A 72,089-nucleotide genomic window follows, 5' to 3' on the forward strand; every position below is an offset into this window, starting at 1 on the left:
TTTCTGGAGTAAATGATTCTGTTGCTTTCTTGAGCTTATTTGAAAAGATTCATCCTAATGAATCCTCTCGGCTTCTCTTTCAAATCACAGTACATTGCCGTTCGCTGGCCTTCTTGACAGCCCTGATGAACTCTTCTGGATTTTATCAGTAAGACCTCCTCAGGAGCTTCCGTTGTTCTGATAGGAAATCGTCCTACAGTTTTCGGAGTGGTTAACAGTGGTTAACGCAGTCAGGGTAGCAGCATTACACACACGCACATACCTATTGTCCAAAATTTCTACAATTAGTATGTATTGATTTTATAATGTGCCACTCAATTATTTATTCAGCCAATAGGGATCGAGTGCCTACTGTGTATGTGCCCTTCAGTCTTCCAGCTGATAGACATATAGAGGAAATAATGATTGAAGTAAATCACCAGGGTGTCATGTGGGAAGATGTCAATAAGAGTCCTGCTGACTGTTAGTATTGCATTCCACACCATATCTTCCAGAACTGAGAGGGCGAGGTCTGTAGCGGGAGCCTCTGGCCTGAAACTTGGGAAGAGAAAGATAAAGCTCAGAGGAAAGAACACTCTACAGTTTTGTCAATATAAAGTCTTGAGTTTTTATTTTAGAGTCAAGTTAAAATTACCTCCTGAAGGTAAACTAATTTCCTCTTCTAGGTTTTTGAAGTTTCTTGTTGGGTGAAGCATCCAGCGACCTAATTCTCTGCAAGATTTTATAATCTGCAGGGATGGAAATTAAAAGTAGAGCTGTGTGCTCTACTTCAGGAAAGAAAAGAAAAAAAGGATGGTGAATCACCACAGACTCTTGCTTAAGGAAACAAATATATCTAAATCTGTATTATAGCTTTCTATAGATACAGACGTATTTATTTATCTCTTATCTCCTAACTATATTGATTTTGTGCCCAAATGTTTGCTGGGGAATTGCCAATATAAAAATGGTTTGATAAAACTATTTGAATTTATTATCCAAAATTTCCCAAATGTCTACTAGGGCAAGAATGATGACTTTAAAATACTTGATTCAATTCAATATATATTTGGCATCAACTGTGTGTTCATCAGTAGACAAAATGCCTCTCCTGCCTGTAGAAACTATTCAGTTGTTTTAAATTTTTTGTATTGTGACAGGTAGCTAAGACATGACGTGTAGACCAACCGCCATTCCCGAGTTTTGCCTGAGGCCTCTGTCACTGTAAGAAGCACTGAGAGGAAGCCTGGAGTCCCATCCCTGGGCTTCAGAAGGAACATATGGCTTCAGGAAGGCTTTCAGAGATGATTCTCTTAGGAACCTTACCCGTGATGGACAGCTCTGTACTTTGAGCTCCCTGACTCAATAGGAGTGTTTCATTCTCCCCTTCCTATGACTTAATTGAGTTACCTTGGGAGGACTGCCAGGAAAACCCCAAAGCACACACATTCAGTTCTGGAACTATCCTTTTGGGGAGCGGGGTACATCTTGGGATCCCTGTGTATGCTTTTTGTCAACTGTAGCTGCTCACTGTGGCTCGTATTTAGGTCCTGACCTGCCAGAGCTGGGCAACAGAGAGAAACTGATGGATATGTACAGGGATTCTTATAGCTGCGACTAGGTGTGCATCTCCACTTTTTTCTAATCCCGCCCTTTTCTTGACACCCAACATGATGGAATTCACTGTCACAGAAGTCAGGTGACCATTCAAGCATAAGTTCACTTTAAGCTCTTCTTTTACTGTTGGTCGTAATTCTAGTGGGGCAGTTTTATCAGCTACGGTCCAAACGTATATTAAACACATTCTGCTCATTGTATTAAAAAAAATAAAAACGTGTCCTGGCTGGTGTGGCACCGTGGATTGAGTGCCAGCCTGAGAACCAAAGGGTGACTGGTTTAATTCCTCGTTGGGACACATGCCTGGGTTGTGGGCCAGGTCCCCAGTAGGCGGCACGTGAGAAGCAACCACACACTGATGTTTAAAGAAATAAAAATAAAGAAAAATAAAAAGGCAAGTTATCCACTAAGTGGGCCTTCTTCTGTCTCTTCTGATCTGTTGTCTATACTCAGGGAGTGTGGTCTTTTTAAAATGCAAATGAGATTATGGCAATCAGCACTTTTCCCCTGAAAATTCTTCATTTTAAAGATTTTATTTATTTATTTATTTTAGCATTTTTTCCATTACCCATGCTGATGTCCCATTACTCTTGCAATAAAATCTTTATTAAGTCCTGGGCATACTCTACCTTCACCCTGTGGCAATGCGTCCTTGGCATTGCCCACATGAACTTTCTCACAGGACCTCTAAAACTGCCACCTAATTTATACCTTCTCTGCGCTTTTGCACATGTTATTTGTTTGTCTGGTGAGAATCCTCTCCCCACAGCCAACCTATCCCACCTTCTAACTCATATTCATGCCTCAGCTTACGTGTCATTTTCCAGTGAGAAACTCTTCCTTTCTCCGAGGCCATCCTAAGTCTTCATGGCCCACATGCCCATCTATCCCGGCCCATTGCCCACAAATCACCAATTGTACTAACCCACCTTGCCCTGTGACATTCTCTCTCACTGGTTCATAAATTCATTGAAGACAAGGACTCTACAAGTTTGACAAGAAATAATTATACATTGAATGACTCAAAGGCCTAGATTTTTTTCTTGCTCTTGTGTCTTCCTCCATTTTTTCCGAAGAGAATAAAAAACATCATTTTTGTATGTTCTGCCTAACAAGAAGAAATATTAATTGGGGACCTAAAACACATATTCACATTACAGAGGGCACTGTTAGTAGCATCTTTGTGATTTTTTTTTCCTAAATGGGTTCATGTCCAATTATAAAAAGGAAGTCAGAAGGGAAGTGTAGTTCAAAAAATGTAATTCTGTTTTATGTATTCTTCTTCAGAAAACTACAGCTCTTTCATGAATATGGCATCTTACTCTTTCTAGGGTATAGTTTTTCAGAGAAGAACAAAATAAAAATAGGTGCAAAGGAAATTAATTCATGGAGCATAGATGCTGTTAGGCTAAGGTAGTCTAACATTGCCCCTGAAAGACCAGGAGTGGAGGGAGGCCTCGGGTTGCATGGCCTCTTTTTCTTAATTTGAATTGGCCCTTACATCTTTGACAAAGACCACTAGCTGTTAATACTGCAGATTGAAACAACAACTAAAATTCACAGATGCCCGCTAGGGACCAAAGATCCTGCCCTTTTAGGACACAAAGGAAATTTTTAAAGAAAGCTTCACCATCAACATTTCACAGTTAAGTCTTACAAGTTCCCCAAACTTTCTCCATCTGAGCAGTCAAGAAGGTAATTGAACACAATGAGGTGTTGAAAGCTTTTTCAAAGTAATAAGGAACAAGATTAACTCTTCTATTATCCCTTATAAAAGTAGAATATCACTTATTTTGCTTCAAAATGTGTGTTCAAAACCTTGTGTTATAGAAGGTTCTTTGGGCTTTTTTGAGCTCGTTATTAGTTTTGTCACCCTATCCTTATTGTCTGTATTCTACCGAAGTCACGGATGGGCAGACTGAACTAGAGGGTGACTTATCCTACGCATTGTGGCACCAACCTAATGTGTCGTGATGGGAAGAAAAACACTCCAATGATCCCACATTTACATCATTTTTATCCAAAACACGGAATAATTATGACAAAATATTTTACAGCAATATCACACAGCACAGCAAGTGACACAAAATCATATAAGTCAGATACAGTAGTTTAAAAACATAGCAGGCTGGGGTTATTTATTATGGGAGAAAACATGTCCTTATGACTCACTGGCTTCTGAGTCCTTGCTGAGTGACAGTCCAGGATGGTATTGTGTATTTAGCAGAATGACCCTGAGTCATCTGATCAATTTAAGTTATATTTATATTCTCAAGTTCGGGAGTCAGAGAATTGTGTCATGCATTTTTTTTTAAATAAAGATTTCAGGCTTCACGTTGAGGTGTGCAAGTTTATTATGGATACTTTGTGCCGTCTGTAAACAACATGATTTCAGTGGTAAAATTCAGGCTGGTTTGACTCGGTAACCCCGACACGACAGCTGGGAGCCCCACAGCACCCTGCAAACACTTGTCAGATTCCGCCGTTGTCGGTTGTACATCCGTCTTCCCAATGAGGCTCTCAGCCCCAAAGAGCAACAATTTAGCTTTCTTCTGTGCAGCACATGCCGCCTGGCGCATAGTAGGCATAAACATTTCCTGGAGGAAGGATAGCCACTCGGAATAGTCTGCGTCCAGTCTGCATGGGCTGACTGGGTAGAGCCGCGCCAGGCCTGAACTCTGAGCTTCTTCCCGTCTTGTCAGGGATGAAAACACCACTCTTTTTCTATCACATGTGGGCACTTTCATAGTTAGGTCATCACAGAGGTGAAGAAATGATCACTATCTGGAAATTCAGATTGTTGAGAAAAACTTTCTTAAACATGGAAAGTCTTCCTGAAAGTTTTTCGATGTCCTCCGGCACTAAGTTATCTGCAAGGGGTCACCGGCTTCTCCTGTCTTTTATATTCCCTGTTTGACTTGCTTCTTACTATTATTTAGGATTTTTTACAGTTTTGCAAAAATAACAAGGTTGATGATTCCAATGTAATAACAATGAAAGTTTATTTTTTGTGCAAACTGCTTATACTTTTGATCAGATTATAGTTTTATTGTCTTTTATGTACTTTAGTTTTGAGCCAACAGTCTTATTCCAACTTGTTTTTAGGCCACTATAAATATCTTCCTTTCTGCAATACTTTTTAAATTAGTTTTAGTATCGCAGTGTGTTCATCATTAGTAAACTGAGCAATATTTGACAAGTACTCATTTTACACTGGCATACACTTTGTTGTTTTACTCTTTGAAAATTATAGTTTGACTTGCCCTGGCTGGTGTGGCTCAGTGGATTGAGCGCTGGCCTGAGAACCAAAGGGTTGCTGGTTCGATTACCAGTCAGGGCACATGCCTGGGTTGTGGACCAGGTTCCTATTAGGGGGCAAACAAGAGGCAACCACAGGTTGATGTTTCTCTCCCTCTCTTTCTCCCTCCCTTCCCCTCTCTAAAAATAAATAAATAAATTCTTTAAAAAAATTACAGTTTGACAAGGTAAAATTCATATATGTTTAGTCTGTATAACCATGTTTAATAAGTATTGAAAAACACAGAAATACAAATCCAAATTCCTCAAATATATTTTTGTATTATACTTGATTATTTTTATTAATTGTTGTTCAGTTATAGTTATCTTCAATTTTCCCCCATTACTCTCCCCTGCACAAGCCTCCCGCATCTCCCACATTCAAGAACTTTACACAAGAAAACAAACGTGTATGTGTAGGGTGGGGGGGAGGTTAGAGAGTATAAGTTAGATTTTGCATGCAATTATTTTTGTAGAAAAAACAAGTTGGGACAAATGATGCAAATGAGTTTGACAGTGAGGATGCCAATGGGAAAGGGACACATTTGTCACTATGAGGACACAAAACACAAATACTGGTAGGTCAGGATATATGCTGGTTTGGGAAGAGAGGGCAAACCTGTTGTGTTACATGGAAATTTCACGTTGTTGAGAAGATCTACTTCCAATATCACTGGAGAAAAAGAATAATAAAAATAGCATAATTCCATAGGCCTTTTTTGTGTGTGAAATATTTGGCTTAAGCTCCACATTAAAATACGTTATTTAGGGAGATATTCAGGGACTGTTTCAAAAATAGCAATACCAGTTAAGAGATGGCATTTTTTTTTGATTCAATGCAAAAAAAAAAATGGGGGTTTCTGCTAAACAGTATTCCCCTGTTGTCTGTGGTTTTGCTACCCACGGTTTTGGTTACCTGTGATCAACCACAGTTGAAAATATTCATTGGAAAATCTAGAAATAAACACTTCCTAGGTTTTAAATCGTGTGCCATTATGAGTAGTGTGATAAAATCTGTGCTGTCCTGCTCCGTCCCACCTAGGATCTGGACCATCCCTTTGTCTGCGGTGTCTCAGCTGTGTGGGCCACCCGCCTGCTGGCCCCTGCGTAGCTCTCGTGGTTACCCAGTCAGCTGCTGAGGATCTCAGTGCTTGTGTTCAGGGAACTTATTCTACTTAACATAGCCCCCAAACCATTCACTGGACTTTTTTTACAGTACAATGTTATCATGGTTTTATTTTAACATTGGTTATTGTTGTTAATCTCTTACTGTGCCTAATTTATAAATGAAACTTTATTATAGGAATGCAGATATGTATGTATGTATGTACATAGGTATGTATAGAAAATAGCACAGTATATATAGGGTTCAGGACTACCCATATTGTCAGGCATCCACTGGGGGTCTTAGAAAGTATCCCTCGCAGATAAGGACGACTACTGTATACCGAACTTTTACGAAGCACATAACAGATATGAGAAAGTAGGATGTGGAACTTTTACTCAGCAGTGTGAAATTTACTGGGAATTAAGGCATAGCAACATAAAGCAGAGAAAAGAAGTGAGAGGAGATACAAGTGGTGATACAGCGGCAGCAATGGTTTTGGGGAAAGCTGACTGGGGGAAACAGTGGTATCTTGAATAACAAAGATGATTATGGCCATTCCTTAAATCTTCTTCATATTTTTCTTCAATCTTCAACTTAGCAAAATTCTTTTAAGCAGAAAAAATAATTGAATGAATGAGTAGATTAATATGATTTTATTAGGAAACAGGATGCTTTCAAGTGAAGAGAGGTGTTGATCTGGATTCTGCTCCATCAGGCCCTCAGTCACGTGGGTGGATGTACCACTTAGCTCAGGTCTACCTCCTGTCTCGTTTGGCTGGTTGTCTCAGGTAGGAAGATAAGACCACTAGAAGTCGGTCTCTTGTTTTACCCTCTCATCCCTCTGGGAGAAGGAGAGGGTAGATCACACAAGACTGGCCTTCTCTTTTTTCTTCCTATCTCTGAATTTGCTATATTTTCCTTTTTTTATTGTGCAAATACCCTCAGCACAAAATTTGTTTGGGGATATGAGAAAAAGAAGTAGAATCTCCTCCAATCTCACCCTTGGAACACATAAAGTGCTCTTTAAATATTTTCCTCTGTATACCTTTCCAGTTTATCCATATAAAAGCATGCTTTCAGAGAATTTTATTTCTAGTGTTGGTATAATTGTTATTTGTATTGCTCATTTAATGTTTTCTCATAAATATTCTCATAATTATATGTTCATAACTATTTTACATTATGTCATAAAATATAGACTTGGTATATATCACTTAGATGTTTATATAGTTTTAGGCATTTATTTAAATATCAGTTGCTGTTTTAAATAATTCTTCCTTAAATATATTTGTGAATGTCACTATATTTTCATGATATAAGTGACTATAAATGCAAAATTCTAAAATAAATATTTTAACATCTTAACCACTTTAAAGTCAGGGTATATGTTAAATTGATGTGCATGTTAAATGTGGTTGTTAAATATTATTAACAAGCCATATGAAATCAACGATAAGCCCTAGGATCATTATTTGTTTGAAATCTAAACAAGTATTTTCTTAAGGAAGTCTTTTTAAATTGGTGATAATAATCATATAGAGGGATATAAATGTAATAAAATTTTAATTGTTACAATATTAACCTCTAGAAATGTAATACAAAAAAAAAAGAAAAAGCTTTTCTTTTCAAACTTTCCTTAGTGTATACACACTACACACATGTACACTTAAAAAATCAACAAATTATAAAATTTATAAATATTAAATTTATAAAAGTTGTGTTATTGCCATTTACAAAAGCAATACAAAATAGATATTAACAATCAAAACAGAAATACATAAAAGTAAAACTACCAAAAGTGAACTTTCAAAACATATTTTAAATATTTTATATTTAGCTAGACAAATGATGAACAAAAATCAGGAAATTACAAATAACATTCAGAAGCACCTCGTGAAAAGAGACGAATACTAAGACATATATAGAAAATTATATATGTACTTATGCAATCTTATACAAATCATTTTGAATATCTAGATTCAATATGATTTCTAGAAAAACATGTGTTCATAAAGCTTACGTAGAAAACAGAAAATAAAGAACACACAAACTTAATGGGTTGGTAACAATGTGAACATTTAAAAAGATTATTAAAGAGCCATTTCTACACAAAAAATTGAAGAGTTCAGACATTTTTCCAGATAGATTACATTAAATATCTCAATGGCAAATAAGTTTTATATTCTCTAAACAGGAGGAAACATATGTATATTTATATAAATAATGTAACCTGTCCGGAAAGTATCCAGCCACATACCAAGAAATAGAGACATTTACTGAAGAAGATACAAGATACAAGTAACATTGTATGTAGGACAGTGAAGCCTCAGTCCCCTTCAAAGTAGGCACCTTGGGACCTCACACAATCTCCCAGTCACCATCAGCTGCCCCATCATATTTTCCTGAATCTCATTGACGGTCTGAAATCTTTTCCCTTTCAAAGGTGATTTTAGTTTTGGGAAAAGCGAGAAGTTGCAGGGCACTGAATCTGGGCTGGGGTGGGGGTCACCTGGATGATCTGATGTTTCTCAGAAAAACTGCACGAGATGCGATGCATGAGTGGATGTGTTGTTGTGATGAAGCTGCCAATCACCAGTTGCTCATAGCTGTGGCCTTCTGAATCATCTCCAACAGTTTCCATGAAAAAAATGGTCAAGCTTAACACAAAATCTGATGATGCAGATTTGTTGCTCTACTGCTCAGTCATTTTGAATGTGAGGGCCAGTCAGTACACAGTAGTCACTCAACAGGGTCTACCACCCCAAATGACTAGTACAGTGAAGTTGTCACTGTTCACACGTGCTCGCTCCAGTCCGCTCTCCTTGGCTGCTAGGTTACACCTGCATAGATGTAGCACAAATCATTCTTGTTATATTAACAATGGCTGGACTTTTTCCAGACAGACCATCATATATACATATATATGTGTATATATGTATGTATATAATATATAAATATATGTATTTATATATATTATTTATATATAAAATAAATATATTATATATAAATACATATTATAATATATAATATATATTTTCATATATATTATAATATATATAATATATATTTTTCATATATATATATATATACATATATATATATAGTTGGTTCTACAAAGTGAAACTGGAATAACTCTAAAAGCAGATAAACATGTACTAAAGAACTAGAGGCCAATTTATTTATGAATATCAATGCAAAGCCAAATAAACATTAGCAACCAAACTTACAAATTTAAAATACATCTACTGTGTATTTCAAAAGCATCTTCTGTGTGTGTATTACTGTTCCACCTTCTAAAAGCTACTGATGTGAACTGGACAGGTAACAGACAAGGTTTCTGGAAAGCTAGGACTCACTAGGGAGAAACTGACAGTAGCCAAATAGATACGTATTTTTCAGACTATAAGATGCACTTTCCCCCCCAAATTTGGGAGGGAAAATGGGGTGCATCTTATAGTCCAAATGTAGCTTTTCCTGGCTTGCAGGGGGTGTTATTTGTGTTATTAAATATTTTACCACATTTTTTGCTTCAAAATAGTTTTTCCTATTTTCCTCCTCTAAAACTTAAGTGTGTCTTATGGTCTGAAACATATGGTAAATTTCCTAGTCATTTAGAGATTTTTGATACATGCCCTGGAGTCGCTGTGAAATATGTGATGCAGAGCATTTCAGGCTGTCGCTCCAGATAAAGTGGCTATGGACACCTGTGTCAGAAGATGAAAATACATTAGGAGAAATATGTGTATCTGTGGCATGTGTGTGTATGTATATAGAGATATAACATTATTACATATATTTAATATATTATATGTAAATACATAAATATATTTGGTATCATATATACATAGATTTTCTGCTGCATTCTTAATTACTTTTGATTAATAATTTATTAATTTAAATTGTATTTGTTTACCTAAAGCAATCTCTGTATATTATGGACTAATTAGAAAATACAGACAAGAAAGCATTAAATATTGTATCACCCTAAATGTAGCAGTCGACAGTAAATCATTAGTCACACTTTTGTGTATATCTTCGAGAATGTTTCCTACATTAATATGTATTCATACTATGTAGAATGATTATTAGCTTGTTGTTCATTGGTGTGTTCTGCTTGATAATCTACCATGACCTCATTTTCATGTTATTATTTTTCTATTACCAAACTTTTAATTGCTAAATAGATTTTCATAAAAAAAAGATTTGGCATGATTATTTAACCAGTTTCATATTTTAGGATTATTCTTGTAAATTAGTATGTGCATGCGTGCTTAATTATTTCCTTAGGATAAATTTCTAGCTGCATAATTGTTGGATCAAATGTTGTGATCACTATAATGAGTTTTGATACCTATCATGGTGTGGCCTCCTAGAAAGATTTTATCATTGTACAGTCTCACCATCACCTGTGGTTGAGGGAGACAAGATATGTTTTTCTATATACTTGCCAATATTAGATATTAAAATTCTATCCTTTAACACAGTATCTTTAATTTTTCATATGTGTGCATAGGCTTACTATTTGTGTTTTTCATTTTTAAAGTTTTGAAGTCGGTTCTGACAATTTGTCCAAGGATGTTCTTTTCTAAAAAAAATTATAATATCTCTGAAATTAGTTTAATTTTCCTTAGATGCAAGTACGTGAATCATGAGGAATAAAACAGACGTCTCCCTGGCTGGTCAAATGACAGAATTAAACACCAATTTCCTTACTGCCTGCATGTAACAGAAATGGAGCAAAATCAGGTTTATCTTTATAACTTTGTGCTGTTGAAGCTCAGTGACTTTTGTTTTTATTTCTGCTTCCATCATGTATTTTTTTTTCAGTTGTGTAATCTCTGTGTAATCTATCCTGGTATTGTTTCCTAGACAGGATACTGGCTTATTGAAAAGAAACCTTTTCAAATTGCTTTTCATTGGGGCTTTAAAAAATTCATTGATTTATTTATTGCTGACTTTGCTTATTTGTCTTCACTCCAGCTTTCCTATCTCTCAAGGAGCCAGTTAAACACCTCTTTATTAGTCTGCTTTAGTTTAGTTGTGCAATGAGAAGCAACCCCCAGGACTTAGTGGCTTCCCTTTCAGGTTTTTCCTCACCCACGCTGATAAACACTGTGGATTGGCTGCCACGCTAGTCCGTGATACCGTTAGTAAGGGCTCGAGCTCTCAGAACAACGTCTAAGACATTACCAGTCTCTTTCCAGCTAGGAAAATGTGCATGGCAGGTCCTGTGTTGTCCTGGAGGTGAAACATATTACCTGATTCACAGCTCATTGGGCAGAGAAGTTATATGTCCAGGCCTGATGTTAAAGGAGCCAGAAAATATAATTCACCTCCTGACAGATACAGCAAATATTTTGAACAAAAATGCTATTACCTTATCTTTTCAAGCTAATATTTGGCTCCAGAATCATACAGCCATGCCAGTGGTAAAGCCACTCATGAATTAATTAGCTTTAAAAAATTGGACCCCACTGCAGGCCTAAGTGATTGAAAATGAGGCTGCACAAACTTTTTTGTAAGAGCCGGATAGTAAATATATATATTTTTGAGGAGGGAGAAGGGACATACAGTCTCTGTTGAAATACTTGCAGCTTATCAAGTCTGCTGATGCAGACAGAAAACAGCCATAGTTCTTATAGAAATGAATGGGTATGTTTGTGTTCTAACAAAACTTTATTTAAAAAAATATCATGGGCTGGATTCTTCTCTCTAGTCACATTTTGCCAACCTGTGAGGGAGATTAGTTCTCATCTGGTTTGAGTAGAAATTTGGAATATCCTAATGGAGTTTATCTGTTTTTACTGAAAGAAGTTTCACTCATAGAAACTGTGAGATTTTATTTATGGTAGGTCCTGCTCTAGGATAAGGCAGGCCATTTTTCTTTCATTAGCTGTTAATTCTGTGAAAAATATTCTGAGATGCAGAGACATAATTTGAAACATTATTTTCAATATACTTGCTTTCTTAAGACAGGCTCAGAAAGAAAAGCTCTATGAAATTTGCTTGGCCATCAGAACACGCAGAGAAGAAGGCACTGTAAGGAGCAAGGATTACAAAAGGAATTAGACATTCTAATTTAATTGTTATAATAGAAATAAAGGGAGTAGTTTCTTGGAAATGGTATGCATTCCACCATCTTCCTGGAAAAGGCACATTACTATGTAGCATCTAAATAGATACAATTGTAGTCTAGCCGTATGTATTATATATATAGTCACAGAAATTATGGAAGCATAAAATCTAAACAAAAGGGGACCATGTCTATGTTTTTCAAAGCTTCCAATGAATTATTATGGGTAATTAAACAAATAGAAATGTGTAATGTAGTTGACAAATTAAGACAATATTATTCTTGCTGAAAATATTTAACAAAATTATATTACTTTTGAGATTCAAAACCTGTTTTCTTGCTAAGAATAAAATAAGTGCAATGAACTTGCCAATTTCTTTTTCCCCCAAATGCAGGCTTAAATACAAAGAAATGTTAATTGATTCATTGAACTTTTGAAGCAACTATTTAACATTTTTTAATAAATAGAAGCCTACCTCTAATCCCAGGTGGAAGCTTTACTAAAGACATACATTATAATTATGCTTCTATTTTCATGACCCCCTAGTAACTGAGACTGGGAAAGCCTGCCTTCTACATCTGAATTTCAAGCCATCATTCAGACAAAGCTTCATTAAACCCCACCAAACACGAAAGGTCACCATGGTTTCATATGTTTGTGTTGCAGCAACCAAATGTTGCAAAATCTCTATCAGCAGCCAGCAAAATTTAGAAACAGAAGAAAGTGGCAAGAGAAAAATGAGGACATAGGTCATAAGTTCATCTGTTCAACAAACAGCAACACAGATAAATAGGCTAGAGTTCTCTCCCTTGAGGAAATGATTCTGCATAGAAGAATACATTACATTGACAATTAGAATATTTTCTGTAAATACCAAGTTGATTTCCACGAAACAGCGGGGCTGAAATGACGCAGAACATCTTTTTTCATCCCAAACATAGAGAAGTACCACTTGTAGTAGAACAACTGGAAATGTAAATATATAGCTCAGTTCAAAATATAAACAAGGAGAAGCATCTCCAACTCAAGAGGGAACTCAAAGCTGGAAAATGGAAGCCCAGGGGCTCACAGGCCTTCCTGGCCGGAGCGTGGACTCTGCTACCCACTGTGAGAGGAAGGGACTCTTTGTTCTAGGGATTAGAAATGAGCTACTGCATAAAACGAGCATTCAAAAAATTGATCTGTTCATAAAATGGAAACTATACAAACTCTTAACGATCCAGAAAAATAACACCTTGCTCAGAGCACAGACAGAAAAAATGACCTGAGAAGAATAATAATCTCAGGTGTTTTTCCTTTCATGAAATCCAAATTCACACTTCACAATCCATACCTTCAACTACCCCAGGGGAAAAGGCCTATCAGAGGCAAATATTTCTAAAGAGATATTCTTACAACCCAGAAAAAATAGAACTCTCACTAAATATAGTTCTCGATGAGTATGAACTTACCTTAAACAATTATAAATCATTATTTTATTATGAAATTAATATCAGGAGAAAGTCAGTGAGTACATCAAATGAGTGAACAGAAAATAATGAACTAATTTAAAATAAGTAAATTTAAAAATGACTAGACAGAAAAAGGAAGTAATAAACACTGCAAGAACAATATGGCATGCTATGGGGAGAGGCCCTATTGAAAAGTAACCAAACACAGAGTCTAACAATGAAAACTCAAAATTATTAAAATAAAAATAACAATAAGTTCTTTTTGGATTAGTTAACAAGAAGATTGGATATAGTTGAAGAGTAAATATAATAATTGTAAGACAGAGAGTAGGAAATCATCTCAGATCAAGCAGATCGATAAGGACATAGAAAAGGTTTTAAGGGATGTAGAGAAAACAATAAAGGCTGGGTGTTTCAATGCAAAAATGAGAAAATAAGGGAGACATAATGTATTACTGAGAAATTTCCCATATTGAGGGAAGTCTGAATTTCCAGATTGGCTGAACTCTCTAAGTCTTAAACAGGGTGAATATACACATCCACACTTGGTTGAATTATAGGAAAATCGTATAACATCAAAACCAAAAATTTGTGTTTCCTGAGTTATTTTTATAGAGCAATGACAAATGGACCTACAGTAAATATGTTACCAACAATGCCCAATCAAAAACATAGAGGGATAATAACTGATCATCTAGAGTTTCAAAATAAAGTTAAACTTTATTTAAGAATAAGGTGAAATAGGGAAATTTTCTAGCAAAGATTGAAGGAATTTATTTTGGACAGATTCTCACTGTAAGAACTACTAAGGATTTGCTTCAGCAAGAAGGATTTTCGAGCCAAAAGGAAGGAGTAAAGTGAAAGAAGTAGAAAATGTTGATAAATCTAAATAAGCGTTGACTGTAAGTAATAGGATTACCTTAAAAAGTATAGAAGCTTGTAGAATTGAAATACTAAACATTAACAGAGAAGGTGAGATTTGGGGTAGATTGCTTTTAAAGAACTCCATGTTCTTACAAACAAAGAAGGCTGGAGAGATGAATTAACTTTCACTATTTTGAATCTCTATATTTAAGTGTAGTTGCTAAAATGAAAGAAATAGTATGTACATCTATCCAACAGGTAAAGTATATATATACATTTTATTTATTTATTTATTTATTTATTTATTTATTATTTTATTGTTGTTCAATTACAGTTGTCTGTATTTTTTCCGCACCCTTATCCCCCACCCCATCCAAATATATTTTTTGTATATACATATATACAGAAAAAACACTTGGCCAGTCCAATAAAGAGAAGAAAATAAGAGAAGCAGACAGTTAAAAGAAGACAAGCAAGAAAATGAGCTAAATAGTCCTAATGTACAGGTCATTGCAATAGAGTATAATTATTAAACTCATATGTTTTATTAGGATCTAAGAGACTGGAAAAATAAAATAAATCCAGCCATAAGCTATTCAAAAGGACCGTGCAAACAGTAAAAACAACTTTTAAAAAGATTATTATAAAATGATGAAAATAAAAATAACTTCAAATACGTTTATTACATTCCTCTTTGAAATTACAAAATATTGGAAAACACAGAAGTGGATTTCAATAGGGAAAACTGACAATTACTTATAGATTTTTATACTTTTATGTTTTGAATTTATATTTTACTAACCAATTAATTTTTGTACATATGACTGTAATTACATTTGAATATTTTTTGCAATTATTTACATTCTTAAACCTTGCTAATCATCTAATCTATACATATTTGCACATTAGTCTATTCTCTATAGTTGATTAATCTTTTATTATGATGGCTAGACTTCCACAGAAATAATAATTTTCTTGAAAATTTTATTTTTACTTGAAAAAATATCTATCACCTCTAAATTAAATTAAGGCCTGAACCAGGTCTGTTTTGCTTCTTGTTTTCTTGACACTTAACATTTCTGCTTAGCACAGATTTGGGCACATCACAGAAAAATCAATATTTGTTGAATAAATAAGACAATCTCATATTTACCAGGAGAATTTTGCTTAAATTAAGCTTTAAAAAAAAAAAAACTCTTTATACTCCTCAGCCTTCCCTATTCTAGTTCTTTCAATGGCAACATAATTGTCAAATATCTTTTATTCTGGTGAAAATCACACCGCTTCTTAGGATTTATTATTACAGAACTTCTCTTAAAATATTCTTCTTTTATTGATCTTTTAAAAATAATAATTAAAGAGAAGTTAATCTGTTAAATTATTTCTGGTTATGCTTGTTTGCATTTGGGAATGGAAGGAATGAAATTTCTAATCTCTTAAGGAATAAAGTTTTATTTTGAGATGTTCCCTTGATTCTAAAAGCAATTACAAATAGTAATTGTCTTAATTCTCTGCAAATGGCAATAACCTCAAAGCTAGTATTATATTGGATCATAGGGAATAAAAAGAAATAAATTGTAAATAATGCTGCTACAAACGTAGGGTCCATAGGTTCTTTTGAATTGGTGTTTCAGGGTTCTTAGGGTATAATCCCAGCAGTGGAATTGCTGGGTCAAAAGACAGTTCCATTTTTAGTTTTTTGAGGAACTTCCACGTTGTTTTTCATGATGGCTGCACCAGTCTGCATTCCCACCAACAGTGCACTAGGGTCCCCCTTTCTCTACATCCGCACCAGCACTTGTTTGTTGATTTGCTAATGATGGCCATTTCGACTGGTGTGAGGTGGTATCTCATTCTGGTTTTAATTTGCATCTCTCTGATGGCTGGTGATGTTGAGCATCCTTTCATATGTTTATGGGCTTTCTGTATACCTGCTTGGAGACATATCTGGTCAGGTCTTTGCCCATTTTTGATTTGGATTGTTTATCTTCCTAGGGTTGAGACACAAAACAGCTTAAATTCCCATCAGCAAGTGAGTGGATCAAAAAAATGTGGTACATTGTGGTGAGAGATTGCTTTGACTAACCAGAGCAAGGAGGGCTTTAACTGGCTCTCCTCTTACAATGCATTCCAGGCTCCATGGTCCTTCTTCTCTCCTGACCCCTTGCCCCAACAGAGTGCCATCTCTTTCCCTCACTCTTGCAGATGTTTTTGCCATTAAGTAAAAAAAAAAAAAATTGAACCAGAATATAGAAGTTATGGGATCTCTCTAACCCTTAACTTTTCCAGTACAAAATGGAGGTGAAAAAAACCTAACTCAGAAGGTGATGCAGGATGTTAAATCTTGTGAAGAATTCTCTATGGTTCCTAAGATACAGGAGGGTCTAAAAATACACAATTGCTAGCTTCCTTCAATATCTTATGGTTGTGTTGTGCTTTAAACATCCTTTTCCTTTCCTTCTTTAACTTTTTTGTAATAAGTCAAAAACATGTATTTCATGTTGGGAAAGGCAGTCTTGTGCATGCAGTCTCTTGGCACCCAATCAGCTGTGCCATAAGCCGAGGACCTGAAACGCTTTCTTACCAGGAGGTGGTAAGCCCTCAGAGCCAACGCTGGCCTTGTCATCTTGTGTAGGAATGTCTTTTCTTATTTCAGACTCAGTGTCCACTCCTTCCCCACTGCTATATCTGACTCTAGCAGGGCGGGGATAGGATCCTTTGTTTGAGGCACAAGTGGGTAGTGGGAAGGCTAATAGCCCTGGGTTGGCTGCTGCAAGTGACCCACTGGCCTCAGGGGACCAATGCCCACTAGTAATGCTGATCCAGCTCTGTCTCTTCTGTCTGTGAGTTAAGCATTGTTCCACCTACTGTTTGATTTTGTTGTGTTTTCCTCGGTGACTCTCCTACCAAGTGCAGTGGGCAGAAATATTCAGACTTGTACTTCTGGTGGCAAACAACAGATGCTAATTGCTCTACAATTTGTGACTATAACAATTCCAGCAAGTTTGTGCAAATATAGGTAAAGCATGGTCATGCCTTATTAATCCCTTCTCTTTACCCTTGTTCTCATACCAGTGATAGCCATTGTTAAAAACTTAGTATGTATAACACTAGTCATTTTTAGTGGTTTTTATTTTCATGTGTATATGTATTGTGTATGTATATTTATCATGTTGTCATATAGCATAGATCACAGAATTTATATTTTTGTAACTTTGTTTTCTTTTAATATAATTTCAAAGATTTTTCTTTTCTTTCTTATTATAGCTACATCAAATAGCATGATGTGGATATATTATTATCAAATTTTCTCTATCCTTTGAGGAATGTTTAAATCTGCCCTTTTAATTCTGAAAAATATAGTCAAACTTTCTTTCCAAAATAATTATGTAAATTTACCCTATAGCCAATGCTGTTGTTCACTTTATTATATTATTTTTACCAATATTTGAAATAACTGGCCATCTTAATATTTGCAATGATATTAGGCAATTTATATATTCATGTTTTTAGTGAGTTAGAAAACATTTAAAAAAGTCATTTCAATATCTTTTCTCTGAATTAGTGCCTTATTTTTACCCAGCCCCTTCCCCCATGGAATTATTTGTATTTTTCTCTCTGACCTGTGAGATGTCTTATGATGCCAGTGTTTTCAGCTCAGTCTCTACTTTGCCCATCTCCTCGCCACGTAAACTCGTTTATTTCAGCATTTGCGGTTTTCTTGTATTTGTTTGTTTGCTCAATTTTTTTCTTGGATAAAACTTGATTCTCTTTCATTTATTAATTCCAAATTTTGTATCTTGCTTCACAGGCCCTTCCCCAATATAAGACAGAACTAATAATCATCAATTTTATGCTAATATTTTATAGTTCTTTTGCACATTTATCTCTCTAAATCTATAAACTAACTTTATTAATTTACTCATTCAACAGTTATATTGTAAGGGCATACTGTGTGTCTGATCCTGTCCTAGGCCTTAAGGATACAAGTGTGAACAACACAAGGTCCCTGCTGTTATGGACCTTAAATGCTAGTAGGGGAAGACAGGCAATGAGCAAATGCATATAAGGTAAAATATGATGTGACTGAGGTAGTAAAAAGTGGACTCAAGAAGAATAAGTCAGGTGAGGGGTGGCTATTTTAGATATGGATCTTAGGGAAGTGCCCTCTGAAGAAGTGGCATTTGTGTACAAGTCAAAATGGAATGAATGAGTGAGCCAGGCAAAGGCCTGGTGGAAGATATTCCAGGCACACAGCAGGGGTGTAAAGGGACTTGAAAGAACGTGAGGAGGAGGCAGTGGTTGAGATGAAAAGTGGTCCAGAAATGTAGTCAGGATACTATCACATTTAGGAGCTCAGAGGATATAAGTATGACTTCACATTTTATGCTGCCCGTGATGAGAAGCCATTAGAGTTTTGAGCAGGAAATCTACATAGTCAGATTTGCATTTTAAAATTATATTCTACTGCAGTGTGAGGAATAGAAGATAAAGTAATAAGTATGGAAGCATGAAGTTGGGTTTCCTCAAAGAGAGCCAATTCTCTCAAAAACATGTTAAATTATCTTCCTTTTTCTCACAAAGTAAAGTACGTACGTTTTAGTAGATCTGAAATTGAATCTCGAGATACACATCTCCATGTCTTCTTGTATATAGTATTCTGATTACTATGTGTTTGAATTGGATCAAGTTTTACTTGGTTATTCTTTGCTTTAAACTTCTTTACTATTACATACTACTCTATCCACTGTAGAATCAGCACGAAATGTTATATTTTAAAAGGTACTGGTGCTTATTTATTAATGAATGTGGAAGAAATCGACATATCTGCAATTTTGAGTCTTTCTAACACGGAATCTTTATTCAGGTCTTTTCTAAGTGTCTACATCACTTTTGACAGAGGTGTAATACACTCATACCAATGTGTTTCTAGGAAATGAATGGCTTTTTATAACTTTTGTGGGTGGATTTTAAAAATCACACTTCTAATTTATCACCAGTTTGTGTAAATGCTTTATGTTAATTTTTTATTCAGACATTTGACTCAGTTGTAGTAGCTTTAATGATTCGTAGGTCCTTAAAATTTTCTATGTAAATATTTCATTTAAAAATTAAGTCACTTTTAATAAGTAACTTTTTAAAATATTCTCTTCCAACACTTGTACCTCCCATTTTTTCTTATTTGAGTGAATTTTCTAGGACTTTCATCAACAAAATGTTAAAAAGAAAATTGGCATGGAACATCTCACCTTCGTCATTAGTATAGTGGGAACTACATTTTACAATTAGATACATTTTAAGCCATAGTTTAGGGAATACTTACTAATTTTAAAATGTAATCTTTATAACAATTTAATGACACTGTATGCTTAGCATAACCACTTTTCATTTGAGGAAACTGGGGTCCAGAGTAGACAGACAACCTGTGTGAAACACCAATAGATAATAGAATCCAGAGTTAGGAATTCTAATTTCAGAGTGAATATAACTGGCAAAAAATGTTTTCAGGTGAGAAAGTTTTCTTCCTGTACTGAGGGTTTTATCAAATAAGAATATTGAGTTTTATCAGCACTCTACCAAGATAATCATATAGTTGTTCACCTTTAATCTTTTAATATATGTAATTACATTAATAGATTCCCTAATGTTAATCCACTCATGCATTGCATTTCTGGGATATACTCTAACTGGTAATGACACTGGTAAATTTGATTTGCTAATATTTTATCTGTGATATTTCATCTTGAATTATAAGTAAAATTAACATACTTCTTTCTAAAGCTTCTTTTTTAAAAGACTTTATTTATTTATTTTTAGAGAGGGGGGCAGTGAGGGAGAGAAATATCAATGTGTGGTTGTCTCTCACGTGGCCCCCACTGGGGACCTGGCCTGCAACTGAGGCATGTGCCCTGACTGGGAATCAAACTGGCAACCCTTTGCCTCTCAGCTCGCACTCAATCCACTGAGCTACACCAGCCAGGGCAACATACTTCTTATTTCATTTACTGGCCAAGATGAATAGTATGATTAGAATTTGGATAAACTTTTAAAGTGAAATAGAGCAATTTCCATGTTTTCTAGCAATGCAATAATGATATTAATGATCCAAAACATAGCTGAAATTTTGAGAATATGCTAGCGCTTTGCATGTATGACCTCACTGAACTTTTATAATAAGCCCTATGGAACAATAATATAATTACACACTTATTAAGAAATAACCACAGCTAGGATGTTAAGTGACTTGGGAAGGGTCGCGCAATTAGAAAATGGCACAATCACGATGAAAACAATTAAGTTTTGATGTCTGCAGTGTCATTATAGTCACTTCATGCTTTCAGATAGTGGTTTAGCTTATTAAAGAATTTAAACTTGGTGGTATTTTCCGTAGCACATTGAGGCCTTTATTCCTTTAGTATTAGCATCTGTTGTGCTGTTAATGGTTCAGACCAGCGCCAACCTGATTGTTGGCCTTGAAAGATCTGTCTTCCCTCTCTTGAACTTACTAAATGTCCCTGCTGATCAGTGACACTTTTTATAACTTGTACAATAAGTGCATGTGTGTGAACTGGGGTGGGTGCTTGGGTGTTTTAATTAGAGGATTTTTAATTTAAATCTCCCATTTGTAAATTTAACAAATATTCATGAGTACCTTCTGTGTTCCAGATACAGTCCTAGCTATGGGATATACATTAGTGAATGAATAAAAGTGAAAATCCTGCCCCAGTGGAGCTTGTAGTCTAGTCTGGGAGTTGGACAAAGGACCAAATAAATAAGTAAATCATATAGCATATTCCACTGTGGTAGCTCTATGAGGAACAAATAGAGCAGGATGGGTGATATGGAAATTCTGGGTTTTATGTGGACCTTTTAACAAACATGGCAAGTCTTCGCTATCAAGGTACTATTGACAGAGCAGGTAATGTGCATGTGGAAGGAAGAGAGGTCTCTGCAGAGAGAACAGCAAATGCAGAAGCTGGCTTTAGGGAAGTACCAGGCATATTTTAGTAATAGCAAGAAGGCCACCATGGTTGCAAAGAAGTGAACAAGTGGGATACAAGTGAAGATGCACTCAGAGAAATAGCTTAGGTCTAGATAGGTATAGAACTTTCTAGGCCATTTAAGGAGCTCTAAGTTTAAGTCTGCATGAGTTGGCCAAACACTGAGGCTTTTAGCAGAAGAGTTGCTTGATTGGATTTATATTCTCACAAGGTCATCTTCATTGTTCTATTGAAAAGAAATTATAAAAGGGCAAGAGCAGAAACAGGGACACCAGTTGTAAAGTGGTTGAATTATTTCAGATTAAAGATGGTAAGCACGTGGAACAGGTGGTCGAGACTGTAAGAAATACAAAAAGTCCTAAGCAAACAACTAGAACAAGAACAGAATCACAGAAACAGAGATCACACGGAGGGTTATCAGCAGGGAGGGGGAGAGGGGATAGTGGGGGAAAAGGTACAGGTAATAAGAAGCATAAATGGTTGGTACAGAATAGACAGGGGGAGTGTAAGAATAGTATAGGAAACAGAGAAGCAAAAGAACTTATATGTATGACCTGTGGACATGAACTAAGGGGGGAATGTGGGTGAAAGGGGTTGTGCAGGGCAGACAGGAATAAAGGGGGAAATGGGGCAACTGTAATAGCATAATGAATAAAATATACTAAAAAAAGAAATACATTAAGTCCTTACTTAACATTGTCAATAGGTTCTGAGACTTTAAGCAAAATGATGTATAATGAAAACAATTTTATCATAAGCTAATTTATATAAACAATAATTAAGTTCCTATGGCATCTCATCAAAATTTTAATGAAACAACACTGAACAAAATAATGCTACTTGCAAACCTGCTGTCATGAGATTCTGTACATATTTTGAAAGTAGAGCCAAGTCAATCTGCAGATGAATTAGGTGTGGATTAGAAGGGGAAGGGAGAAATCAAAACAAAGTTTGGCCACAGCCACCAGAATATTTGCCATAAAAGATCTAGGAAAGACCTTGGGAGAAGCAGGTTTGAGAGGAAATAACACAAGCTCAGTTTTGGATCTGTAAAGTTTGAGATGTTATTAGATTTCCACATAGAGTAGGCAGCGGGAAATCTGAGTCTGCAGTTCAAGAGATAAGTCTGAACTGTAGATATGGTTATGAGACTGTTCAGCTCACTCATGGACTTGATGAAATCTCCAAGAGAGAGACTTGGTATAAACAAAGAAGAGAGGGGAGGGATGCCTTTTAAAAAATATATAAATAAAACTAAAATAAACTGAATAGTGAGCCCTTTAGCCAAGGAGACTGAAAACAGTGAATTAGGAAGATAGGAAAATCAGAGGAGTGTAGTCCAGAAATTAACTGAACGCATTTCAGAAGAAGAATTCCAGTACTATTACTATGTCAAAACTCATGGTGGAGTTGTGGGGAAGAAGGTCTCGTTGGTGCTGGTGAGAGAGAATGGAAAGACAGGACTGAGAGACAAAGTCACATGGACAATAATTTCAAGGACTTTTGCTATAAAATGGAGAAGAAATATAAACTTGGAGTTGGAGGTGAAATTCAAGACAGCAGTAGGGGTGTGTGTGTGTGTGTGTGTGTGTGTGTGTTTAAGATAGTAGAAATAAAAAGAGCAAGTTTATGCATTGACTGGAGTAATCCAGGAGAGAGGGGAAGTTTGTGATACAAAGAAGGTAGAAGAGAATTTCTGGTGCGATGTCCTTGATTAATTCTCAAGGGATCCAGAGCTAGTGCACCACGGGGAGTTTATTTTTAGTAGCAAGAAAGAAGTGAGCACATATGGGTGCAGATGTTGGTAAGAGCACATGTGCAACTTGTGAAAGCTCTCTCCTAATTGATTTGGGTTTTTAATGAAGTAGGGAATAAGGGCATTGAGTAAAATTAAGGGTAATGGAGCAGGTATTGCAGGTTTGACAGAAGGGAAAATGACTAAAATAGCCATCTAGGAGACTGGGGGAGTTAATGGACTAAAGAAATGTGTTATTACTGGTAATATATAAAGATCTCTTATAGATAAATAAGAAATAGTGAACTTGACCATAAAAATATGAAAGAAACATGTATGTACAATTCACAACCACACATCTGTACATATATATGTGTCCAATAATGCCACGAAGTAATTGTTAACTTTGATCTTAATGTAACAAGTAAAATCGAACACATTTTTTGTTATCACTGGAGGGACGTTCTTTCTAGAGACCGATTTGTGAAAGATATCATTAGTTTCAACAATATGCCTATCCTTTCACTTGTCCTAAGGAACTTCTCCTCCAAGAAAATAATAGATAACGTGTGAAAAATTTTAATCATATATGGTTTACCTCTACTTTATCTAAACATTGGAAAAAATGTTGGAAAAGGGAAACTATAAATAAACTGCTGTGAAAGACAATTCAATTATATTCAACCAGTAAAATGTCACTAGTGGTACATGAATGTTTAATTTACAAATTTATGGCACACATGAGTGAATTCATGAGGCTACTTATGGTAGTGTGCTCTTTTTGAAAGTGTAATGCACATCTTTATATTGTAAAAAGGAGACTTACTGGCCTTGTGTTTGTGTCCGCTTTCTTGACTGGTTGTTCCCTTTTGTTCACTTCTGTAGGTTTGGGGCAGAGAGTGGTGATCATTTGTACATTGGCAATTCCATTGCCATCTTTCTGGGAAGCTCAACTCACTGGCTATTTCTGCTAGATCTGTGGCCTGATGTGATTTTCATTTTAGAAAGATTACTTGATTATTACAAGTGGTGTGGTATAGACAGAGGTAAACTCGGCACATGGAAACCAACCTGAGCCCTCTGCAGGAGTCCATGGGGGAGGTGCACAGTGGGAAGAGAGAGTGGGAAACCGAGTGGAGGTTCCAGAGGAGATGTGTGGGCAGAAGGCCCTGACACTTGCATTGGAAACAATACAACCAGAATCCATTCAGAGAAACCCACAGGGGCGGGCATGAGCCCGGAGCGGAACCCATTCCTTCCCCCACTGAAACGGCCAGTCCCTGCTCGTACACCAGCTTTACTACTACAATTTAACACAGAGGATTATTTCTGGCCCCCGTTACTCTGTCTGTGTTTAATTATGCACCACAGTAATGAGAGAAAAATAGCAGCTATTTCAAAGATGCTTTTCAGGTTTCCTATCCCCTCGCCTCGTGATGCTGGAGTTAAGAAGAGGAATGAGAACTAGAAGAGGCACAGGTGGTGTGTTCATGGGCTTCGGGGAGATGATTACCTCACTTGTGGTAATCTGAAGGAAGTCAGGTTACAATTAAGACTGTCAGGTAAAGCACACAATTAAAGTTCATTGAAAACGCTGTCGACACAGTGGTATTAGTAAGTAAATGCACCCGGGCAAACAGATGTACCCTGGAAAATTGAAAGGGAGTATTTCCTTCCAGAAAAAAAAAAATCTGCTTTATCAGATCTGACAACTTTCACTTGAGCTCTGGGTCTTGAGCTAGAAAGAGCTTCTTATTTAATTTAAGCGACTGACACATAACACGAAGGTTGGAAATGAGTTGACTCATTAACGTATTTTGCTTAGTAGAAGAGGTAGAGGTAAGAGAAGACATGCTTGCCTCACCGCACTTTGATCCTGGCCTCCCACATTTGTGAAAGAGCTAGATATACTGCATTCTACTCTGTTTGCTAAGGAGTGAAGTGATGATTCTCAAATCAGGATATTCTTACTGTAAAATGTAGGAAAAATCATACGTCTGTTTTTAAAATCAGCCTTCCATCAATCAGATGGCATGGCTATACCAGGCCCATATGTTATCAGTCTCTTTAAGTATCTACTTGCATTTATATGACACTAATAAGAAAGAGTTCCCATAGACAAATAGCAATTCTGCTATTTGATTTTGCTCCATAAGTAACTGTATACATCAATTCCTCTTAATAAAGTAAAGTATTCCCTCAGCTCACACATATCACAGGCATTACCACTAATGGGGGTTATGCATGAGGGTGGAGTGAAAACTCCAGCTCTGACTCCCGAGCCTCCACTCTGCGTTTTCCTGGACTAATGATATTTTTCATCTGGCCAGTAATAGAGGCAGTGGATCTGCGGAATGGCTGTCAAATAGAAAATGCCGACGTAGGGGAAAGGTTTTGCTTTTCGCTGTAATAGCAAGGACTAATAGTCTTGGCTGGACCTTTTTCTATAAGAGAAGCTGCTTGTGACCATGACCAGAATTTCAGGAAAACATTCAGATGAGAAAAATAGAAAGAAAAAAAACCCCAACACATGGCATTCCGGTTCGGCGTGAAGAAGAGTTCTTTGCCACCGTCATCCTCTTCTCTGATTCCTCAGGGCACAGCTCTCCCTTGGAGAAAGTAAGCCCTCTGAGTGCCTCCCGGTGAATTCATCTGTGAGAATTAAATGCGGCAACACATACTGGGCCCGGCACAAATAACACCACTTGCTATCACACGATCTTTTATTAAAAAATCATAAGCATGTAATTCTGTAACATGACAATTTCATACTCAAGCACACCATTTGACATTTTAGGTGAGATGTTCAAATTAAAACTATAAATTATTACACCCGTCATATTACTCTACCAACCACACTCAAGCAGACCTTACTGCTGCCAGACCCTGTAGACGGCACGTAGTAAGGCCTCGGAGAATAAGTTTTCTCTGTCCTTCCCTCAGAATTTTGGTGTCCAGAGCCCACAAGCACTGGTTTCATGCTGTGTAGGTGACACGGGCTCACTCCCTGTAGAAGTCCCCTTCACTGCCCACATTAGCTGCTTTGTTCTTGGGACAGCCAGTGTAAATCCTAAAATGTGTCCAGTCGCCCTACTGATCGTTAGTGGCAGTCACCCTGTGTCCTGTGGAACAGGCATTGCCTTTCAGGTGCGGTTCTTGTAATTTATATCTCCAAGTGTCAGTTGAATATAATAAAGTATGAAAAGTACACCAAGTTTAAGTAGAAGTAAATAGACTGATGTGTTTCTGGGTCAGTGTGCATTCCTGTAACCCCCATTGTCTCATTTTAACATGATTTCCACTTCTTTTAGTGAACTCTTCAATAGCACCTCGACGTCTTGTTCTACTTTCTTGAGTATATAAAAACATTACATTCCAACCTGCTCTTATCTGAGGTGCTGTGGAATTCTTTTCATCCTTTTTATCAACGGTGTCCCAGGCTTTGCAACTTTTGTTTCTTGAAAGGAAAACTTGATTACAGAAATACAACAAATGCTCTCTAGCCACCAAGTGCTTGTGTGGCAGTAGTGAGACATCGTGAACCACTCAGCGACAGGAAAGAGGGCGCCTGATGGTGCATTAGTCACTTTAGTAAAGGAGAGGGGGGGGAAATGAAGTGAAACTGGCATTGAATGAGTGTCTACTCTGGGCCAAGGTGTGTGCCAGGTGACAGATAGTGGGGTAGCCTTTAATCTCCCGAGTATTTATATACAAAGCAACACTTAATACTCTCTTGAGTCTCCAGCATTTCTCTTACCACTTCTACACACCTTTGCAGTGGTGGCTTCTCCAGAGCTATTTTTGTAGGTATTACTTTGTCCTAGCCCCTATCTCTCTCTCTCTCTCCCTCTCTGCCCCCCTCCATAATTCTTCCCTTTACACTCACGAACATCCTGCCTTGCTTTCTTGTCTTCTTCTCATCCTCTGTCCTCTTCACTGAACCGTGCGTCTCGGACTGATGAAAGTGCATCTGCAATCGGTTCCTGAGATTGTCTCAGGTGGTTGGCCATCTCGTCACTTTTCTCATTCAGTCATTTCCCCCCGGGCGCAGAGAGACTCAGCGTGTCCAAAAGTGACAGCTCTCGTGCGGAAGGGGGCATATGCTGCTTTACAAAGTTGGCCACCAGCATTAGCGGAGTCATTTTCCACCCCTCTAGCTGTCTGATTTCTCCACTTGATTCCAGCTTTCTCTTCATTTTTTACACAGTTGCAAGCATTCTTTATCATTCTGAACCAATATCTACATTAAACTTTTCTATTATGTTAATTACCATAATTCTTTAACATCCTGTTCAAAGCAATTTAAAACAATGAAATAACATCTTGTTTGAAGAGAATTGTTAATGTTTCTCGGGAGCTTTTCCATTTGATTTTCACACTGCACTGTGATCCATACAAAGCGGCCATTAATATTTTCATGTTTCTGGATATTGAGGAAAAAGATAGTATTTTATATTTTTTCTCTCCTCCACTGTAATATAAACTTCAGAGGAAACGAGACCACTGATGCATGGTTCACTTTTTCATTCTGGGCTTTTATCTCATACCTTATCCCATACCGAACTCCGATAAATCAATAGTGAGTCATCAATTTTAACTTGGAGCTCCAGTTCAAAACGATGTCAGGCTTGGTAGTGGCTCTGCTGATGCTGCTGATCTTTGAGGATTTCATTTCCATTCCTCTTAGTCTGAGTCTATCCCTCATGACCCATGGACCTTCTTTTAGTGTGTGTGTGTGTGTGTGTGTGTGTGTGTGTTGTTGTTGTTGTAGCTGTCTCTTCTCAGTGGCACTCCTGATTAGAGTTTCTGACATTTCACCTGTCTTGGAGCTTGGGACCCCTGGACATTCTATCTCTTAAATATCTGGATTTTCTTCAACACATCTGCACGAGGCTGGGGAAATCAGTAGTCTGTGGTCTGGATATGGTCCATGGGGCTGAGCCCTGTTTCACCTTATGCTCAGTAGTCCTGGCTCCTGGCGTCGGAGACTTCTGAGTTGGCCCTGCACCCTCACCACTCCCTAGGGTCCCGATTTATTCCTTTTCTTCCTGGTTCTCCTGCTGCATCTCTGCTCCTATTCTTTCAGACGAGGTGGGTCCTAATTCTCCAGGGTTGTCAATTCTTTCCTTATATTTAATCCATATAAAAACAGTAATGGAAACAATGGCCCCAAGAAATAATAATTCTTGTTGCATTTATTGCCTTTTCAGATTATAAGGTGACTATGCAAATAAATTGTTCTAAATCAGTTCTTTTCTAAAGAGGGCTTTCAAAAATGGATCATTTTTCTTTCTTTCTTTCTCCTCTTAGCCACTCACTTGGGATTAGTTAAGGTAATTGCCCACAAATTAAGACTGTCCATATGTTTCATTCCAGAATTTCCAATGTCTGCCTTTTTCTGACACCTAAGAAACAAACCAGCAGTTTGAAGAGCCCTCATATCATGTGCCATTCAGCTAACAGTCCTGTCAGCAAATAGGCTAACGGCCTTTGGCTTCAGGCTAAAACTTGGGCTTCCCACCCCCGCAGACTTTGCAGAGCATTCCACCCAATGCCCGTTCAACCCTGATTTCAGTGTAACGGTGGCTGGACATTCAGTGAGACCAAACTGTTTGAAAGGTGATCTTTTTGAAAGAACAAAATACCTTTGCTGACTTTTTAGAGCTGGAAGTTCTCCTGCCCCTCCTGCTACACATACACACTCTGGGCTCCTGGACGTGGTGGTCAGTTTTATTAGACTTGTGGTCTCATGGACTTGGCGACCCAATTCAGGGAAAGGCTTGCTATTGAGAAAACTAGAAACACAAGGATGTTAAGGGTGTGTGCTTTCCTAAGAAAGTATTAGGTAGAGAAGAAGAAAATTGTGAAACCCAGATTTAGTCAAATTGGAGGTCAGCTCTAGGTTTGGGGTCTTTGATTAGTCCATTCTCATGCTGATTAGCTGGCCCCTGGGTGTAACTGATCTTTGGATTTCGGTAATTTCAGTGTGAATCTTGCTTCTTTGGGCACCTGGCTGTGTAAACTTGCTTATTTTAAAAAAATTTTCCAGAATCTTTGGTTTCCTTTCCATGAAACAGAGATAGGAATATCTCCCTCATAGTCCTGGCCTGGGGATTAATTGGAACAATGTATTGGGACAATTAATTGCAACACAATGCTTGCAGAGAGTAAAACTCAGTAAAATAGTCATCTTTTTGTTCTTGTTAATACTACTCTGATTTCCCATTTATTTATCCCCTTATTTATTCAACAAATGTTGTGCCCAGGTACCTTATGAGATGCTCTGAATATAGATACAAATAATACACAGTCTGCGCCTTGGCGAGCTCATGCTTAGACAAGGACCATCGGTAACAAAATCCTACAACTCCAGTACAATAAGTCACAAGCCACCATGGAGGGGGAAGTAGAAACTGTGAGCATCATGGCCCCATCATGTGGTGCTTGCTGTGGGCTGGAAGGTTTCCCTCCCACTTAGCACCCTGCCTGGGGCAGGGGTGGTGGTATTTCCCTGAGCTGGGTCTGCCCAAGGCACAGTGGAGCCACAGCAGCGGGGGTGACAATGAGCCTCCACACAATTCCTGGTGGGCACAAGGCTAGGTCTGCATTTCAAGACCCAGATTTTCTCAGTGTCCTACTTCTTAACTGGTTATGAAGAAGCAACAGCCCCCTGTTTAACCAACACTCTGGCATCTATCTCAGGGTCAGGTAGGAACTGAAAACCGGAAGAGTCTTACAAGAATATGAGTAGAGTTTTTAAAAATTTCTACAGTCATATTTGAGCATAACCATACCCTCTTAAGAAACTGGGGCTCAGAGGGGAAAGTCATTTGCTTTAGATGAGACACTAGTTTGGGGCAGAGCTGAGACCAGGACCTGGGCCTCCTGACTTCGACACATGGCTCGTTGTGCGACAGAGCAGCATTTTAGGTAAGGGGTCAAGAAAGTCACTGTCCTAACAACTTAGCAGCACAACACCTAACTATTAGCAAGCGCCTTTTTGCATCAGGTTCTGTTCAAAGATTTTGGATATTATTTGAATCTTACAACAATACCAGACCCTAAATCCTTTTATTCCTATTTTGTAAATAGAGTAATAGAGATATGAAGTAGCTTTCCAATATCACATACAAATAACTAGCAAGGGAAGACTTTGAGCAGCCCATCTGTCTCTCTGAATGCATGTTCTGACTGTCCTCCCTTGATATAGTTATCTGAGTGACCACCCCACGCCCACACCTGTACCAGGCACCCCACGGTTGGGATCATAGGGTCCAGTCATCACCTTCAAAGTGGGACGGAGTTACCAGCAAAGTCAGAGCACATGCTGACTTTGACATCCCTCTAGACATCCATGGGACTGTAAGTAAAGAAAGCTCCACTGGGAAGTACAGGGTCCTGCCTTTCTCAAATACAGAGCATCCTGGTACCTGTACCTTGCCTCCACCTAGTTTTCTTTCTGATGCCCACCTTCCTCCTCTGGAAAACTCTGATTTATCCTTTAAGAACAAAATGAAATCTTGCCCAGTCGTTGTTGCTTTCCCTATGTTCAGTGGGAAAATTACTTACCATTGTCTCTGTGTTCTCACTGTATTCTTTTATGTATAAATCTTAAGGCATTTATTGTGTTGTATTATAATGATGCATTTTCAGTTCCTCCTTTTATCCCTAGCAGAAACTGTAGGTCATCATTATCATATCTCCAATACCCAGCCTAGAGTTTGAATGATAATAGAGAGGTAGTGAATGCTTGGATTCCGTGTATTTGTTCTACTTTCTCATTATTTGTCAGTATTCTCATCATGCCTCATTGTCTGTCTCCTGGGTCCTGACTGTAGATACCTTGATATGAGGGTCACTGTGTGTTCCTTCTTGTTCTTCCTTGCTAAAGTGCTACGAGCAATGCTGGGACCGTGGCCTACGTATGCTTTGTCCATTAAAGGTGGGTGGAATTGATGTGTATCTTTCCCAGTTTCACTTCTCCATTTTGGGGTCTTTAGAAATTGGTAGGATTAGCCTGCCCCCTCTTGGTTCACTGCTTATAACAAGGACCCCAATGGGAACCCATAATACAGAGAGGATTCTGGGTACATGCCTTGAGGCCATGAGTTTGTGCTTATTTGCATATCCTTGGGTAGTACTGTGTCCTTAGAGATGTCCTGGCACCTCCTCTGGCTGGATAGTCTCTGGGTAGCTATTCATGAGACATCCAAAGTTTGGTAGGGATACAATATTTATTCATTCCACTCCATAAAAATGGTTCATTGAGAACCTACTAAGTGCCTGGGAGTCTTCTAGATGCTTGTAACACATTAGTGAACAAAAGCACTAAGAAGTTCTCATCGACATAGGGTTTACGTTCCAGTGAGGGGACCCACAATAATTAATGCGTGGGATATATAAATATATTTTAATAGATCTTAGAAAAGTAACAGGGTGAAGAGTTCAGGAAGAGTTAGCACAGAGAGGCAAAAACAGTTTCAAGCCTGATGGTTAGGATAGGTCTCTTTGTGAAGGTAACATTTGAGCAAAGACTTAAAAGAGGTGAGGAATTTAGTCATGTAAATTTCTGGGAAAGAACATTCTAGGAGAGGAAATAGTGAATGAAAAGCCTCTAAAATACACATAGGTGTATATTTGTGTATATATACACACACATATACATATACACTAATGCACATATTGTCTTGTAATGGTACAACAAACTTCCATAATTGTGTGCCTGCTTCACCTCTCCCTCTGAGATTTCTCCAACACTTTGAAATATGAGTTAAATTAACAGATTTGAAATGGCAGAGCCTGTCAGGATTGATAATAAAACCCCACAGAATGGACAATATAGCCTGTGGCAGGAATGAAGTTTAGTCCACAAGATGGTTACAGACTTAAGCACGTCAGAACTCAGAAATTGTCACAGTTATTAACACGTTCTAGCCTCGGGGAAAAAGGTCTCCATGTGGAGAGCTGTTCAGGCCTGCTTCCCTCCGTCTGCTCTGGACAAAAGGCCTTTGGACCTTAGATGTATAAGGGACCAGCCTCTGCTGGGGGGTCCTTGAGGCTGATTTATTCTTTTCCGCATCCCATCCGAGAGACTAATCTCAGTCAAAGGAATGAGTTTCACAGTGAGAGGCAGTCCTGCCAGGGTTTCCCGAGAGCATTCAATCACCCCTTACCATACATTTTTGTATTCATGTCTACTCTGCTTGCCAAGTTCCTGAGTCCTTGCCTGGGGTGTGTGTGTGGGGAAGGTAGAGGGGAGAGGAGTGGGGATAAAGCAATGAACAGGTATAAGTCTCAGTCCACAGTAAGTTGAAAGATATTAGGGAAATAAAAAGTAGTAACATAAAAACAGTCAACAACTGAGTATCCAATGAGTATTTCTATGAGTTAATAGCATAAGAGCTTAGAAAAGAGAAAAATCCCTATGGACTTGAGATATTAAGGAAGGCTTCCTGGAGGAGGTGAGGACCTGAATATGCCATGTGAAAGGTATGAGGCTGGTGAAAGAAGGCCTTTCAGGCAATTTAACATGGCTAGCCAGGGGAGGAACCTGGGTGAGAGGGACTGAAAAGGGCAGAAGATATAAGATAATTATAGTTCTTATTCCATTCTACTTCTGCCACGCTATTGATGATTTTAATCATAACATTATCCATAAAAACAGGCATAGTCTGCTGGACAGGGCATAGGATATGTATTCAGATGACCTGGTTCCCAGCGCCATTGCATCAAGACCAGTAATGCTCAATCGTGAACTGGGATTTGGTTTCTCTGCCCTTAAAACTACCGTTACTCACGGAACTTTGAGAATCAGTTGAAGTAATTGTCATGGAGTCTTTGTAAACTATGAAATAATACTTTATTTCACGCCCCCATCTCCTCACTGGCATCATCTTGATTATGCCACATGAGTGATTGGCTTCCAGAAGCTTCTCACTTAAACTTGGGGTAGCTACTAACATGATGAAGCAAATAAACCAAAAAATAAATAAATAAATTTTAAAAATGTATGCAGAGTCATCTATCAAGCTCAAATGACAGCAGATTGAATTGATAACAGCTCATTATTTGCACAGCACGGGAGGGCTTTTTCTTATGATGTAGTTTCTAGGCAGTTTTTCTGTTCCCCACCATGAGATCTCAACCCACTCTCGTGGCTTTGCTGGGAACACTGCTCGTAGGAAAGTGGGTATCTGTGGCCACCTCTGCATGTCCTGTGAAAAGCAGGGTATTCTTAGTGTATATAATTATCTAAATGGAGACATTTTTGAGAATTATATGGAGTTCTATAATCAGGATTGGTCTGGGAAAATGGGTACTTTGTTGTGCTGAGTATAGTTCCTGGGTGCAATAATCTCAGTGGCACTGAGATGCACCCCCAAATTACAGGAGACTGTGGTTACAGAATTGTCGCCATGGGTCATACTTAACAGTGTTCTGTCTTTGACAAGCCCAGAGGCAGGGAAGACACATGATACATTCCAAAGCTAGGGCTGTAATCAAATATATCTTTACTTGTTCTTTACAACCAGGTAAAGATACAAGGATTTCTAAGATAATCCTCTGGGTGACTTACATCAACTTCTTACATTTGGATGCTGATTCCTGTATGTACTTTGTGGTGCATAAAAATTCTCTCATTCTATGGAAGCAGCCAAAATGTCCATCAGTAGATGAGTGGATAAAACAACTATGGGACATTTACACAATGGAGTACTACTCGGTCATAAAAAAGAACATTTTTCCTTTTGTGACAGTATGGATAGACCTGGAGAACATTATGCTAAATGAAATAAGCCAGTCAGAGAAGGACAAATACCATATGATTTCACTCACAAGTGGAATCTAATGAGCAAACTGAAGTAACAAGTGAAACAGAGACAGGCTCATAGAGAGCAGGATGACAGCTAAGGGGTGAGGGTTGGGTAGGGGTGGAGGGATTTAGCGAAGAAGAAAAAGGATTCACAGACACGGACAACAGTGTGGTAACTGTGGCAGTGAGAGGGTGTAAGGAGACTAAATGGTAATGGAAAACACACAATACATTTTTTTAAATAAAAATAAAGTGGGTGAGTAAGCTACAAAACTCTAAAAAAAAAATAACCCTCTGCTTCACTGTCATCCAAACTGCCTTTGAATCTGGTGAATTATCACATTCACACGTACCTGTCTGTCCTCTTCATGGAATCGTGTGCGAAGTAAGGAAAGAAGGTAGATTTGTTTCCCTTGTAAAAGTGGAGAGTCGGCTTTCAAGTTCACACAGGGGTTCAGGTTCTGTCAGCAGTCCTGACTTTCAAAAGCCACCCTCTTTCCTTGAAGACTTCTTAGTCTGGAGCAATAGCTGGATTTTTTTTCATAGACTCATTACACATTGAGTATGTTTTTCCTTTGATATCTATTTTTAAATGATGAATTCTCATAGATAATTAACTCCTAAAAGGCAAAGAACATCTGTACGTCAGCTCGTACTACCTCACTCTGCCTACTGCAGTGTCCTGTATTGTTTAATGAACGTGCCTTGATAAGCACCGTTGCTGAGCTTCTTTTAGTCCCACTGCTATGCTACTGCTCCAAGCTTTGAAGTCTCTTTGGAGAGAAGGCTCTAGTAGCTGAAAACTGTCAACACCCTTGCTCTGAGCAGATAGGGAAAGTAGCCAAACACTGACCCTATCACGGAATCCATAATTAACTAAAACTCGAAACGGTAGATGGATGTATAGATCTTTCCATTACAATGCAAAAAGAAAGGGGAGAAAATGCAGACAATTGTAACTGAAGAAAAATAAATAAATAAAAAGAAAGGTGTGAGATGGAATCTCTGTGTGGTTTTAGTTTGCATTTCTCTGATGACAGGTGACATTGAGCATCTTTTCATATGCCATTGGCCATCCGTATATCCTCTTTGGGGAAGTGTGTATTCAGATCCTTCGCCCTTTTTTAATTGGATTGTTTTTTTTTATAATATATATTCTAAATGTATTTATTGTAATTTTAATGGGATTAAGGAGAGAGAGAAGATGCACACAATGGTAAAATAAAAGTGATTAATTAGACTTTATAATCTTGACTATATTCCTCAGTGTTGACGTAAGGATTAGCAAGTTAAGGCATTTAACACGATCTTGTCACAAAATACTGTATATTATCATCATCCTTACTACTGGTCTAGATCTCCTCTTATGTATTCATTGTACCTCTGATCCGACTCTGCAGGTGGTACTTTTATTGGATTATAATGCTTAGTTCTAAATCCTGGTTTACTCTTGGAATTTGCCTTTCGGTTATCCCAGACTCCTTGAACCCACACCTGGAACCAGTACCCTAGTTCCTGCTGCCTCGGGAGGATGTACCTGTTCCAAAGAAGCCAACAATCAAATATGAGCACACACAAATGCAAATAAACAGCAATGATACCCACAGTCAAAACCCTACAAAAAGCATATATAAGTTCCAGTGAAAATTGAGGAGGTAGAAATTCACCATATGGAAAATTTATCCCATAAGAGGTAGCATCTTGAATTGCAGGAAAGTGCCTTCCCCCAAGATTATTTTTTGTCTTTCATCCAACAGGCTATTTTTTTCCTAAATCTTTTCATTTCTTTTGCTGACATACTACCTTTCACTGTCTCCTTCTCTTCATAACCACTGTCCTTATCCCAAGGCTGACCTTTGTCACAGACCCAGAGTGTGACACTATTCTCCAAGTGGGCGTGCTTGTAATTATTACTCCCCAATCTCACATACCCTACACATCACTCTCAGGTTAAACAACCTTCGGCACTGTTTTGATTATGACACCCTATGATCAGAGAGGTAGAATTTCTCCTGATACTATAGCCATGAAAGAGAATTCTGGTGTATTTCTAATACCTTCCCAACTTGAATTCTTCTATTTACTGCTAAATATCTGTTTCTGTATTTATTTACTAAGTCACTCAGTAGTCAGCAAACATATATTTAACAGTTAGCTTCTACTTATAGAACAAGCATTGTAAATGGGACCAAGGCTGCTGAGTTGTTATATAACTCCCTTCCCCTTTCCTCTCTCTCTTTTTTGTCTGTCTCTTTATCTGTGTGCTTCCTTCTCTCTCTCTCTCTCTCTCTGTTTGGTGAATGTGCTTTCTCTTCTGGCTGGCACAAAGCAGTAAGCAGGTGGGTGTGTGAAATATGATGAGCAAAAAGATTCATTCCTTTATTTTCTCTTAACTGCTCCAGCCTTTATAAAATTCAGTCCTATAGGTTATTGATTTCTGCAAAAAGAAGAAAAATGAGCGGGAGTGGAGAATTATGATGTTATGTCCTAAATGAATTTTTCACAGAAAAAGAAGAAGGAAAAACAACAAAAACAACAATTCTCTGTCTCGAGCAGTTGGTCAGAAATGAGGTCCGGGGGTGGAACAGGAAAGACAGCAGTGCATCTGTCCCCAGGGGTGAGCAAGCATTGATCTCCTGGCAATTGCCCTGACTACCTCTGAAGCTGAGAATTAGGTTCAATATGTTAGTGCTAACATTTAAGTCCTTTCAAATCCCCAGGGGCAGAATCTGCCTTCTCTTCTTCTACCTCATTTATGGTCAGGGGAAAACTGACTTAACCCTTTAGCTTCTAGCTTTGATCTTTATTTATACAAAAACCTAGACCTCTGGAATTCATGAAAGCTTTGGTGAGCTGTTTTGACTATCATTTCCCAAGTAAAGTGTCAAAAATGAATTTAAATAAAGCCAAGTCTCCACCTCTATAACACACGTGTCAAACACAAGGCCGACAGGCCGAATCTGACTCTCCATCTTGTTTTATCTGGCCCGGCACCTTGTTTCTACCTGGCGGCAGCACTGAGCTCTCACTTAACTGTTAAGGAGTAGTTACATTTATACAGTCCTAAATTACATTCGGCCCTTTGAAGGCAACCATGAGGCTGATGTGGCCCCAGGTGAAAATGAGTTGGACACCCCTGCTCTATAATAGTTTACATGCCAGCTGACATAGCAATAAGGGACCCATTCTTTTTGCTTATCCTCTATGGAGATTCCCCATCTCTGTAGGATGGTATTGCTAAGACTAGACATGAATCAGAATCACCTAGAGACCTTTTAAAAATGTGCATTTACAGATGCACCTTGAGACCTACAATCAGAATCTCCAGGGGTGGGCCCTGGGAATCTTCATTTAAACAAACAACAATAACTTTCCTTATAGTTTACACTTGCTACTAGATACAGAACTAGATATAAAAAAAGGATAAAGGAAAGGCAGTGAGGGCGGGACACCAAACTGCTACAGATCAAAAATTTAAGACTGTTTTGCCAAATTCCATAAGTATGGCCCCAAAGAAAGAGCATAATAAGAGAAAATATGCAATTGCAGACTGCTAGCAGCTTAAAGATTTTCCTCAAATGCATATCTAACAATCTATTGATCAGTGTTGTAATATCTAAGGTCAGGGAAGGGGTAAGAAGGAGATGGGAAGGAGTCCTGTGGAAACCACTCAGTCTCTTTCAGTGCTAGGAGAGGGCAGCTGAAGGAGCAAGCATACCCACCTGCTCTTTCTAGCATCTAAAATATAACCTGTTTGCTTAGAAGAAAACCTAGTGAGGCAGTGAGCTGGGCGTTGAGATTCTGTAAGCTACCGGCTTTGATTTGAACCACACCAGGCTATGACTATAGAAACCGGGGTAGCATGTGCCCATGAGGCAAAACATAAATTAATTTTGGCCTGAGGGTGTTTGAAACAACAAGGTCATGTAAAGGCTGATACTTCCCTTCAGAGTTCTGCACAGGATGCTCCAGCAATAGCCAGGGGCCTTCAAGAAAGAATAATTTCAAAAGGAATAATTGGAAATAAACCAAGAAGAAACTTATGAATAAAAACAGTAAGCCATATTTTGGCCAAGTTAGAATTCCAAGGAAAAACGGAGAACTACAAGCCATTGATACAGGAGGGTGAGACCATCAGACTATACTGAACAAAGGGGAGTAGAAGGAGAATTCATTTATTTATTCTTAAATGTATCCACATGCTATTAATTGAGTGTAAACTGTACTAGTCACTGTTCAAGGATTTGAGGATACAATGCTTCATAAGAGAGACAAAAGCACAGCTCTTAACAGAGCCTATATTCTAGTAACAAACTATGGAAATGATCCCTGAAAGTATAGTCTTCAGAGCCTATATTCTAATAGAGGAAAGAAACAACACAGAAAATAAATGAGCAAGAAAAATTTGGGGGGAGTCACAATAACCTGGTTTCAAATCTCAGCTGTGCCACTTACCATCTGGTATTGTCCTTAACCTTGTTGAGACTATTTCCTTCTGTGCAAAATTCATACAGGGACGCCAGCCTTGAAAGGTTACGATGAGGATAAGGGGAGATTTGTGTTGCTGAATAGTATCTGGAATATAATAAGCACTTCCTGTATGTGTATGGAATGAAAAATTGGCAACATCAAGAAGCCAGTTAAAAGGGAGGGAATGGAATTCAAAGCACAATGGAAAAATATACGTACTTTTAAAGAAGATCATTGACATGCACACATGTTTACATGTGCATCTCTATTTAATCTGCACATATAGTGAGCAAGGAAGACTGAGCAGAGAGAGAAGATAACATGATGGATGATACAGGTGAGTTGAGTTGGTGGGTTTTGAGTTGAGAAGATGAGGGAGTCTTATCTAGTGGTTTCCATTTCCTCTGCAACGTAAGTGAGGAAGGAAGATCTAAGGAGTGAGGCAGGCAACGTCCTTGGGAAGCATGGTGGTCGTGTACAGCAATTTTACATGGAATGGCATAGTGAGCTGAGCAAAGTGGCTCTCACTTCTGTGGTCTCAGAGTTCTGGTTTTATTGTCACATGGGAACAGTTCTATTTTGCAAAGATATTGTGATAAGAGTTGTTGGAGATGTATCTGAACAAGGAAGTTATTAATATGCACTGAGAAATAAGATGGTCACAGAGCAGAGAAGTCAGAATCCCTGTGGGTATGACTGGTTTCTTGTGGTAGGAGGGCCTACATGGGAAGCCAGATTGTAATCACGGAACCATCATGCAGTGTGTTACAAAATCCCACAACAGAGTCTCTGGCTAAAGCAGCTTGAAACCCACTTTTTGCAGTTCTGGGGAAGGTTTTCCCCGTGGGACTTGACCATTTTCTCCAGGACTCCCCTAGATTGATGGGAACGCACTGGTCCCTCTGACTATCCTTCTGCTGACCTGTCACGGGACCAGCGCTCCTTCTGGCCCACGGAGTCTTTCCTAGATACATTAGTGCATTCAATTACTCTTCTAATACGATTAGCTTAGAAACATTTTAAAGTGAATTTGTATATCTCCATTTTATTATCTACTGATTTATTATTTAACTTGTGACCAAGTACTAGAGAGTTTTACTATTTTTCCAAAGTTCTGGTGTGAGAGAGCCCCACTACTCTTGAGCCTTAGGGAGAAGACAGATTTTAAGGCACTCCTCCAGGGAGAATGTCTCAGCTGCATAATTAGTAATTAGAAAAACGAAGTGGGAATAAAATCTTCCAGCAATTCTGTGATATTCTCGTGTGTTTGGAAATGCGAAGGTTGTGAAGTAAGCTAGGCTAATGTCCATAGCGACTATTTGTTCAGAAGACTCTCTTTTGCTACTGCTTCTGTGGTTAGGATTTAGTCTGTGCTTAAAAAGAGCCTCCTCCCCTAGTACTGCACTGTGGTGTGCTTTACAACTTGCTCTCTAGTAATAATTCTAAGGTTTTCCTCATAACATGAGTAAGGACTTTTTCCATTCAGGCTGTACAGGGTTTTTTGCTGCCCAGAGGCACCAGTTTCTGAGTCAGTGGTATTTCCCTTATGTCTAAACCTTCATTCTTTCCTCAATTTTCAAGTTGCATGTAATGAATAATCCAAGTGGTTATCACCTGCGATGCACAAGAATGTGGTTGGGGATAATCAGTGCTAAGCATGTCAATGGAGAGATGAACTCACCGTATGGAAGTCTATGTGGGTTTCAGTAGTTGTTCAATCGCTTTGACCCCCTTCTCCCAAGGAGAGAACAGAATCAGAGGTGCCTCTCTCGCAGCTTCAGGAAGCCTTCTATTGATCCTGGCTATGAGAGCCATGCTTCAATTTAAGAAGAATTACCTTAAAATTAAGGGGAAAATATTTTTTATTTGAAAATGTATGTATGTCACAGAGGTTGGCTAATAATTATGTGTATAATTAAAAGAGAAGCTCTGACTCAACTGGTTTCATCCCAAACACCAGCTCTTAATAACATATGCTGTTTGCATAATGATAGCTCACATCGCGGGATTTCCATATGAAATAACACCCAGGACTCTTATTTCCTCCCTCCCTCCCTCCCTTCCTCCCTTCCTCCCTTCCTTCCTTCCTTCCTTCCTCTTTCTCTCTCTTTTACTTTTTTTTCTTCCTTCTCTCTCTCCCTCTCTCCTTCGCTCCCTCCTTCCTTTCTTCCTTTCTTCCTTTCTTTCTTTTTCTCCCAAAACTTTACACACAAGCCCTGCCTTTCACTCTCCTTTCTCTATGAGGTTCATCCCTTTGTATCCACCAGGGTTCAGTGGCTACATTGAGTGTAAAGAAGCCCTGTTCATGCTGTAAGATGTTGAACTCCTCCAAATTATTACTAGAAAGTTGTTAGTTAAGCAAAACTAAACCTCTTCCAGATATATTGCATTGAGGGGGAAAACCATTTTGGTAGAGTTTCAGCAATGCTTCAACTGGGGAAAAACTGAATTTGTATATTTATAGAATTTTAGGGTCTGAGTTCAATTGGTTAGGACAGATCTTTAAAGGTGGGGAAAATGATTGGAATTGGGTATAATTTGTCATTTAATTGGTTCACATGGCAGACACAGTAGAGTGAAGGTCTTGAAGTGAGTCTTGATAAGTAAACTGGTTAAACTTTCCTTAAGCGAGCTTTTAAAATAAGTAAGCTTTTTCCTAGGCGTCTCCTACACATTGATTTGGGAGAAGTTCCTGAACTAAGCTGTAAAGTTATTTATTAGCTTATAGTGTATTTTCTCTGGGCAAAGCTTTCTTGGAACCATCAACTGAATTGTTCTGAGATCAGGGACCTAGAGTCTTACCTAAGCCATATTGACACACCGTTTCCATTCTCGATCTGGTGAAGTAGCTGAGAAGACAAGGCTACAATCGAGGGAGATCTGAGAGTTGATTGTAACTCACCACTTCAAAAGGAAACAAGGTCTTCCACAAAGGTCGCTGATGCAGATTTAGCGAGGTCTTAGAAAATGGATAGGATGTGTCCAGTGGGGCCAGTGGAGTATTTCAGCAGAGGTTAATAATATCAGGAAAAATATGAAGGTGGAAGTCATGTTTATACATTCATATGATTTATCTGTATAAAACAGTTTAAATTTGGAGAGCTCAGTTCAATAAGGTCAAGTCATGATAAGTCACTATGAAGGGCCCAGAGTTCTAGGTGGTTGGTGTGAATTGATAAGATTAGCATGAAGGAATTGAGAGTCTGTGCCTTATAGTCCTTCTGGTCATTTGAGATCTGGATGGATACTTAAGAAGAGGAAGGCCAATCTGCTGGCCGTTAGGAGAGATTTTAGTATCCTCAGGAGACCAGTAAATCCAGTGAGTAATAGACAATATAGTACCCCACCTCTCTCAAACATGCATGTTTTTGTAATCTGACAAAATTCAGATACTATAAAAATCATCATTTTAACCATTTTAAGATGTATAATTCAGTGACATTTATTATATTTAAAATGCTGTAATACTACCACCCATATCTAGTTTCAAAATATTTCATCACCTCAAGAGAAAATTCCATTCCCTGGTCTTCCCTCCCCTCAGCTTCTGGAAACCACTACTCTGCTTTCTGTCTCTATAGAGTTGCCGACTCCAAATATCTCCTATAAATCATACTAGATAATATGAGATACTTTGTGTCTGGCCCTTTTCACTCATCCATGAAGTTTTCAAGTTTAACCCACACAGTTTTATGCGTCCGTAACTACATTCTCTTTTAGAGCTGATACAATTCCATTGTGTGGATGCACCACATTTTGTTTATCTATTTACCCGTTGATGGACTTTTGGGTTTTTTTCCATCTTTTGCTATCGTGAATAGTGATGATATGAATATTTGTGAACATGTACACTTTTCCCCTAGAAATGCACAGTTTATGAAAACTATACCCCTCAAAATTCTAGGATATTCTTAACCTAACATTATCACCATATACATCAATTAATAGGGACAAGAAAAATTAGAATACACCTTCCAATTTACCTTTGGTCCCTCTAGATCCCCTCTTGCTTTCCCTTTGACAGTTCTTAGAATCTTTTTACTATTAACATTTATTCTTAAACACCAAATGATCTAGACATAGTAAACTTGTTAGTCTCTCTTGTGCACAAGAAGATTATCAAAATTATAAAGCCCTACATGTCAACTAGGGAGACAATGATAACATTTTAGACACAAAGTATAGATTATCAAAAGGTGACTGTCTACCACTTAGCTAAGGGTGGGTTAGAGTTTATGTTTAATACAAAATGGTGCAAAGTAGAGATTGGCCTCTCCTGGGAAGTTCTGATTCTAGTGCAATGATGGTGGTATGGGGGAGTCCAGAGGAAGAAATCTGAAGCCATCCTAAGATGACTTTTGGAGTTGCCAAAAGGTTTGTTGCATGAGAGTCATATTAGAATAATATTTGGGCAGATGACTAATGTGGCAGGAGAATGAATTAAGGAGACAATACTTATGAAGTGTTTAAAAGAATACCTGGTAGTCAGCATGAGTAACAGTATAACAATAACAACAGCAACACTATTACTAGTCATAATCATTTTGGGGAGGAAGGCAGAATGGAGGCAGGGAGAACAGTTAAATTAGTAGCCAATGAAAATAATGTAGATTTAAGGCAATGATGCTTGCCCTAGGGTATAGGTGACAAGCAAAAGTCAACCAAGTGCCAAAGCGAGACAAGTTAGCAAGCCAGATATAGCGCCGTGCAATCTTTTCCTTGCTCGCCGCGGCACGCGTCACCAGCCTTAGGCCTACCTGTCCCACGTCTGACGGAGCAGCAGCAGTGGTTTCATCTGAGAACTTGTGAAAGATGCAGAATCTCAGGCTCCGCCCCAGACGCACTGAATTCCATTCTGCACTTTAATAATTTTAGGTAACTCTGTGTTTCTGATTAATGAAGGACCTATTTTCAATTTCAAATGTAGCCTGGGCGGGAGGGGGATGCATTTTCTTTAGAGGAAGTTGATTGGTTTCATTTGATTGAGATTTTAGATGCAGATGGCCCCAACCCTTGACATTTTCTAAGCATCTTCAGCAAAGAGAACCTCTTCACTCCCTCTTCCCTTCTTTTAATAAGAACATTTAAAAGATTAATTACAACTCTAATAGCTTTGAAAATCTAAACTTCCTGTACTTACATACTAATTTATTCTATTATTTTTAGTAATCCAGAATAGTTTCTCTGCAGATCAGCTATTCAGTAATGTTTTTTCCTAAAAACTTGATAAAAATCTATGAAATTCCTTAAGAGAAAAAAATGTGTATAAACACATGTAAGCATTTTTTTCCCACACAACTTATTTCTACATTAGAAATATATTTTCTTCATGTATATTGACTATAAAAATCTCCACAAATATATGCTTCTCATTTTTCATGCAAAAATAAATGCCTTTTTCCTGAAAAGGGGTGGATAAGTCCAAACTGTACAAAATAAACAGAATATAAACCATTTTATTGCTCAGAAGTAAATTTCAGTGAGATGCCAACTTTGACATCTAGCACCTCTGGCTTTTTGTTTTGATTCCAACAAATGCTGAAGGCTCTGATTTACAAAGGAAAGAATAAGCAAAGAGTGTGTAAGTCCCCATGGCTCACAATGCAGATGAAAGTAGGCTTTCTACGAGGAACAAGAGCATTCTTTATTACCCTTCAGGTGAATTTATGTCCCAGTATTTTTCTTTTTTTGTCCTTGGGTCAATTAAGCAATCTTCAGCGGAGTCTGCATCACTCATGTTATCTGAATGAGCATCAGAAAAGTTTTGAGTGTGTTACTTCTATAAATCTACCTCAATTTTGAAATTATTGAGCAGAACTAACCTCTAAAGTAATTCTATAGTTTGTTAGGTTTTTTTTGAAATTTTATTTTCAGTGTAACCGTCTTCTAACTGCTGAGAAGGAAACAAAAAAGGTGTTTCCTCTTGGCTACAGCCAATGGAAGTACTTTTTCAAATATTTTAAGTTTTACAGAGGGACAAATCCCTCCAGCATGGAAACTTAACTTATTCTTGAAAGGTCATATTTCTGTTTTTTATTTTACTTTCCCCCCACCCCCTTCACCAGAAGGAATGATTTCCAGGTTATTACTGAAAATTTTGCTTTATTGAAAAGGTCAAATACATACAAGTAAGTCAATGAATGAAGAAGATCTGCCTTAAGATATATATATATTTATATATATAAATATTTATATTTTATAAAAATATATATAGATTTTGCTCTTATACACTAAAAAAATAGAGCATGTACTTGAAGTTCATCCAAGTGTTTTCAGAATTTCCCCATAAACCAAAAATTTCTGTATATGAGCGATATTCACATTCTGCTCCAATTTCTTGAAAATTATTTTAAATAGTGATAATTGAAGGTCTGGGGACACGAAAGATAACAGTTTGCATGGTAATAAGCCAAGCCTTCTTTAAATCAAACTTTATAAGAAAGTCGTGTATTCATGGCTTTAGAAAACAAGGACTAACAGTAACTTTCCTTCATCAAAACACCAAATGGTATACATTTGACACATAAAGTGTTGCCTTTTGTGGAAATATGTGGCCCTCTGGGGCATCTTAGCTTTACTTAGAAGGGACCACTTGGTTAGGGGAACAATAATGTCACATGACATTCCACAAGCGGCTAGAGGAAGCCAGGAAGATCCCTTGTTGCTTGACTGAGAGCAAAATAGCTCCTTAAGTATTCATGAGCACCCACATCCCCGTTCACTCAATGTCCAGACTCCACCCTTATCCCATGATTGAATAGACTTTCGTGCTATTTCATTTAGGTTCCTTTATCTCATACTTTAATTTCAAAACTGGCCTATAGATTTGAAGAAATAAATTACTTGTAGTTTACATTTGGTGGGATGGGGTCTTGTCAAATTAATATAGAAAGCACCCCACTAAAGCTGACTGGTAAAGCCACAGACAGAAAAAGGAAGGTCACATGGAACCCTCCGTGACTTACCACCCTGAGAACTCTAGGGACACAAATGGGGGAGGATACAAAATATACCAACATAAGGGTACACGGTATGCAGCTATGACAACCCTGCTCTGCGGAGAGCCTGGGTGTTCTTGTAAGAGCAGCAGCTGCTGTAATCTATTCCTCATGGAGTAATAAGACTATATATTCACCTGGTTCCCCTTGTCAAAGAAACCCTTTATTCAATATCAGTCACTGGGGGTCTCTAACGTGGTTTACTAAATAAAACACCATCCATAATTTATTGTTTTAGAATTTTATTTACTTTATTGTATAATCTTTGAACAGTTATCTTATGCCAGATGCTGTGTTAAGCATGGGACAAACACTAGCTCATTTATTCCTTATACTAATTCTTAACACAGCTTCGATGATGATCATCTCCATTCTGTAAGTGAAGAAAGTGGAGTTCAGAGGTAGTGAGTGATGTACAGGCAGAACTAAGATTGTGTTCTAGGTTTCTTTTACTTCATAATCATCATTCCTAACTGTCACACATTACTGCCTCCCAAGAGAACGTCTCTATTCATCTGTCAGACAAAAATCAGGAGCTAGCTACCCGCCCGCACCAGGGCCATTCAGTGTATTTTGGGGAAGAAAAAGAAACCTCTACAGTTGCCCTAAAGCATATTCTCCTCCTAAAATATCTTGTGACTTTCAAGTATTGTTTAAAACCCAAACAAACTGGCAGACACTTATACTACAGTTGCTCATACGAAGAAGCAGCCAAGTCATCCATTCCTGCCTATGATTTAAAATACCTGTGCTTGTGGCTTCTGGTTGACGGTTGACACTGTTTGTTTGTTTGTTTCCTGTACAAAGTACTTCATTACGTATGATTCCTCTCTCATGGCTGATAGTCACAGAGCCTCCCCTTGAGCCTCACTCCCAGCCACTCTGGAGTTCGGTGACATTTTTGAGATCTTCGAGAGCACTCTCTCCGACGATGTGAATGTCACGCGTGCCACAAAGTCTATATTTGAAGCCAGCCCACCCCAAACACATGCTCCATATGTGGTGCCAACTAATCCAGCTTTTTGATATGAAACAGCATTAAACAAAAAATTAATAATTTGATGCACATCATTACCAGGCACAATCTAAATATTTAAAAGCTGCAGTTGTAAGATACAAAATACCTGTTTTTTACACTCTTCACAAAACTGTTTGGGCTCTCGGTGGGTTTCTGCAGTATCCAAATAATACCCTTTTACTGTGCAACAGGCAGGAATCAAACAGTTGGAAAGGAATGGTGGAGAACGACTCTGCTAATACAGAGAGAAATTTACCTCCCCTCCTTTAGCATAAATATTTCAGTAAGCGATCATGTCTTCTGCCAAATTGAGATAATCCAGGGAAAAAAATGTGCTCACCAGTAGCATCTTCCTTATGTATTTAGTGACAAACCTGTCCAACAAGGAGGCTCAAGTAGTACAATTTTCCTGGAGTACACATTTAACATTTTTCTTTACCTAAATCACAGAGACTTGCCTTGATAAAGGAAGAACTTCTTTTTTTGTTTTTCCAAAGGCTCTTTCCTGTCAAAATTATTTTACCACTTTATAATTTTTCATTGCTTCAATAGTTCCTTGTGCCCTGTAGGGAAAGTCCAGCCAAGCTTTTTTGTTAACATCAGAAATTTTAATTCATACGCTTCTCCTTTGTCCACGGGAGAAAAAATAAATGGACGGGAGGTGCCAGAGCTACAGCCAGGCATTAAGTCTGTTTACCATAGACGATCATTATTCTGTAATTCTCTCTGCTAATTTTGTGTGTGAACAAAGCCTCTTGGCTTGCTGATGCTAATGAGCTTAAGACCTTTCTCTTGTTTCAGGTCCAAGGCAGGGATTTCTCTTATTTTTCTTTCTCATCACCTTCAGGTGAGCTAATCAGCTCTGAGCAGCCATTGCTTTTGGAGCGGGAGCCTCCAGCTTCCCCGTTCTGCGCTTCCATCTTTCACCATTTCCTTTTCTTCCCCAGCTCATTTCTGGCTTCATGTTTGGCCTCCTGTGTGGATGCCTGATAGCTTTCCTCCTGGAAAGCACTCTGTGGGGATTTCTTTCTGTTTTCTGAACATGACTTTTAATTACACTTGGATTATTCGGCCATCAGCTGCAAAGTCAAGCCTGAGTTAGAGCCATTTGATGGCATTAGAGTAGAGCGCGGCTACAGGCCAGGAAGGTGGCCTTTGCTCCTCGCTTTCTCCGCGCAGGGCCATCTGCAGAGAAACAGGGGCTGTGGAGACAATCCGTCACAGGGCTCATCATGCTCTGCACATAGCCTGTGATTTCTGCCTGCCCAGCTGGGCAAGGGAAGACCTTAAAAGCATTTTGCTGTGTTTTCCCCCTTCACCATACCACCTCCCATTTTTAAGTGAGTCAAGGGGAAGTGTGGATATGTGAATATAAATGGTATCTTCTCTTCTGGTTACATCTTTAATTAAAGGGGAAATTGGGCTTCACTCATTAACTGTCCTTCATTGACAACTGGCTTCAAAACCAGTCTCCAGAATTGACTGTGATTTTACTGAATATGTGCGCTAAAATCTTGCCTCATTCATCCTAGGGGATTCTTTGTGAATTTTTGTCTATTCTTAGAGTTCTTACATTTAGGCACATTTCTAGGATAACAGTAGGTTTTTAGATGTTGCTAATAATTAATGAAAAAGCTACTGAGAGAAACACAAAATTAAAAATGGCTGTAGGAAGCTCATTTTTCCAATAAAGGCCAACAGACTTCTTAAGGGACTTCCTTGGCTCTTGTTTTTTAATTGTCAGTTTCAGTTGACACTCAATATTATTTTATATTAGTTTCAGATATACAGTATAGTGATTTGACAGTTATATAATTTATGAAGTGGTCCCCTGGTATTTCCAGTACCCACCTGGCACCAACATAGTTATTACAATAGTATTGACTATATTCCTTATGCTGTACTTTCCATCCCTATGACTATTTTGTAACTACCAATCTGTACTTTTCAACCCCTTCACCTTTTCTGCCCAGCCCCCCAAACTCCCTCCAATCTGGTAACTATCCATTTGTTCTCTGTGTCTGTGTGTCTCTTTCTGTTTTGTTTGTATGTTTATTTTGTTCTTCACTTTGCACATGTAAGAGAAGTCATATGGCATTTGTCTTTCTCTGTATATATGTACGACATCTTCTTTATCCACTCATCTACTGATGGGCACTTTTGTTGCTCCCATATTTTATCTATTGTAAATAATGCTGTAATGAACATGCGTGCACATTTTTTGGAATTGGGGTGTTTTGGATTTCTTAAGATAAGTACCCAGAAGTGGAATTTCTGTATCGTAAGATAGTTCTATTTCTTTTTTTATTTTTTGAGGAAACTTCATACAATTTTCCAAAGTGACTGCACCAATTTTTCATTCTACCAACACTGCATGAGGGTTTGCTTTCCTCCACATCTTCACCAACACTTGATGTTTGTTGATAGGATGATAGCCCTTCTGACAGGTGTGAGTTGATATCTCACAGTGGTTCCAATTTGCATTTCTCCAGCTATTAGTGATGTTGAGTGTTTTTTCATATGTCTTCTGGCCATCTGTATATCCTCAGTGGAGATATGTTTATTTAGGCCTTCTGCCCATTTTTTAATTGGAATTTTTTTGGTGTTAAGTTGTATGAATGCTTTTAAAAAATGAATGATTGGCATGTTCTCCCCCTTCTTCTTCTCCCCAGCTACCTGTTGCCTTTGCCTTTCTCTCACCTAAGCTCCAAGGGCCCTTCTTTTGTCTCTGTAACTTCTTTCCTAAACCTACACAGCCCAGCTTGCTCATTTTTACTACCTCTGTGACTTTCTAAATAAACTCTCTCTTATAGTTTGAAAAAATTAAAATAAATAAATAAACATTAAAATGAATGGGTATAATCTAGCAACATTTTACAACAATTATTTCACCTTATTTTTTTAATTTGGTAAAACTCGAGAGTGGTGCTCTTCCTCAGTAGAAAATTACAGAGGAAATTGTCAAGCTATCAATTGCGATTTCATGTAGCTTTTTAAATTATTACCTATATACACTTTTATTTGACAAGACTATTTTGTTTTCTTTTGAAATATCTCTTCATCACTTAGAACTGGGTCTCAGTGCATTGCGTAGTTGTTTTACAGCAGCATTATGTCCAGTTTCTATTACAGTAAGTTGTATAAGAGTTGCAATCTATGCGAATGTGGCCAGAATTTTAAAAATACTTTCATGTGGGTTTTGTAAATGTAACTTAAAAAAGTTTTATCCAATTAATTGTATAACAGGGCAATTTATTTCCCTAGTATTTAAAATAATACTTTCAGACCCCTTAGGAAATCCATACTCACCAAACAAAAGAAGTGCAATGTCATAATCCTGGAATGGATAGTACATATAAGGAGAAGTGAAGGCAAACACATTCCTTTGATTTCCCTGTGGACACTTCTGTTCATGGTATTTAAAAGGAACAACCCAATGGAAAATGTTTTTCCTGCAAAACTCAAATATCTAATACTAACATTTACCTGGACCTGAATTCACCTTTGTAAGCTGTAACTGACTGATTTTATAAACTTGAAAAGAGCCCAACAAGTTCAAGGTAACATCTGCCTGCACACTCCTTCCCTCTCTGTCTCTCTAGGTAGAATTGTTTGTTCACCTTCGCACTAATATTTTGGTGAGAACAGAAAGAAAAATGTGTTCCTAAGTATTTGGAAAAAAATAAAAAGAAAAGAATCCTTAGATTATATAAATATTAGTTTGATCACTGGCAGTAACACAATTAAAACTGGGTTAAATTCTCGCTATTAGGACTATTTTATGTGCAATAACCTAATCTGGATTTTTTTGCTAGTTCATTCCAAAAACTGGTATTGAGAGCCCACCATATTAGAATAGATTTTGTCCAAATGTGGATAAAATATGTACTTCGCTCTCAAGGCATTCACTATCGGCTGAGAGGGACAAACAAACATTTTTGAAACATTGCAAAAATGAATAGACAACTGTATGTGTAAAATATGTGGGAGTGGAGAGAATAGAGGAAATGCAGTGAAACCAACTGTCAATATCAATGGGAACTGATTTTCTCATCATTTCTAGAGAAAACCACATGTATTCTAATTTCAAAGGAAAAGAAGAGATAATGCAATTGGCTTACATGTAGTGAGGGAGGCACTGGTCGAGGAGGCAGAGAGAAAATCAGGAGACAAGACAGAAACCCTAAAAACCAGGTGCTGTATGTTGAAACAAACAGACTGGTGTTTCCGGAGCATTAAATAATAAATGCTGAGAGATGTTGCTAGAGAGATAAGATGAACAACAGAGGGAGAGCTTCGAAAACCACTACAATGTTACCCGATGGCGATTTAGAGTAAGTAACAGCCTTTAAAAAGGGGAGTGAATAATCAGATTTGTGTTCTTGAAATAATGCCTTAGTTGTTTTGTGGAGAGTGGTTTGGCTGGTGGGACAAGATCTGAGTTGGGCCTAAACTGGAGAAAAGGAAGAGAGATGAAGAACTAGTTAGAATGCAGAACCAACAACACATTGCGTTTTGATAAAAGGATAAAGGAGAAGCAGCATGAAGTTTTGAGCTCCTGTGTCTGTCCTGAGAACCTGAATAGATTTCAGTGATAACAGATACAGCACAGAGCATTCAAGTTAGGTACCTCATTTTTGTATTGGGTTGGCCAAAAAATTCGTTTGGTTTCTCTCGGAAGATGGCTCTAGTAGTGCTTAGTTGTCTTTAAGTTCATTCCAAAGAATTTTGTTAGTTTGTATTGCAGCAGCTATATGATATCGCAGGAGCATTCATTTAAAAAAAGAAACACATCAAAATTGGTGAATTTTTATGTAGCCATTTAAATATGCAATATTTTGGCATATTATGCTTTGTTATTTCAAGAAAGGTAAAAACACAACTGAAACACACAAAAAAGATTTGTGCAGTGTATGGAGGAGGTCCTGTGACTGATCGAACATGTCAAAAGTGGTTTGTGAAGTTTTGTGTTGGAGATTTCTCACTGGATGATGTTCCGTGGTCAGATAGATCAATTGAAGTTGGTAGTGATCAAATCGAGATATTAGTTGAGATCAATCAACATTATACCATGCTGGAGATAGCCAACATACTCAAAGTACCCAAAACAATAAAGTTATTGGTGAAAATGAAAAATGTGTTTTATTTTATGGAAAAAACCACATGAAAAGTTTGGCCAAACCAATATAACTGGCATGTAGTACCTGACATACTTTATCAAAAAGTGATAATGGGGCTAGGTCTTCAAGGATGGATGTTTATTGACAGAAACCAGATATTATTTAGACTAGTGTAATTAGACCCGGTAAACTGGGGATTAAAATCTGTACATAGTCACGGTGAGAGAGAACATGAGGGCTGATATTGAATAAAGACCTATTGGATTAGCCAAAAAGTCCATTTAGTTTTTTCTGTAAAATAAAAGACACATTTTTCACTTTCACCATATGTCGGCTATCTCCCACTATTGGCTTCTAGTGGGTAGAGGCCAGGGGTGTTGGTAACATTTTCCAGTGCGTAAAACAGCCCCACAGCTAAGAATGATTTGGCCAAAGTGTCAATTGTACAAGAAATTCACAGACCACTTTTGACATGTTCTATCAGTCACAGCACCTTCTCCATACACAGCACAAATCTTTTTTTGAGCGTATTTTAACCTTTCTTGAGATAATAAAGCATGATGTGCCAGAAACGTTGCTTGTTTCCTTCCATTTTCAATATTAGAATGGCAGCACAAAAATGCACCAATTTTAATGTTTTCAAAATTTTTTTGATTTAATCTTCATCGTATTTTTTCATTACCATTTTGTCTCCTTATACCCTCCACCCCCAGCAGTCACCACACTGTTGTCCATGTCCATGAGTCCTTCTTCCTTTTAGCTCCATCCCTCTGTGTCCCTTAACCTCCCCACCCCAGCTGTCATCCTTCTCTCCATCTGTGAGTCTGTCCCCATTTTCCTTGTTAGTTTTGTTTGCTCATTAGATTCCCATTAAAATGCCCATACTACCCAAAGCAATTTATAGATTCAACACAATTCCTATCAAGATTCCAATGACAAATTTCACATAACTAGAACAAATATTTTAAAAATTTATATAGAACCACGAAAGGCCCCACATAGCAACAGCAATTCTGAAAAAGAAGAATAAAGTTGAAGGAATCTACCTAATATCAAATTATGCTATAAGGCTATAGTAATCAAAACAGCATGGTACTGGCATAAAAACAGACACCTAGATCAATGGAACAGGAAAGAGACCACACACGTTTATAGTAAATTAATATTCAATAGAGGAAGCAAGCACATGTAGTGGGCTAAAGATAGTTTATTCAATAAGTGATGTTGGTGAAACTGGACAGATACATGCAGAAAAATGAAACTATACCACCTTCTTATAACACACACAGAAAAAGTGCAAAATGAATCAAAGACTTCAATGGTAGACTGGAAACCATAAAAATCATAGAACAAAACATAGGCAGCAATATCTCAGACATTGCTTGTAGTAATAATTACTGGATATATCTCCCCAGGTAAGAGAAACAAAAGAAAAAATAAATAAATGGGACTACATCAAACTAAAATGTTTTTGATAAGTTTTCTTTTTAATGCATGCTGATATGACAGTTGTCACAATACAATCTAACAAAACCGTTTCAAATTAAGTTAAAGATAACTAAGTACTACTAGAGCCATCATACAGAAAAAAACCAGTGGGACTTTTTGGCCAACCCAATGTGTAACTGAGTTTTAATCTATCGGTATGAAAATGGTTGATTATTTAGGGTTTCATTTTTTTTTCCTAATCAATAGGGCCAAGACACTGTGAAGAAAAACCACCTTGTATAATGTCTAAAAATGGAGGGGTGGGAAGAATGGAGGCAGAGAGCTTAGTTAGAAGGCGACTGTCAAATAATAAAAACATGAGACAATGGAATAATGAGAGCCTAAAGGTGGGGGTAGTAATAAAAATACAATGTTTGGGCAGGAAAAATGGCATGAGAACTTGTGTTTTTTTTTTAGTGGTTGAACAGAATTGGTTTCCTTGTGAGTATAAATGTATGTGTGTGTGATTTTATATAAAATTCAAACTATTCTGGTGTAGTTGTGCAGGTTTTAGAAATCCCATAATAAGGCTCCAGGGTAAACTATATGTTAACTATGTTCCCACACCAGAAGCACCAACTACTCCTGGGCAGCACAGGGCAGCGACGATTGGCTACCCAGGTTTGTAAGATATTTGAACACTCTTAACAAGACATCAACTAGAGGACTCAGAGGTGGCCACAACATCCTTCCATGTCAGTTTGATCTCTTTATTCTGGTTCTTTTAATTGTGAAAAAATAGTATAATACTGAGAGTGAGGTTTTGAAGAAGCAAAACTATTCTTTCAAAATCTTACTTCCTTTAACAAAATCATTATTTTTCCTGTTGTCTTCCTTCTTTTCTGTTCAAATATATATTTTTTACAACATTCTGTACCTACTATATATAGAATTTATTTTTCTACTTTTCACTTATTTCTAATAATATATTCTATCTACTGCTCCAGTCTCCATCATTACCATTTCTATCACCTGCTTACCACTGAATCACATGTATATGATAGTGTTCCCAGCCATTCTCTCCTCAAGAAATATTTCAGTTGTATACAAAAGTTCCTGTATCATAAGCCATGTGATAATAGACATCCATATATGCATATAGTTCTTCCTTTTTTTAGAGCATCTGTCTGTTCTGAAATAAAATCTAAGGCACCAATTTGAGCCACATGCATAACATTAAATTTCCAAATAGCAACATTAAAAAGATAAAAAGAAGCAGATGGAGTTAATTATAATATGTTTCATTTCATTTGATGTATTAAAAATATTTTATTTTTACATAAAATAGAATTATTAAAGAGGTATCTCACATCTTTTTTATATTGTCTTAAAATTCCAATGTGTATTTTACATGTATATTACATCTCAAGGAGACTAGCCAATTTCCTAGTGCTCAGTGTGTGGCTTGTGGCTACTGTGTTGAACAGTGCAGTTTTAGTATATTTCCTAAGGAGAAATTTGCAGTCAAATTTCAAAAAGTCAAAAAGTTGAACATTTTAAGACTTTTGCTTCATGTAGTTATTTACTGTCCTAAATAAATGTGTCAACTTAAGCCCTGATTTTCTTTTCATTAGTTGATTACTTCAGTACTTTCTATATATTGATCTTGAACCAGATGTTAGAGAGAAAGCTCTTAAAATTTTGTCACTTAACTTCAATACAAAATAACACTAGCCCTGGCTGGTGTGGCTCAATGGAATGAGTGCTGGCCTGTGAACCAAAGGGTCACAGGTTCCATTCCCAGTCAGGGCACATGCCTGTGTTGTGGGCTAGATCCCCAGTAGGGGGCGTGTGAGAGGCAAGCACACATTGATGATTCTCTCCCTCTCTCTCACCCTTCTGTCTAAAACTAAAAGTAAATAAAATCTTTTAAAAAGTTTTAAAAAATAACACTGAAAAGAAAGATAAGATGTAATTGCCTAAGTTTAGAATAAAAAATGTCAAATTTTTATTATAAAAAATAAACATATATAATAAATAAATTTATTGACTTAAAAAGTTTATGTCATATTTATAAATAAAAGATCTCAGAAAACATAGCCAGAATTGTTTAAAATATTTTAATGTAAACTCATTTTTCTGATAACTAATTTCTACTTAATACCCCATAATTACAGTTCAAAAAAAAAAAAAGAAGAGAAGAGAAAACTGAGTCTATACAAACACAATCAGGGAAAAACTCTTTAGTACGGCCAATCCAGATGCTCCCAGGCCACCCCCAACAAAACGTGTGTCTCCGTCCTACCCCCGCTGCTGGCCCACGGTTGTAATTTCCTCACCAGCAAAGGTCACGTTGCCCAGGTAGATACATTCAAGTCGCAGAAATCTGGGTCTGTTCCGCTCCACAGGGGTGAATTGCCAACCCTATCATAGCAGCCTCCGCTTGAATTTTCGGCTGTAATTGTTCACAATCTCGCAGTACTTATGCTAGGAGGGCAGCAGCATCAACAAACAGAAGCATTTGCAGTTTCTCTCCATCTACTGGGAAGCCGCCTTCCTAATCAATTCTCCTCAGCAAATGCTCCAGGACAGTGGAAAATTCCTTGGGCGAGAGATAATACCACCCAAGGGAAAATGCATTTATAATTGATGTGGTAAAAAGCTGTCAGACAGACATGGGTTTTCTCAGCCATTTTTGTAAACACGGTTAGCAGCACTTCCTGCAACAACACAAGCCTGCAATCTCTCTACCTCTGGGTAGAAAATTGGACGCAGCAAAGAAAACCCGCGTACCAGATCCTGTGGTTATATCCGTGTCGCTCGCGCAAAACTGAATAATTATTGTAGACACTCGTGGCTTACGTCTACCTAACCACTAACGATACAATTTTTTTAAAATGTTGATGTTAAATAAAGTACTTGATTTGCTGTTGAGCACATTGCCAAGGATGGGGGGAATGAAGGAGAAAAGAATCACGTGAAAGGAGCTGCATCTAAAATTGAGGTTTCCCTTTGTTAAATAATCTTAAAGTTTGTCAGGAAGAGAACATGATTCCTCTGATGCCTAGATTATAGAAGATTTCAGGGACCTGCTCCTTGCATAGCCCACATTCTACAACTGGCAGAGGTTGATAGAGCTAACAAGTTACAATTATTTCAGCTACCAGGTGCAAAAATTCCAACTGTATACATGGAATTATACTCTATTCTTACTTCGTTTGTAGCTGCATTCAGAGAACTATAAAAAGGAAACGTATTTTATTGAATGTGTATGATCTCAAAATTCAGTCAAAATACAGAACTAGGAAAATCTTAAGTGGAATTCAAGGTGGTTTTCACCTTTCCCAAAACGTTGAGTTGTGAATTGTGTAATTCTACACCTTTGAGTACAATAATAATTTTTAAAATGCATATACAATATTAAGAATATACTTGAGTTTGAATCTTCATTTTCCACTCATGTTTTGATTCTAAGAAAAGAATGGAGTCAATCTGATTCTCTATTCTCCATGTAATAAATAGAACTAATAGAATATACCTTTCAAGAATGGGGAGAAATTTAACAATAACATGTAGGTAAACTACTTCACATGTAGTAGGCATTTGGTGTACAGTGGCATTAAAACAATACTGCCTTCATGCTAAAGTACAGGAAGAGTCACTGGCTGCTTTGTTGTAGAATTTGAGTGGAATATCTCATCAGCCACCTTGAATAATTTTATGGGAGTTTCCTTTCCAAAGTCCCTTTTTGCATTAAAATTCAACTTCACTACTGGTTTTAGTTTGGGAAGAAGACTGGCTTCAGTATTTGAAGTATGGGGTTGGGATTTTAATTTCACACCACAGCTCTTTGTACTCACTCTTCCCTTGCTTTTAAATTTATGCAACTTCTAGTTTTTCTTAAACCCATGCCTGTCTATCTCTGTTATTTAAATACAAAATAGACAATAGGTAAATCCTGAAGGTTATATGAAAACTATGGGCAAATGCAATACTATTTTTTTTCCATGCTTAATTCTGCCCACCTCCTTTGTGAAATTGATCTGATGAACTTTCTTTCCTGGAAAAAAAGAAAGCCAGATCTTGGCCTTGGCTGACAAGAAGAAATTAGGGGCCTGCAAAAGAGTTAAAAAATAGTTGTCTGGCTAAATTTGGAGGCGCAAACAACACAGCATAGTGGTAAGAACACAGATTGTGGAACCAGGGAGCCAACCTTTGAATCCCAACTGTGCTACTCACTGGATGTGTGGTCTTCCATTTAACTTCGTATCATCACTCAGGTTCCTCCCTTGTAAAGTTTGGGGTCCAGGCAGTAAGATGCTGTATAGTAAGTCTTCACAAAACGTCATCAATACGTTCCTGAAAACTGTGACTTTAAGTGAAACAATGTCTAACAAAACCAATGTTACCATAGGCTAATTGATGTAAATAAGAGTTAAGTTCCTAGAGCATGTATCTGGCCACAAAAACATCACCACACTTTTACATAGAGAACCAAAACACAGCTAATATTGACCATTGAAATAAATATGACTATTCATACATATAAGTAAGATTAATAAATGTAAATAAAAATTCTTTTTCAGCCTGCTTAGGCCAGTTGTTGGGCATGAGTGACCAGAGCCTCTCCTGGTATCTCAGGGCACAAAGTGGGACCCTACCCTGGACAGGACACCCTTCCATGTCAGGCCACACTCTAACACAGACACTAACACTCAGACTGGGGAGGTTAAACACACCAAGTTCACCTACTGTGCACGTGTCTGTGATGTGGGAGGAAAGAGTAGCCAGAGAAAATAACCACGCAGACATGAGGGGAACATGCAAACTCCATACAGAACAGTGGCCCCAGCTGGGAAGGGATATTTTTTCTCATCAACATTATAAAGAAACAATGTTGAACAAAAGGCCATTATTCAAGATCCTGCTGTACTCAAAAGAGACAAGTTAAGAGAGTTTAACAAAAGGAACATTTACAACGGTGTAAACAGACTTAAGGGAAACTAATAAAGAATAGGGAAGTACTCTTGACAATAAAAATCTTACCCTTCATAGGCCTAAAGGGCAAGGGGGGAGGCTGGTTAAAGGATCTCAGGAGAGTTATTGCTGTAGGCATGCGCTGGCTATGAAGTTGTGGACTCTGGTAGAGAAAGGTATCTATCCACTATAAAACGCAGTCTGGTAGGAAGGAAACTGAGGATGTAAAAACCTTGAACTTTCCGGCCTCTCAGTTTCACATTTATTGCTGGCATCTTCCACTGGCTGGACTCAACGATGAGCCAGAGGGCAAGGATCCTGGATGGTTAGGTCAGGCTCCTGGGTGCTCGACAGGGGTAAAAAATGAAGGAGACTGGACGGAGAGCAGCTTAGGGAGAATGTTCAGCAGGCTAATAGTACCTACCTCAAAGATTGTTATACAAAGTAAATGATTTAATATCAGTGAAGCACTGAGAACTGTGCTTAGTGAGTAGTACCATTTATATAAGAGTTTGTAATAAAAAGTTTACTAATAATTATTATCTTCATAAGTTATTAGACCTAAACACAGTTAAAGACTCTAACTCTATGAGAACATGACTGTCTCATCTTTAGAATAATTTTAAATCTCTATGATGAATTCAGGAGCAAGACCCTTGAGTTTTTGAGGTTCCAGGATGTGCCAATAAACCCTCGAAAGGAATAGGGTGCCCATTAGCCCACATATTTCAGCCAGCACTACTAAATTGGATATTTTAGCTTGCTTTTTCTTTGCTTAATAGCAAGTACTCACCTTACAGGTAGAACTGAGTCAGGATGGGTGGAAGAACAGGATAAAAATGTGCAAAGTTGCCTGACATGGTGCCTCAGGTTAGAAAGAGAGGATCCTAGAGGAGATGGGTCCATTTTGTTACCATGACATTAACAAGAGGGAGGAGTGCAGACACATGTATGTACTATTGAATCAGTTGTAATTAAGCATCTACTTACAGGCAGGCGATGTGCTACATGGGTGGGACATATATCGATACCCCAAAGACAGCCCCAGATCTTCAGGCATCATTATCTTGTTGGGTAGCAAAGACCAGATAGAAAACGAATTGTGATAGGAAGACAACATAAGGCTCTACGTTAGCGCTAATGGGAGTGAGTGCTAGAGGGTTTGGGCACTCCTCAGAGCAATGGAGTTAAAGAATTAATACAAGAGACAGATTTGGGTAGGTCCTCAGTTAGAGGATGGGTTTCACAGGCAGAAAAGCAATGGGAAGAAAGTGAATGGTGCTGATGAGGTTGAGATGTGGAGAGGTGCTACTTGTGGCATCTGAACAATATGTACGAATAAGCACATATTGCAGGACAAGCCAATTAGAGTAGCCAGACAGAAGCACATATAGAGAAGACATGGTGAGCATGCAGGGGTAACACAGGCACAGAAAACGTAAGATTTTTAAGTACAAGGCCAAGAATTTTATCATGTTCTATTTTCTATTCAGCTGAAGACATAGCATGAGGAGTTGATTTCCATTTTGGCTTTCCGATGTGGATGCTAACACATTATTTCTGGACTACCTATATTTGAATCAGTGACGAGCACACAGAGCAATCCATGCATGCTAACTGGTTCATACACACTATGTATTTTCGGATTTGTTGTTTGGAATTTATTGATTGCCCTCAACTTTCTGTCTACTCCCTGATAGACAGAGAAGTCAATGTAACTATATTAGAATTGATCTTGTATTCAAAGAGCTGACCTCAAGCCAATACTAATGGATTGGGATATAGAGCCAAAGCTGGACGTGAGCTGCTGTCAGTCCGGCACTGGGTATGACATCGCTCGGAGTGATGGAGTACAAGACAAGAGAGAGCTGCAATCTTGTCGTCACTCTGCTCAGTTAGCACAGGAGGCACTTAGGGCCTGTGAAGTCGATAAGTGTGGGTGAGTGCTTATGCCTTTCTTCTCTCTTTATCAGAGTTAGAACTCTCCCAATTAATAATATGAAACAGCAAAGCAAACTCTTCCAGTGTCATTCTTTCCAGCATGAGATTGTGTCAAACCTGCTATCTCACTGTGCTTAGAAGCTGTAGGGGACAGAGTAGTTTATAATGAGATAGATACTGCCATGGAAGAAGTTCTTACAAGGCAAACAGCCCAAGAGTAAAAAGAGGGGAAATAAAAGCAAGCATCAAAAAATAGAAAACATGGATGGGATATAAATATTAAAAAAAATCTTCTTAGCATAATTAATCACCCAGGAAATACAAGTTACATTCCAATGAATTACCATTTCACACCCACAAAATGAACCAAAATTAAAGCTTGAGAATTCTAAGTGCTGACAAGGTTTTGAAGTGATAAGAACCATTATATCCTGCCCGAGGGGGTATAAATGAGCACAACTGATTCAAAATGCAATATTAAAGATGGATGGATCTTATGATCAATACATTTTATTCCTGGATGTATACTGAAGAGAAAGTAGTACATGTGTATCAGAAACTGTGTACAAAATAAGTACATTGCAGTATTTTCTGAAGAGCCAAGTACTAAAAGCAACTGAAAAATGTCCATTATCAGTGAAGTAGATAAATATTCCTATATTCATATACCACAATAATGCTACACAACAGGGCTGATTCCTCTTCATTTTGCAACTTGATCGTTGGAATGCCTCAGGTTGAGTCCTGCAATCTATACTCTCTTCAGACGAGTTCTGAATCAGTCCCCATTGTTTTAAGTAACCATCTAAACACTGAAGGCTTTTATATGTTCTTTCCAACCCAGACCATAACGAACTTTTCAATTCCATCTCCACCCCCAGAGTGCTCCTCCTCCAGTATACCCATAAGGACATGGTGCCACCATTTACTCAACTTTTCAAGCCGAAAACCTTAGATTATGTTCCTTGGTTGCTTTTTCTCACTCTCCCAGCATTCCATCCATCCTGTTGGTCTTCAAAGTTCATTCCCAAACTGGTCACCTTTCACCATATCCATAGTTACCACCATAGTTCAAGTTTCTACAAGCTCGTACCTAAACTATAGCTATAATATCCTAACCCGTTCCCCTACATTCATACTTTTCAGCCTATTTTTCACAAAATACAATAACCCTCTGAAAAAAAGTTAGATGAGGTCCACCTTCTACAGAAAACCTTCCTAAGACTTCCTATTGCATTTCAATTCAAATTCAAGGTCCTTAACATTAACCAATGCCCTGTATTTAGGCCCCTGGCTACTCTCCAGGCTTGTTAACCATTTTCTCTACCTCATTCACTCTACTCTAAATTCACTGGCTTTTTTCTCTGTCTTCACTGCAGCAAACATGATTCTGTATTAAGACCTTTGTATTGGTTAATCTTTCTGCCTTTAATAATCTTCCCCCTGATATTTTCAGGGCCATCTTTCTCATCCAAATCTTGTTCCTTTCTAAATGTTATACAGCCTTTTCCTTGACTACCTTATTTACAAAATGCCTCTAAAACTCTTTATCCTCCCACTCTGCTTAATTTTTCTTCAAGGAATTTACCACTCTTTGACATAACACTAAATGCCCTTGTGGTTTGTTTCTTATTATCTGTGTCTCCTTCTGAATAAAAACTTCATCGAGGCAGAGACTCTTTTTCATTTCTGTACATCCAATACCCAAAATGGTACTCACTATATTATAGGCACTCAATAAATATTTATTGAGCACATAAATCTATGGATGAAGTGAATATAAAGTTTAAAATTTGGTTCCTAAGGTTTAATATCTTTTTTTCTCACTTAGCTGTTCTCAGAGGAGGCTTATCAGTTGCTCATAATCTCTGAGTAAATTTATGAACATTCTTGATAAATATTATTGGACAACCTCTGGATAAACAATTGTAATACATTAACATTTAAGTGCAGTTTTCCATTGTTCAAATCATAGCTGTTTTCTCTTTTGTTTGATTTTTCAAAGGTCTCATATTCTTAGATGCGAATTAAGTCAATGATTAGAGTTTGAGCAGCAGAGACTGAGTGGCCTGTGATTCATCCCTTGCCACATGGTTGGTTAGGCAGCCCCCTCTCAGGGTCCCTGTGCAAGTGTTACCTGCAGTGAAACATGGAGTAAGCTTGGGCTCCACTGTGATCCATATATGACCCAAGATTACTTAGCATGCTGGCCTATTAGGCCCAAGTATTTTAATAACTAACTGGTTGAGGGTAGAGGTGAACTTTTTTCAATTAACTTCTTGATCATTGCATTCGAAATGAATAGCAGTTTTGTTGAAGACAACCCATCGCCGACTGTTCCAGAGTCTGTATTCAGAAACCAACATTTCTGATATTCCCTGACACCAATCTTCTTTTCATTCATTTACTGAGGTCCGTTCTCAAACTGCTGGTGGCTGTGCATGACGACTGAATCTCCTCTACTTCATCTGAATGGTCCTTTTATGCTGGTAATGAAGGGCCTCTGTGATCTCATTAAATGACATTTTTCAAGATTTACCTGCTCTTGTCTCTTCCACATATCCTCTGTTCCTATTTAAGTGATTCCACTATATTCTTTAAATGGATTACTCATTTGGAAGCCTTCACTAATGATATTCCCAACTGATATGATGATCTGTCTCTCTCTCTCTAATATATATATTTTTTATTATTGTTATTGTTATTATTATTGTTGTTGTTATTATTATTATTTACTTGTGGTTCACAGTTTATCTATTGAGGTCTCCTCCATGGAGTGCTGCTTGCTGACCAGCAGGGAGGAATTTCTTCATTCTCTGAAATTTCAGGGCATGTTTACATGTGTACACCATATATCTGACATTTCATCGAATACATTATTACTTTGTAATGTTAGTTCTTTGTGCACACGTGTGCATGTATCCTTGTGTATTTATACTCTTAGAAGACATTTTGAATGTTCTTGATAGCAGAGCTATATTTTAAATTCACAAAGTATTCAACCAGTTCACCTTCAGAGGTTTTTGAATATGTTTTGGCTTTGCAATATGCTTTTCCAATCTTAAGTGGCTGCAGTCTGCATTTAACCTCTAAGACTGGATATTCCAAGTTTATGGTTTCTCCTTATTTTTGTGGTCTTTTGGGGACTGAGAAAGTGGTCTCTTTTTTGTCACATTGGGCTCTTTCGGATTGTGATCCATCCCGGGTGGGGCTCCCCATTGCCTCTGTGGCAATGGAAGATGGTGATGCTACTGTTGTCATTCTTTGCAAAATATTTAAAGGGGATAAAAGGAGAAAGCTTGGGACTGATTACCATCTAGAGGTGTTTTTTAAAGGAAGACAAGTGGTAGAAACCCTAAGGGATGGCTAACAGAAGAATAGAGTCAGTGGATTATTCAACACACCCGAAAATCTGCTGACCTTCCAGCCTGATGAAGGACATGGTCCCTGGTCTATGACTACCTCCTGCACATTTGTCAACACTGGGTTTACAAAGCACTTTCCTGGGATCACCAAATTCCCTCACAGCAGCCTGGTAAGTAAGAAAAAGCAGAAATTGTCCCCATTTTAATATTATCTCTGTCAAGCAACGTTTTCTGTTTCAAAAGTCTCTTTTTCCATCAGAGAGGAGGCTTTTTTCCCCTTTGAAACCTTTCCTTGTGAAGTCCTGCAAGCCAGGGGGATGCCCATTGTGGCTTCTGAAAGACTTCAACTGACTGGCTCCCCTCGCAGACCCTCTCCTGCTGTGTGCTGCTTTTCAGCACCAAATAAGTGTCAGACAATTAGAGATGGGACTGGAGATGTGTAAATTGTACTGTCGCCTCAACAAATTAGTAATTTCGTGATAATACACTGTCCTTGTAACATGGTTAGAGTTACCACAGTCACCTGCCTCTATTTGTGCTAAAAGGCCATGGGTAAGATTGATGAACAATCTGGTGTGGTGATTCATTTTCCTTCCTGACACTCTCCCCCACACCTCCCCTCCTCTCCCATGAAATGAGATGTCAACCAGACTCTGGGAACTGAACAAAGCCTCCACCGGGCTTCCCCATGCTCACTGCACCTTCTTACAGTCATTTCCTGGAGGGTATTGCAGTGACTGCTTTGAATGAGTACAGGAAAGAAAGGGAGCAATGCAGTGAGGGGAAAACGTTTCCCATACCTCTTGACCTGGCCTTCTTTTACCCCTTGATCAAGCCCATGATGGGAATTGATATTGGGTTCAAAAATCTCAGTTACCATTTTCACTTGTACACTTATAAATATTCATAGAAAAGAGACTAGCCTCTGTCATTCCTTAATAAGTTGATATGGGAATAACTCCTCCATAGCATTAATGCTTCCAGGCTTGATACTTCCCAGCCTTGACCTTTCTAGAGGAGGAATTTATAGGTGCCAGCTTGCCATCCTCATTGCTGCTCAGGCCAAGTTTCTTCCAAGTAAGAGAACAGAAGTTGGACTGTTTGTTCTAGAAAGTCCCCATTTAAATGGCACACAGTGGTTGTTATTTAGTAATGAGACCATGTACGAGTGGGATTGGTCGTAGTGCGTCAGCACACTTTCTGGCAGCGGTTTGTCCCATAATTATGGTAAATCTACCACAAAGGGATCCCACCACAATTCGCACAGAAAAGTAAAGGTTCAAGAATAGCCCAAGGGATTTGAAACAGTAAAGGAGAGTGCATCTTGCTTTTTTAAATATTAAGACATTATGCAATTGTGGGAATAAAAGCAGGGAGTAACTGTGTAGGGGTACCAATTCATAGGCAGAAAGGAAAGGAGAGTCACAGAGTGACACAGGAAATGGAATATGGTTGGCATGGTTACAAACCATGCCAGTCTGGTGGTGGGGAAGTAAGCTTCTGGTGACAGAACAGGCTAAGACTTCACTTAGTAGATCACATGCCCAATATTAAATGCATAGCAGATGTGAAAAATAAGGGAGAGAATTTTCAAGGTGCCAAGAATGAAGAAGGAACTCAACTCAGAGGAAATTACACCCTCACACCACTGAAGCCAAAGGATGCACACTTAAAGATGGATACCTGTTCTGGGGTGGGGGTCAAGGCTGCATGCTCCATGTGAGGGAAAAAGCTAGAACTAGGCTTACTAAATAGATTTTAGCAGTGACCATTGACCTTCGAACACCTATCCAGGCAGGCCCTAAGGCAGAAATAGAAAATGAGTCACTTGGGTTAAAACATGTGATTCCCTCTAAGGACTCAAAATTTGATACTGATTCATAGTGATGAATCCTCAAGCAAAATTATCTCCCTTCAAAGATAAGTTCACAAGCAAAATTATGAGCACAAGAGAAAGCCCACCGTCATGGGCAAAAATAATAGATTCAACAAACAGGAGAATTTATAAGCAAAGATGAGATATAAAAGAACATGAATTTTTTTAAATGTCTGATTTTTATTGCAATAAAAAGAAAGAGTCTATTGATACAAGAATAAGATGAGGAAAAAACAAGCAAATTTTAAAAATTCAAGCAATGAGAAATCGAGCCATTGGAATGAAAACAAATAATGACTCATACATGTTAAATGGAAAAGTGTCACAGCTGAAGAGAAAGTTAGTGAACTAGATTATAAATCTGAGAAAATCATCAACAAACCTTTGTTTTTGTAACCAGGAAAATAAAGACATGGAAGAAATATAAAAGATGTTAGGAGTTAGGGAGTATGATCTAGAAAGTTCCAACCTACTTGTAATAGTTCAAAAAAGTTAAGTGAATGGGAAAGAAAAATATTTGAGGAGATAATGGCAAATTTTTTTTAGAATTACAAAAAGACAGGTAGATGAGTGAAGGATAAACTATTCAATAAATGGTATAGGAAAAAACAATCTTATGCCATATATAGCATGGAAACTTTGTATGCAAGCATAAAAATAACTCTCTGGAACTAGACTAAAGGTCAACTGCTGGAATAATAACTCACTAAGATAATTGGTGAATTGGGACATATTCTCCCCAAAAATATTTTACAGCATTTGAAAGTAATGGGTTTAGTTCCTTACTTCCATCCTTCCTTCTTTCTCCCTCCCTTCCTCTCTTTCTTCCTTTTCCCCTCTCTTTCTTCTTTTATATCTTTCTTTTTGTCTGTCCTCCTCTTCTCTCTCTTCCTCTGTATCGTCTCTGTATGTATGTGTAAATGTGTATGTACGTATATATGTATCTATAATCATCTATCTTTTTGGAGAAATGTAGACAGCATAATGTCAAAGAGTGAAAGTGAGTTGTGAAACAATATTTCAAATATGAATTAATTATGTATATTTAAAGTACACTTTCAAAGCCATTTATATGTATTAACAATATGTGTGTCTATGTATGTAAGGTAAAATGAACAAAAGAAAAATAACAAGGAAAGCAAACAAAATACTAATAGAAAAGAAAGATACGCATATAATCCATAATAGCGCCCACCTCTAGGGAGTCAAGGCAAAGACCAGGCAGGGTATGTGGGACAAAAGATAACATTTGTTCCTTGGAAAAAGTTTCTTATAGCCAATGCGACAAAAAGTCAACAGTTTCCGGGACAAAAGATAACATTTGTTCCTTGGAAAAAGTTTCTTATAGCCAATGCGACAAAAAGTCAACAGTTTCCCTTCTCAGCACTGAGAATGTGACACATGCCCATATATCATTTTCAATAAAGGGAGAGATATGTTTCTGCTGACCTACCTTCCCACCAGTATTATATTCTGAGTGTTGTCCTCTAATTGGCAGAACTGGGTTTGCATTTATCCATCCACCACAGAAAAGGCACACACACGCGCGCGCGCACACACATGCACACACACAAACTGCCAGCCAGATTTAGGAGTAAATGCAAAGTCCACAGAATTCCGAGAAAATTCTGCTTTTACTCTAACTTTCTCGATCACTCCCTCCACGGAACAGACAGGGGCCTTGCTGACAGGAGACTAATGTGGCAGTCATCGGCTGTCTCCTCTACTTTTGTTTAGTCCCTGTTTTATAAAATTTTGATAGATTCTACCCCATCTCAGCTGCTGATAAGAATACGGAAAGAACCATTTGGATTTGTGTGACACTGAAAAGCACAGGAAAGACTTGCATTAGGACTGATGGCAGCAGTGGCCATGGGCGTGTGTCCGCCTCTGTGTGGTTGTGAGTGTGTGAGACTGTGGGGTGCATGGCGGAAGAGTGCTAGGGGAAGGTTGATGAAGAGACTTGGTGGGACAGTGGCAACCGCATCCTATGCATGTTTCCTCCATCTTCTTCCACTGTTCAGGCCATGATCCTTTCTCTAGCTTTACACAAAGCTGTGGGCCATTAGCCCGGTGACTCTCAAGCATTCATGGGTGTTTATTTTGTTCATGGAGGGGTGCATGCAGCACAGGGAAGTTTGCGGAAAGAATAGTTAGCAGAATGCTTGGTAAATGGAGGGCAACAGAGCTGGGGGCAGGGGGAACGTCTTTGGGCTGAGGCATCTGGGAGAGGGGAGGGCAAGGCAATGGGTCCCGGGTATACATGAGGCAAAGCGCTCAGCGTTCTAGAGACCAGCTTCACTAACTTTCTCAGCTTCAGCAAAACCAGTCATTTTCCTCTTAAATAAGCACCATCGTCATGTTCTGTGTTGTGGGATAATTAACTAACAGGGATAAAGAGCTGTTGAAATGTTGAGTGTCATTACCCCAGTGAGTCATTTTTTGAAGCAGCTGTGGGTCATGATTGGCAAAGTTTGTGAGTCACAGTGGGAAAACTTTCCAGAGGACTAAAGCCCTAGATTTCCTAACCATGTCAAGCGTGGGGTGCAGGGCAAAAGTAAAACCTAAGGATCACCAGTGTGCAGCTTCTGTCACTTTTTCTGAAGACCGAGCTGCCCCCTGGAGGAGTGCTGAACGCACAAGGCGCTACCTCAAATCAACTGTCACCCAAACTAAGGAGATGGCCTTCGGCTCTGTCCGTCAGTAAATGACCTCTATCCCTAATGACTTTTTTTTTTTTTTTTTTGCAGTAAGCGTGACGTGAATTGTTGGGTCACAAAAAAGGGAATTGAGGTATTGATACTCTACTATTAACTATGGAACTTAGCATGTATTTCATGTTATTTAACGTTAACTATGACAGATGAAAGGCAGTGGTCTTGACCCTCAAAACATTAAATTTACTTGTACAATAGAAACCCTGTTTAAGTAAATGTTTACCTTATATTAAAAAAAAGATGGCTGAGTTGTAATACAGACTCGAGATGTCAAGGAAACTTTGGTACAGAATAGAAAATGTGTAAGCTACGAATAAGTAGATAAAAAGGGATAGCGCATTAAAAAAAAGAAAAGAAACCCATGAAATAACACAAACAGTGAGAGCTTTTTTTCTCTTCATTTTATTTTCTCTACTTATGTTATTTTAGGAACTGCAGGGGATATGTAGTTGGGTCACAAATGCTGTTCAAAGATCATATGGTTAATGTTGCAATTTTTTAAATGTAGAAATGGCTTCAGGCTTACTCTAATTGAACATTTGCTGTAAAACATACTAAACCACAGAGAACTTAGGCAGAGAAAGATTTTTTAATTTATTTGTATGGTCTCTTTGGAGTGGAGGCAGAGACATTAACAATGTAAAAATGCCATTTTTTTGGTAAAATCAATATAAATACAGGCAGTCGGATTAGAGGATTAATGGGGCCCTCATTGCCTGATCTCTCTCTCTCTCTCTCTTTTTTTTTTGAATACTCTTTTCAGACTGCCTTTGTCCATAAGGGTTTCTGATTATCTTCCCTGTTATGCTTAGCAAGAACTTTGAAGAACTATGAAATTGGACTCAGTAGGTGTTAAAAAAGTTTATTAAATGCTGATGGAAATCCGTCTACTTCTGGAGATTTTCCAGTTCTAAGGAAATTGCTTTATGTGTAGCACTTCCATTCCATTTAACTGATTGTGTTTGCATCTATTAAGTATATGCCACATGATAGGAAAAAAATCAGAAAGACAAGTTATGACAAAGAGTTGTCATTCCCTTTCTCTGTAGCTATCTTGTTCCTTTGTTTGCACACAGTGCTGTTTGCTGGAGGACCAGACCCTTTATAGGTCTCTGGATTAGTCATTAACACCTTCACGTGGGGGTGAGATACATGGGCACCCTGTTGGGAGGATAACGAGTTTGGGATTTTATTGCAGGATTGCATTCCAGTTTCCAATTTTTTCTATAGGTCACTCATATTGCAAGTAATTCTTGAGTAAACCATTCCCCATCTGTTCAGATCTTGTTATAACAAAATCAGCCATGACAGATTATGGTACATAAAACAGAATAAACTTTGCCCAGCTGGAGGTACAAAGTAAGGAGGGAAAGGATCCACAGGGCCCTCTGGCTACAGAAAGCTGTAACCAGGAGAACGTTCTCCATCAGCAGGAGTGAAAGATGTGAAGGGTCTGGGAGAGCCACGTAGAGCTGCCTATGTGGAAAACGACTTCTGGGTATGTATTAATGTAAAGGGGCAAGTGAGAGCTTTTTTCCTTTTAAATTTTAGTTTATTCTGATGAGAGCACTTAATATGAAATCTACCCTCTTAACATATTTTTTAAATATGCAAATATATTACTTTTGATGATAGGTACAATGTTGTACATCAGATTTCAAGAGCTTATTTATCTGGTTTAAAGGGAACTTTATGCCTGTTAATTAGTGACTCCCAAATCCCTGTCCCTCCAGGCCCTGGCAACCGCCATTCATTCCCCTCTTCGATTCTATGATTTGCCTACTTTAGATATCTCATGCAAGTTGAATATACTGTATTTGTCTTTGTGTGACTGGCTTGTCACTTAGCATAACGTCCTCAAGGCTCATCCATTTGGTTGAACAAGACAGGATTTACTTTTGAAAGATGCTGAGCAGTATTCTCTTGTATGCATACACCACACTTTCTTCATCCTCTCATCCGTCAATGAGCAGTTAGGTTATTTTCATAGCTATTTCCACATTTTGGCAATTGTGGATAACAGTGGCAATGAATATAGGAATGCTAATTAATAACTCGATGAGATCCTGATTTCAGTTCTTTTGGGCAAATACCCAGAAGTGGGATTGTTGGATCAAATGGTAGTTCTACTTCTAATTTGTTGAAGAACCTCCACGCTGTTTTCCAAAGAGGCTGCGTCATTTTGCATTCCTACCAACAGTGTTCAAGGGCTCTAATTCCCTCACATCCTCATCAAGCCTTCTTGCCTTTTGTTTTCTGATAATAGCTTTGGCTTGATATGCATATTCTGGATATAACCCTCTGCTGTCTCAGCTCAGAAATGTCTGCAGAGGTCTGGTGTTCCTCACTGGGTAAAGCCTTTTCCAGGGAACATGTTCTAGGCAATGTGACCGTCATCTCTAGCAGTCACATAAGGAATGTTACAGGTTGAATAATCTCCCTAGTGTATTCCAATGAACAGGCCCTTTTTTTCATTATAGTTCTAAGAATCCCAGAGACTGACTCCCTAAAGAGCCGCTTTCAAATTTAAGGCATCCGTGGCTTCCCTTTTGCAAGGCCAATTCTGGAGGACAGGGCTTGTTGGTAAAACTATGTTCCAAATATGTTGCCCTTGCCGTGAAAGGAACGGCATGAATCATGGAAGTCAAACTAAAGGTGGCATTTTGCATGGCCATGATATTGAAGAAGTTGGTGAGCAGGCCACCCATAGAACTTCCATGTCTTCCCAAGTCTTTTTCAGAGATTAGTTGTGGTGTCTTGATGGAGGTGCTGTGACAAACACATTGCCCCTCGCCTACCTTGAAGTAGTGGGGCGGTTGGCTTTCTTTGCTTTGCTTTGGAAAGAAAAGCTACAGGCCCATTTTTCTTTCCTTCCTTTGGCAAAATATTATTGATACATAGACCTTCTTTGGGGAAATCCACCGACCAAATTATTAAACGTTCCTACTCCTGTCACCGGATTAACACTTTAGCTTTTTGCAGAACTGGTCACATCAGCTGCTAGTTAATTCAGAAAAAAAAAGAACAAAGAAAACAAAATTACAAAGTCCATCAGCTGTTGTGGCCTTTCTTTTTCCACTTAGCTTTCTTCCTCTCACTGTCAGCTTCAAAAAGAGGAAAAAGCTCTTGTTTTATGTTTTCAGAGCTGTTGGAGTTAGCACTATGTAGTTATTATGCAATTCTTTGAAATGATCTAGAATATTTTTTTGGAGAGATGAGTTATGCCTGGGCAATAAGACTGGCCTTTTGGATTCCAGCTTAAAGATGGTGGGCTATATTTTATCCTCAAATACATTTAATATGTACATTATTATAATAAAATGATATGCATTTACATCACGTGAATAGAATGCTAATAAGACAAAGACAAGTATTCAAATAAGTTGTTGTGAAACAAAACTATTTGTTGTAGATACACTTAATGGAGAATATCTGAAAACTACCAACAGCTGAACTTCTATAGGGTTGTCCTATATAGAAAGAGAATTTTAGCGTTTCCTAAACTTCTTTGTCATGAGCTATGTGCATGTATATGTATTTGTGTGTGTGTGTCATGCATATCCATTTTCCCTAATCAGTGTCCTGTGCATTAGCATTTGGAAACACTGTAATAAATAAATTTGAAAACAAGTATTATCATGATAAAATCTAGCCTTCTTAACCAGGGAGGTATAGTTCACCACTTGCTTCTTTTTTAATGCCTCAACAAAATTTTGGGGTTTTTTTTGTCATTTTATATATAGTTCCCATAAGTTTTTTTTAAAAACTAGTCCCATTATAATATTTGAATCTGTTATTAATAATTTTTTGATGTATTTTCCAAGCAAATATTGCTAATATGTAGAAAATATTTTAATTAATTTTGTATTCAACTACTTTATTTAACTCATTAAGTTTAATGGATTTTCGGCTGATAATTCAAATTTTTCTGGGTTGAAAACTATATTTACAAATAATTGATTTTATTAATTCCTTTCACTTTATATGTCTGCTATAAGTTGAAGTTCCATGATTATGTTAAGTGATAATATTACTGACCCAGTAAAGAGTAATATATTGAGAGGTAGTAGGTAGGAAGTACAAAGTAAGCCTTTAATATATACTAACTATTATTTTATTTTTTAAAAATATTTTGTTTATTTATTTTTAGACAGAGGGGAAGGGAGAGAGAAAGGGAGAGAAACATCAATGTGTGGTTGCCTCTCACGCACCCCCTACTGGGCACCTGGCCCTCAACCCA

General features: G+C 38.0%; 1 pseudogene; it reads right to left on the reverse strand.

Annotated features, from left to right (window-relative positions):
• Nucleotides 1-38,170: 38,170 nt before the first annotated feature.
• LOC112298202 (small nucleolar RNA U3) lies at nt 38,171-38,284 on the reverse strand (annotated as a pseudogene).
• Nucleotides 38,285-72,089: the final 33,805 nt, after the last annotated feature.

The sequence above is a fragment of the Desmodus rotundus genome, chromosome 5 (assembly GCF_022682495.2).
Source record: "Desmodus rotundus isolate HL8 chromosome 5, HLdesRot8A.1, whole genome shotgun sequence".
Classification (NCBI taxonomy): domain Eukaryota; kingdom Metazoa; phylum Chordata; class Mammalia; order Chiroptera; family Phyllostomidae; genus Desmodus; species Desmodus rotundus.